A 72,089-nucleotide genomic window follows, 5' to 3' on the forward strand; every position below is an offset into this window, starting at 1 on the left:
TTTTCTGCATCTAGCTCTGAAAAAATAGTTGGGCTTCTAGCGGTGTGTGGGACTTGGTCTATTAGTCCATCTATACTGACCTCCATCAGGTTGCAAATTAAAAATAATTTTTTTCTGCATCTAGCTCTGAAAAAATATTTGGGCTTCTAGCAGTGTGTGGGACTTGGTCTATTAGTCCATCTATACTGACCTCCATCAGGTTGCAAATTAAAAATAATTTTTTTCTGCATCTAGCTCTGAAAAAATATTTGGGCTTCTAGCAGTGTGTGGGACTTGGTCTATTAGTCCATCTATACTGACCTCCATCAGGTTGCAAATTAAAAATAATTTTTTTCTGCATCTAGCTCTGAAAAAATATTTGGGCTTCTAGCAGTGTGTGGGACTTGGTCTATTAGTCCATCTATACTGACCTCCATCAGGTTGCAAATTAAAAATAATTTTTTTCTTCATTTAGCTCTGAAAAAATATTTGGGCTTCTAGCAGTGTGTGGGACTTGTTCTATTAGTCCTTCTATACTGACCTCCAGCAGGTTGCAAATTGAATATCATTTTTTTCTGCATCTAGCTCTGAAAAAATAGTTGGGCTTCTAGCGGTGTGTGGGACTTGGTCTATTAGTCCATCTATACTGACCTCCATCAGGTTGCAAATTAAAAATAATTTTTTTCTGCATCTAGCTCTGAAAAAATATTTGGGCTTCTAGCGGTGTGTGGGACTTGGTCTATTAGTCCATCTATACTGACCTCCATCAGGTTGCAAATTAAAAATAATTTTTTTCTGCATCTAGCTCTGAAAAAATATTTGGGCTTCTAGCAGTGTGTGGGACTTGGTCTATTAGTCCATCTATACTGACCTCCATCAGGTTGCAAATTAAAAATAATTTTTTTCTGCATCTAGCTCTGAAAAAATATTTGGGCTTCTAGCGGTGTGTGGGACTTGGTCTATTAGTCCATCTATACTGACCTCCATCAGGTTGCAAATTAAAAATAATTTTTTTCTGCATCTAGCTCTGAAAAAATATTTGGGCTTCTAGCAGTGTGTGGGACTTGGTCTATTAGTCCATCTATACTGACCTCCATCAGGTTGCAAATTAAAAATAATTTTTATCTGCATCTACAGTACCTCTGAAAAAATATTTGGGCTTCTAGCAGTGTGTGGGACTATTTGTATTAGTCCATCTATACTGACCTCCATCAGGTTGCAAATTCAAAATAATTTTTTTCTGCATCTAACCCAGCCAATAGTTTTGGCCTAATACCACAGTTTGGCCACTCAGCTCTGCTCGGTTACCATCCATTGTTTTTTGTGCAAACAACTCCAGAGTTGTGAATTAGTTAACCACCAAAATGAGTGGAAAAAGGCCTGCTGCTGGTGGAAAGGGGAATAGGCGTGTTGGGAAGGGGAAAAAAGGTTGTGTCCGTGGGGTAGGTGTTAAAGCAATAGTAACATCTGCAGAAGAAAGACCATCTTCCAGCCAAACTAAAATGTCTACTTCTTTTAGCGGACAATGTGATAAGATCCCTTTCTTACGGCCACGCCAATCGCTACAAATTCCAGATGAGGCACAAAAACAGCAGGTTCTTCAACGGATATCAAGTGCTCCTTTAAGTGGGCTCTCCTCCACATCAACTTCAACATCACAAATACTCCAGTCCTCAAAGGTGTCACCCAAATCGCACTTGCTTCCTCACAGCTCCCAAATCTCCAGCTGCCCGTCTGAGTATGAGGTAGAACAGATGGTTGAGTCTGCAGAGCTGTTTACTCATACTATAGCCTGGGAATCAGAGGTCGACTCCAGCGCTTCTGTGAATCCAGACGAGGAAATGATCTGCACTGATGCCCAGAATCTTTATGAGTCGGATCCAGGACCAGACGCAGAAGGTTCTGACCATAATGTAGACCCTCATTCCCAAACTGTAACTCCTGTTGGTGGAGACAATGAAGAAGACGATGATAAGACTCAAATACCTGATTGGAGCGACAACTTTAGTTTTTTGTCAGGGCAGGAACAGGTTGGCTCTGAGGACGACGGGTGTGATAACGCACAGGGTGATGATGATGAGGTCGGAGATCCCACTTACTGTCAACCCACATTCAGCCAAGAGATGAGGTCAGCAGACGAGGTGGAGGAAGATGCTAGTGATGACGAGGTCAGGTTGTGCCTTCCTGGACAAAGACGTAGTACTGGAAGCACGTCAACAACTGCATCCTCAAACACAACTCTGCCTCTCACCACAAGTCGTGGTGGCTCTTCAGGTCGCATGGGTGCTAAGCCTTGCATAGCCTGGGCATTTTTTCAGATCGATAAAGATGACCCAACTCGTGTTATCTGTAACATTTGTCAGCAAAAGCTAAGTAGAGGCCAAAAAATACATAGTTTGAGTACTTCATGCATGAACCGGCACATGGACATGAAGCATAAGTTGCAGTGGGAAGCTCAGTGTGCTACAATGCGGCCTAGCCGGCCGGGCCAATCACCGTCTGCCATATCTTGTGCATCCGCGGCCTCTTCATCCTCTGTGACTGGGGGGACAGCAGTCACACCTGTTTTGGGGCGCAGACCTGCCACCTCTTTACCCGCAACAGCCAGCGTGATTGGCAGGTCATCATTTTCTTTGGAGGTGGTAACACCAGCTGGTGTTGAGCGCTGTCCGAAATCGATAGCACCACCTTTGGATCAAGGCAACCTAACATGTCCGCCTGCATCTTCCTCACAGACCGGCAGTTTGCCGGGGACACCCTTATCAACCCCGTCTAAGCACAATAGCCAGCCCTCGGTCCCTCAGATGTGGACAAGTAAAAGACCATTTCCTCCTAGCCATGAGAAAGCTAAGAGGTTGAATTTCACCATCTGCAAGCTCTTGGCTACAGAAATGCTGCCTTTCCGCCTGGTGGACACAGAGGATTTTCGAGACCTTATGTCCGTCGCAGTGCCCCAGTACCAGATGCCCAGTCGGCACTACTTCTCAAAGAAAGGTGTGCCTGCGCTCCACCAGCATGTCGCACACAACATCACCGCTTCTTTGAGAAACTCTGTGTGTGACAGGGTGCATTTCACCACAGACACTTGGACGAGTAGGCATGGACAGGGGCGTTACATGTCGCTGACTGGGCACTGGGTAACTATGGTGACAGCAGGACAAGGGGCTGCTGTCCAAGTCTTGCCATCCCCACGAGTTGTGCGTCAATCCTCTTTATGTCAAAGTTCCTCCACTGCTTCTGCCTCCTCAACCTCCTCTCGGTCTTCCACCTGCACCCAAAGCCTGTCTGGTCATGCCACAAGCTTTCTAACTGCGCAGAAGGGATCCTGCACACCTCCTTACTATGCTGGCAGTAGGGCTCAACGTCATCAGGCGGTTTTTACATTGAAATGTCTGGGAAATGTGAGTCACACAGCTGAGGAGTTGTGGTCAGCTCTGGAGAACCAATTTCATGAATGGTTGTCTCCACTGGACCTGAAACCAGGGAAGGCCGTGTGCGACAATGCTGCAAACCTGGGTGCGGCCCTTCGCCGGGGCAATGTCACACACGTGCCTTGTATGGCTCACGTGTTGAACCTGGTTGTCCAGCAATTTTTAGCCCACTATCCCAGACTAGATGGCCTTCTGCAGAGGGCACGGTCGCTGTGTGCTCACTTCCGCCGTTCGCATCCCGCAGCTCAGCGACTTACATCTCTACAGAAGTCGTTGGGCCTGCCACTTCACCGGCTAAAATGCGATGTGCCTACCCGGTGGAATTCAACTCTGCACATGTTGCAGCGACTGTGGCAGCACCGACAAGCCCTGGTGTAATACGTTCTGACGTATAGCCTGGGCCAACGAGATTCAGAGGTGGGGCAAATCACGCTGGAGGAGTGGTCTCAGATCAGGGACCTATGCACCCTTCTGCACAGTTTTGAAATGGCGACGAAGATGTTTAGTGCTGACGATGCCATTATCAGCATGACTATTCCGGTGATTTACATGCTGGAGCACATGTTAAACAGAATTCGGAGTCAGGTGGTGGCACAAGAGGAGGTGGAGGAAGTAGAGGAGGAGGAGTTGTATGCGGAAGGGCTAACATCTGCAAGGTCCAGACGGTCGGCAGCACCAAGGCGGCAGGCATGTGAGGGTGGGGGAGATGGTTTTACCAGGGCGCATGGTAGCAGCCAAACTAGTGAGGAAGGTGCAGGAGCCCAGGAAGAAGTGGAGGACGAACTGATGGAAGACTCATCAGATGAGGGAGACCTTGATCACATTTCTGTTGTGCGAGGTTGGGGGGAGAGGACAGAGGAAGGAAGCATGATTGTTACCTCGCCACCAACACAACAGGGACTTGGTGCTCCTGGATGCGCAACACACATGAGTGCCTTCTTGCTGCACTACCTGCAACATGACCCTCGAATTGTGAGAATTAGAAATAATCCTGACTACTGGGTTGCCACACTGTTAGATCCCCGGTACAAAAGTAAATTTGCAGAAATTATTCCTGCCATAGAAAGGGATGCACGCATGCAGGAGTATCAGCAGAGACTGTTGCAGAATCTTACATGTGCTTTTCCACAAAATACCAGTGGTGCACGTAGTGAATCTCACAGTTCCAACTTGCCAACCGTGGGACCGTCAAGTGTTCAGCACTCAAACCGTAACAGAACCACAGTATCTGCTGGTAACATCAATTTTGCGGAATCATTTCACCACTTTTTTAGCCCATCCTTTGCAAGGCCACAGGAGACAAGAAGTCTGACACATAGTCAACGCCTAGAGACGATGGTACAGGAGTATCTCCAAGTAAACATTGAAGCCACGACTGTGTCACTGGACCCTTGCTCTTTTTGGGCTTCCAATCTGGATAAATGGCCAGAGCTAGCCACTTACGCCTTGGAGATCTTGTCATGCCCCGCAGCCAGCGTTCTGTCTGAACGTGTGTTCAGCGCTGCTGGTGGTGTGCTGACAGATAAGCGCACGCGGCTCTCCACTGATAATGTAGACAGACTCACGTTCATAAAGATGAACAAATCATGGATCCGAAACGACTTTTCTACCCCTGTGTCATCCTGGGGAGAGTAAAAGCTTGATGATTGGTTAAAATCACCCTACCAACCGTTTTAAGCTTTCAAATTACTAATCATGTTTATCTGTATCTTGACTGGAAAATAATTTGGGCTTTGTAGCAGTGTGCAGCACTGATCCTATTAGGCCATCTATACTAAAGCTTCACCAGATTTAAAATTAAAAATAATTTTTAGCTGCATCTAGCCCGGAAAATAATTTTGGGGCTCCGAGATGCGCAAGGCACATAAGTGCCTTCTTGCTGCACTACCTGCAGCATGACCCTCATATTGTCAGAATTCGAAGTAATCATGACTACTGGGTTGCCACACTCTTAGATCCCCCAAACTTTTCGATCAACCTTTTCATTTTAATAAAGACCAAAAAAATGGTCATTTTTGAAATTATAAGCATTAGCAGGTTGTTAGAAACTGAAATCAAACAGTTTTCAACTCAAAACTTTATTCTAGGTGATGTTACATTTTCACATAGGACCCCTTGTTCGAAAGGAGCTTCTGAACTCTCTCGTCCATTGAATTTGTCAGGTTTTGGACGGTTTCTGCTTCAATTGTTTTGCATGAGGACAGAATACCCTCCCAGAGCTGTTGCTTAGATGTGAACTGCCTCCCGCCATCATAGACACTCCTTTTAATGATGCTCCAAAGGTTCTGAATGGGGTAGAGGTCAGGGGAGCATGGGGGTCACACCATAAGTTTGTCCCCTTTTATGCCCATATCAGCCAGAGATGCAGATGTTTTATGTGCAGCATGAGATGGTGCATTATCATGCAGAAAAATGATCTTGCTGTGAAATACACGGTTCTTCTTCTTGAACCATGGCAGGAAGTGCTGTTTGAGAAAATCCACATACATTATGGAGTTCATCTTTAGCGCCTTCAGGGATCCTAAAGGGGCCGACAATCTCTCTCCCCATGATTCCAGCCCAAAACATTACTCCACCTCCTCCTTGTTGGCGCTGTAGCCGTGTTTGCGTGGGGTGTCCATCAACCAGCCATCCTCCACTCCATCCATCTGGACCATCGAGTGCTGCACGGCACTCATCCGTGAACAAAACAGTTTTGAAATCAGTCTTCATGTAATGTTTGGCCCACTGGAGCCGTTTCTGCTTGTGTGAAGTGGATAGAGGAGGTCGACAGGATGGCGCATGCACAGCTGCAAACCTCTGAAGGACCCTGCATCTTGTTGTTCGGGGGACGTTGGAGGCACAAGCAGCTTCAAAAACTTGTCTGCTGCTATGACAAGGCTTTTTTGCCGCTGCTCTTTCAACCTGACGTAATTGCCTGTAGGAAAGAGTCCTCAATTTGCCCTTATCAGCACGCACACGTGTGTACTGTGAATCAGCTACATACTTCTTGATTGCCAAGACACTTCATCCTGATCATCGCACAATGTTGATTGTAGTCATGCCTTGACCTAAACACTCCACAATTTGTTGCTTCTCAGCAGCCGACACATCCTTTTTCTTTCCCATTTTGGCAGAAAATGTAGGCTGCTTAATAATGTGAGAGAGCCTTCTTAAGTAGTCTTGCCTTTCATTGGACACACCTGCCAAACTAATTAGCACAGGTGTCTGCAATTGCTTACAGTGATATAAAGAGCCCTGACACACATCACCATCAATGAGTTTAACTGACAAACAAACAAATTCTTCCCTTATCACTCCTAAACACTTTTTGTATAATAATTTGGAACGCAGTGTACATGTGCTTTTCCACAAAACACCAGTGGTTCACGTAGTGAATCTTACAGTTCTAACTTGCCAACCGTGGTCTGTATGGAGTTGTTCAATAAAGGGCCCAAAATTAAGATAACATAGATGGGAGAGGTCTCTATGAATAGGAATTCCTAAGTATTTGATACCCTGTGAGGGCCAGGCAAAGGGAAAGTTGGACTGGATGGAATCCTATATGGATTTGGGGAGGGAGACATCGAGGGCCTCAGACTTCGCTGCATTGATTTTAAAATTTTACCATGTAACAAAGTGATCTATTTCAGCCATAACAGCATGGATGGATATATGTGATTGAGTGATATATACTAGGACATCATCAGCAAATAGAGAGCACTTGTACTCGGTGCCTCCCACCTCAATCCACCTAATATTGGGGTTATGGCGAATTGATGAGAGCAGGTGCTCCGTCACTAGGATGTATAAGAGAGGGGACAGAGGACATCACTGCCTTGTCCCATTGGTGATTGTGAAAGGTGATGAAAATGTTCTGACGCACCCCCTGGTCCTTGGGACACCCGGAGCCGGACCCTTTTTGGTGGATGCTGGTGGTTGTAGTCTTCGTGGCGGCGACCCAGTTCCGTGGCTCAGGGCGGTCAAACCAGTGGCGGAACTATTTATGTGGTTTTCATGTTTAAATGTCCGACTACGCCACCCGTGGATTGCGGTCAGAGTGAACCGCCGCTACAGGGCAGACCACTGAGGCTGGTGTTGTGGGTGCAGCAGAGCGTAGCATAACTCCCCACGGGAGGAGTATAGCCTCAGGGCAGTGTATGCGGAGGATGGGGGTGATGGTGCAGGGCAGCAGCAGTAACGACACGGAGTCAGTGATGCAGTTCAGGGCCTTTACTCACAGTTCTTATTATCCAGACCACGTCTGCAGGTAACGGCTGCGCACGTCGTACTGTGCTCACCAGGTGAGGGGCTCAGACAACTCCCAGATAACTTTGGAGCACTTCACAGGACCCCCTTTGTGTGTCCTTTGTCTGGCCTTTCTTACCAACACTTCTGTCCGGCTGCCTCGGGCCTCCTCTTGGTAAACTTGGCGCCAGTTTCCCTGACCCTATGTGGTGCCTTCCTAGCGGGTGTAGCGAGGGGCTGCGCCACATAAAATGTCAGAGCCTCCGGTTTCTAGCTGAGGGTCGTTTCCTGCCTCCACTAGTTCGGGGACCGGTCTCCCCCTTTGGCCTGACCCCTCCACGCAGGTGGATTCGGGCGTGCGGTGGCGACTCGCCCATCCGCACCCCTGGGATCCCTTCATTCCTCGTTCCTGGAGCCTTCTCCGCTCCTCTTCCTTCCTTCTCCCTCTTCCAGGCCTGGGCCTCTGTTACTAGGCCCGCCTCCGGAGCAGAGCTCATGCAGAGCCCCTGCTCCCTGCCACTTCTGCTCAGACTTCTCTGCACTGAACTAAGATGGTGCCCACCTTTTATACTCCCTTCTCAATGCACCCAGGAACTGCTTCCTCCCTGCTCCTGCACTACAGGGTTCCCCTTCCTCAGTGTTCCCTCCCCCCACTCCAGCCAGGGACAGGGACTGTCGTGCCCATCTCAGGGGCATATTGGTCGCCCTGCCCCACGGCAATGTGGTGTAATGCATGCAGGTGTCGGGTCCTGATCCACACTCCATCCTTACCTGAGAGTGAGATATCACACCTCTGGGTGAGGTGCAATACGTCTGTAGCATCCTAGCCCTCAGGGTGCTACAGTTCCATTTATCTTCAGCCTAGGTGACGTATTGCGATACAGGGCCGTGATTTGGGCTATAAAAGGGTCCCCTAGACCCCTACCCCAAGCTTTTTAAGAGAATCATATATGGCGTGCCAGGAGACTCTATGGAATGCTTTCTCAGCATCCAACGAGAGTATCTAATTACAAATTTTTAACTGCATCTAGCCCAGGAAATACTTTGTGCCTAGTAGCAGTGTCTGCTAGTGAGCGGATTATCCCGGCTGTTAAGCAAGCTGCACCACCTGTAGTTTAGACACTTAATTTTTTCAAAGGAAATGCTTCGGGACCATGGGATACTTAGTGAAGAGCATCAGGAGGCACCCCAAGGCATAGGGGCTGGGACTGGCAGTAGGATGCCTTGCGGTGGACAGCCGAGCTCGATCCTTATAAAAGCTTTTTAACTGCAGCAGCTTTAGTGGACGCTACTGGAGCTGGAATTACCGCGGCTGCTGGCATGAGACTTGCCCTCCAATAGATCCTTGTAAATGGATTTAAAGTGTATTCATTCAAATTAGAGAGACAATTTAAATTAAAAAGCTTAGAGCTGCCTCCACCACAGGGGGGCTCGCTCGACCCACCAGCGGACAGGCACCAGTATTGGGAGAGGGGGGCTGGCCGTCAGGGTTCACCGCGGCTCTGGCACAAACCCGGCGACACGGAGGTGGCACGGGCAGGAGCGGACTGGCCGTGTCGGCTTCTCACTTTTTGGATTTTAGAAGGGCATGACATGCCTATATCTGTGTCTCCCCCTCCTTTGACTCCTCCACCTCTTTTATTTTCGCATGACTATATGTACTTGTCACTTTTCCATGTGTTAGTTATGTCTTCTGAGCAGTTTGTCAGCTTTTGGACACCTTTGAAGGTGTTTTCTTTGTGTTTCTATGTGTTTTTGTTTGCCTGCCATTGGTTTTAACGGTGTTCGAAGGTGTTCGACGAACAGTTCGACGAACAGTTCGGCGAACACACGGGTGTTCGACGAACCAAACCGAACTCGAACACTACGGGGGTGGCTCAACACTACTGGCAACGTCCCTCGTGTTGGTGTTACAGGGAACGGTTGCCTGCCTTCTGTCTGCGGCCACCACACTGCTTCTTCCTGCCTGTTGGGGTACTCTGCCTCCCTCCCCCTGTGTGCTGCTGGCCTCACTCTGCATGTCCTCCTTCCACGTTGGGTCAGTTACTAGATCATCCACCACCTCCTCCTCTTCCACTTGTGCACCACGATCCTTCTCCTCATTTCCTGGCAATTGTGTCTCGTCATCGTCCACCTCCTGTGACAGATTGCCAATGTCGACTTCCTGTGGCGGTGGCTGTTCAAATATTTGGGCATCGCAACATGGGATCTCCTCTTCCACCACTTCAAGCGTATCAGGCGAGGGGCCCAAATATGGAAATGGACCAGTGAACAGCTCTTCAGAGTGTCCAAGTGTCGGATCACTTGCTGTCTGATGACACTCGGCATGGTGGGAGGAAGGAGCATCAGGGTGAGGAGGAGTATGCGGTCGAGACTCACGGCTACTAAGTGTTGACCGTGTGGAAGACAGACAGGAGGTGGTGGTGCCCAGGTAACTGGAAGTATTATCTGCTATCCAATTAATAACCTGTTCACACTGATCAGTTCTCAATACTGGTGTTGTTCTGTGCTTCCCTAGTAATTCGGTCAAGAAGTGGGAGCGAGAAGATGTGGCTGTTGGTTGTGGCACATTTTCACCTTGGCCACGGCCCCGTCCTCTGCACGAACCATCACCAGAACGTCCACTTCCACGTCCCTTGCCACGCGCCTTGCCCATTGTAAATAAAGTAAAATAGCTTACACTTGCACTATCAATGGAAAAAGGGTAATAAAGAGTAGATTAGAACCGTGGAAGAGGAAAACCACAGTTATTGTTTACTGGGGTATACCACACTTTTTTAAATAGAGATATTTGCTGCTGAACAGTGAGCGACACACTCAAACAGCTTTTTTTTTTTAGATACCAAAGGCCCAAAACTGGATAGTACAGCGATTTGACTCGTGGAACTGCAAAACCAAACTGGGATGTCGGGCCTACACAAGACTATTTTCAACAGATATATTTTTGTGTCACAACAGTCAGGAGACACTACTGTTATTCTTTACGGAAAAAACTACCAAAACCTGAATAATAGAGATTTTTTACCGTGTAACAGCAAAACCACAGTTATAATTTACTGGTGTATACCAGGCTTTTTAAAATATATATATTGTAACGGGTCTGTGAGGCCGAACCTCTGAGCAACTTATACAAGGGGGCGGTCCTTGAAAGGAAGCGGGTGGCGACCAGGGAAGACAGGCAGGCAGTCACAGCAGGTGACCGGGACAGTCTCTGGGTAAACGGGAAGGAGGTCACGGCAAGTGACCGGGACAGTCTCTGGGTAAACGGGCAGGAGGTCATGGCAAGTGACCGGGACAGTCTCTGGGTAAAGGGTAGGTACGACCTGTGACGGCTGAGCCTCCAGGTAGGCTAGCAGGCAGATGGCAGATGAGTGCTCCCAGGTGAGCAGGCGAGAGTCTCTGGATAAGCAGGTGGTCACAGCATGTGACGGCGGAGCCTCCAGGTGGGCTAACAGGCAGGTAGCAGATGAGCGCTCCCAGGTGAGCGGGCAAGAGTCTCTGGACTGGCGGGTGGTCACGGCACGTGACGGCGGAGCCTCCAGGTAGGCTAACAGGCAGGTAGCAGATGAGCGCTCCCAGGTGAGCGGGCAAGAGTCTCTGGACTGGCAGGTGGTCACAGCACGTGACGGCGGAGCCTCCAGGTAGTCTAACAGGCAGGTAGCAGATGAGCGCTCCCAGGTGAGCGGGCAAGAGTCTCTGGACTGGCAGGTGGTCACAGCACGTGACGGCGGAGCCTCCAGGTAGGCTAACAGGCAGGTAGCAGATGAGCGCTCCCAGGTGAGCGGGCAAGAGTCTCTGGACTGGCAGGTGGTCACAGCACGTGACGGCGGAGCCTCCAGGTAGGTTAACAGGCGGGTAGCAGATGAGCGCTCCCAGGTGAGCGGGTTAGCTGGTCCATAGACAGACTGACAGGAGTCAGAAGGCAGACCGTCGGACCACAGGCTAGCAAACAGGTAAGCGGATAACAGGCAGGAATCAGACAGCAAACTGGCAGGAAACTGGCAGGTAACTGGCAGGTAACTGGAAACGGGACCTGAGGGCTGAAGCAGAGTAGTGAACAGTGCAACAACATTGCTCGTGCACCTTCACTTTGGAGGAGGTGCCTTATATATGGTGAAGTCCTCCGGCCATTGACCGGGGACTCCTTAGGACGGCGCGTGCGGTCCCTTTTAGAGGGGGGGAGCGCGCGCGCGCGCCCTAAGCACCGTGGCCGGAGGAGAGCGGGCGCTGCAAGCAGAGCGGGAGGAAGCCGCCGGGCATGGAGCAGAGAGGTGAGGGGAACAGCGTCCCTGCCTAGCAGGAGGCAGGGACGCCGACGCTACAGTACCCCCCCTTTAGGCCCCCCCTTTTTTAGGCCAGACAGAAATTTAGCAAGGATGAGAAGGGCATGGATGTTCTCCCGGGGCTCCCATGTTCTCTCCTCAGGACCAAACCCCTTCCAATCCACTAGAAAAAAGGTCTTTCCTCTTACCCTTTTGGTGGCCAGAATGTTCTCTACTTCAAACTCGTCTTCAGCAGAAACCGGAGCAGGAGGCATACCTGTAGACTTGGAAAAGGAGTTAAGTACCACGGGTTTGAGAAGAGATACATGGAAGGAGTTAGGGATCCGTAAGTTGGCCGGGAGTTTCAATTTATAGGCCACCGGGTTGATTTGTTTGATAACCTCCAGTTGGCCGATGAACCGAGGCCCTAACTTATAGGAAGGAATCTTGAGCCGGACATATTTGGATGAGAGCCAGACTTTATCTCCGGGATGAAATTGTAGGGAATCCAGGCGTTTTTTGTCGGCGTGTCTCTTCATCCGCTCGGACGACTGAAGGAGTGCGGATCGGGTACTCTCCCAAATGGAGGAAAATTTGCTAACAAGAGATTCCGCGGCCGGATTGTCTACAGAGGTGGAGACAGGAAAAGGGATCCGAGGATGCTGACCGAAGACTACAAAAAACGCGGATTTAGAAGAAGATTCGCTCTCGTGATTGCTGTAAGAGAACTCGGCCCATGGTAGGAGATCCACCCAGTCAGAATGGTGGGCATTAACGACGTGCCGGAGGTAACTGGTCAAATTCTGATTGATCCGCTCCACTTGACCATTGGACTGTGGGTGGTAAGCGGAGGAGAAGTCCAGGGTGACGCCAAGCAGCTTACATGTGGCTCTCCAGAAACGTGAGGTTAACTGAACCCCACGATCCGACACGATGTGGAGAGGCAGACCATGGAGACGGAAGATGCGGCGGATAAAGTCTTTAGCAAGCTCGGGAGCAGACCGGAGGCCTGGCAAGGGAATAAAATGAGCCATTTTGGAAAAGCGGTCAGCGACCACCCAAATGACCGTACAACCGGCAGAGACGGGGAGATCTGTTATGAAGTCCATAGCTATATGTTGCCATGGGGCAGCAGGCACTGGCAGAGGAAGAAGGCGGCCGGCAGGCAGGTGTCTCGGAACTTTGTTGCGGGCGCAGGACACACAGGCAGAAACAAAGTCAATTACATCCTTGTGCAGGGTAGGCCACCAGTAGTGCCGGGTAATAAGCAAGAGGGTCTTTTTCTGACCGGCGTGCCCAGCTAGCTTAGACGAGTGACCCCAGTGTAGAATCTTCTCCCGATCGGACACTGTTACAACGTCTTACCGGGAGGGAGACGATTTAGGCCCACGGGGGCTACCTGCATTACTCTGGCGGGATCGATGATGTGTTTAGGCTCCTCCTCAAGATCAGACACCAGAAAGGATCGGGACAGGGCGTCAGCTTTGATGTTTTTGTCAGCCGGACGAAAATGAAGAATGAAATCAAAGCGGGCAAAAAACAAAGACCACCGGGCTTGGCGCGGGTTAAGTCTCTGGGCGCTCTGGAGATATGCCAAGTTCTTGTGGTCAGTGTAAATTATTACCGGGTGGAGAGCCCCCTCGAGCAGGTAACGCCACTCCTCCAGTGCCATCTTAATGGCCAACAATTCTCGGTCTCCTATAGAATAGTTGAGCTCAGAAGAGGAGAAAAGTTTGGAGAAAAAGCCGCAGGTTACCTTTCTTCCGGAAGATGACTTTTGGGTAAGTACCGCCCCAGCTCCGGAGGAGGAGGCGTCAACTTCTAGGAAGAATTGTTTGTTGCCGTCCGGACGATGCAGCACCGAGGCGGAGAGGAAGGCCTGTTTTAAGGAAAGAAAGGCCTCTTCTGCTTCGGGCGGCCATTCTCTGGGGTTCGTACCTTTACGGGTGAGCGCAGAGATAGGGGCGGTCCGGGAAGAGAAGTGCGGTATGAACAGGCGGTAATAGTTGGCGAAGCCCAGGAACCGCTGAATAGCCTTCAACCCCTCTGGTCGGGGCCACTTCTGGATAGCAGACAGTTTCTCAGGATCCATTTGTAGACCTGTCTGAGAGATTATGTAGCCCAGAAATGGAAGAGAGGTCTGCTCAAAGATGCACTTCTCATATTTAGCGTAGAGGTGGTTCTGCCTGAGCCTGAGCAGGGCCTGACGAACGATCCTCTGGTGAGTAGGAAGATCCGGAGAGAAGACCAAGATATCGTCCAGGTACACCACCACGCAGGAGTAGAGAAGGTCACGGAAGATGTCATTGACCAACTCTTGAAAGACGGCAGGAGCGTTACAGAGACCGAAGGGCATCACAAGGTACTCATAGAGGCCGTCCCGGGCATTGAATGCCGTCTTTCACTCATCCCCCTGACGGATACGGACCAGGTTATACGCCCCACGGAGATCCAGTTTGGTGAAGATTCTAGCCCCCCTCAGACGGTCAAATAATTCAGGAATAAGCGGAAGGGGGTATTTATTCTTCACAGTAATCTGGTTTAGGCCTCTATAGTCTATACATGGACGGAGTGATCCGTCCTTCTTTTTGACAAAGAAGAAGCCTGCTCCTGCCGGGGAGGTAGATTTCCGGATAAATCCCCGGGCCAGGTTCTCCTCAATATATTCAGACATGGACCGGGTCTCAGCAGCGGACAAAGGGTAGATTCGCCCACGGGGAGGAGTAGAGCCGGGCATCAGGTCGATTGGGCAGTCGTATGGTCTATGAGGAGGTAAAGTCTCTGCCTCTTTTTTATTGAAGACATCCGCATAATACCAATAGGGAACCGGAAGACCGGGCAGATTGGCTGGGGTAGGAGAAGGACGGGCAGGGCGAATGGGAACTAGACAAGTCTTATGGCAGTCCTGTCCCCAGCGAAGGACCTCTCCGGTCTGCCAATCAAGAACGGGTGCATGTTTCTGGAGCCAAGGCAGGCCAAGCAATAGTGCGTGAGAGAGTCCAGGCAGAACATGAAAGGAGATGCTCTCACAATGCAGCATTCCCACCTGTAGAGGCAGAGATTCGGTGATGAGTTGGATGGGATGTGGTAAGAGACCCCCATCCACGGTGGCGACAGATAAAGGCACAGCCAGAGGTTTGGTGGGAATGCGGTATTTTTCTACCAGGGATTGAGAGATAAAATTTCCAGTAGCTCCAGAGTCAAGTTGAGCCAGTTCAAAATAACGGTTCTCTCCGCAGAGGATAGAAACAGACAGCATCAGGGATGGAGAGGGTTTACTTTTGTCTAGGGCGACCTCTCTGAGCGATCCTAGACACAGGCGTTTCCCGACCTCTCTGGGCCGGAACGGATCTGGTGCTCCTTACTGCCACAGTAGAAACAGCTCCCCTCGGCACGACGTAAGTCTTGACGGGTTCCTGACCATCTTGGTCTGGTCGACCTGCATAGGCTCAGGTGAGTGTGCCTAGGGAGTAACAGAGGGAGTGACGGGTTTCTGGAAGGTAGGGACTAGACATGGAATCCTCCTCTCACGGGTGACCTCCCTAGCGCGCTCCTGGAACCGGATGTCAATCCGGGTGGTAAGTGTAATCAAGTCGTCGAGAGTGGTAGGAATGTCCCGACCGGCGAGTTCATCTTTAATACGGCCGGACAGACCCTCCCAGAAGACGGACACCAGGGCGTCGTTGTCCCAGGCCAGCTCCGAAGCAAGGGTACGGAACCGTATGGCATATTGGCCCACGGTGAGACTCCCTTGACGGAGGCGTAGCAGAGATGAGGCGGATAAGGTCTTCCGTCCGGGTTCGTCAAAGACCTTCCGAAAAGCCGTGAGAAAGGCTGGCAGGTCGGACACCAGAGCGTCTCCTCTCTCCCATAGAGGATTTAGCCAAGCCAGTGCCTCCCCCGTGAGATGGGACATGATGAAGGCTACTTTGGCCCAGTCGGAATTAAACTGGTGGGACTGGTGTTCAAAGTGCAGGGTGCACTGGTTAATGAAGCCCCGAGCTTGAGCGGAGTCGCCTCCGAAGCGAGGAGGTGCGGAAAGCCGGATTCCAGAGCAGGATACTATGGTATTGGTGGGCAGCGGAGCAGCCGGGCTGCGAGTCATGACACTAGCGGTGGTTGCTGGTGGGGCAGTCAAAGTGTCCAGGCGAGTATTGACATTCCGCAGGTGACCCAGGATGGACTCCTGTTGGGACCTCTGTCGGGACAGTTCATGACAAAGGTCCGAGAGCGAGGGAGCTTGGGTGCCACCGGGTTCCATGGCCTGAGCAAACTGTAATAAGTCTGGGAGGCGGAACCTCTGAGCAACTTATACAAGGGGGCGGTCCTTGTAAGGAAGCGCGTGGCGACCAGGGAAGACAGGCAGGCAGTCACAGCAGGTGACCGGGACAGTCTCTGGGTAAATGGGCAGGAGGTCACGGCAAGTGACCGGGACAGTCTCTGGATAAATGGGCAGGAGGTCATGGTAAGTGACCGGGACAGTCTCTGGGTAAACGGGCAGGAGGTCATGGCAAGTGACCGGGACAGTCTCTGGGTAAAGGGTAGGTACGACCTGTGACGGCTGAGCCTCCAGGTAGGCTAGCAGGCAGATGGCAGATGAGTGCTCCCAGGTGAGCAGGCGAGAGTCTCTGGATAAGCAGGTGGTCACAGCATGTGACGGCGGAGCCTCCAGGTGGGCTAACAGGCAGGTAGCAGATGAGCGCTCCCAGGTGAGCGGGCAAGAGTCTCTGGACTGGCAGGTGGTCACAGCACGTGACGGCGGAGCCTCCAGGTAGGCTAACAGGCAGGTAGCAGATGAGCGCTCCCAGGTGAGCGGGCAAGAGTCTCTGGACTGGCAGGTGGTCACGGCACGTGACGGCGGAGCCTCCAGGTAGGCTAACAGGCAGGTAGCAGATGAGCGCTCCCAGGTGAGCGGGCAAGAGTCTCTGGACTGGCAGGTGGTCACAGCACGTGACGGCGGAGCCTCCAGGTAGGCTAACAGGCAGGTAGCAGATGAGCGCTCCCAGGTGAGCGGGCAAGAGTCTCTGGACTGGCAGGTGGTCACAGCACGTGACGGCGGAGCCTCCAGGTAGGCTAACAGGCAGGTAGCAGATGAGCGCTCCCAGGTGAGCGGGCAAGAGTCTATGGACTGGCAGGTGGTCACAGCACGTGACGGCGGAGCCTCCAGGTAGGCTAACAGGCAGGCAGCAGATGAGCGCTCCCAGGTGAGTTGGTTAGCTGGTCCATAGACAGACTGACAGGAGTCGGAAGGCAGACTGTCGGACCACAGGCTAGCAAACAGGTAAGCGGATAACAGGCAGGAATCAGACAGCAAACTGGCAGGAAACTGGCAGGTAACTGGCAGGTAACTGGAAACGGGACCTGAGGGCTGAAGCAGAGAAGTGAACAGTGCAACAACATTGCTCGGGCACCTCCATTTTGGAGGAGGTGCCTTATATATGGTGAAGTCCTCCGGCTATTGGCCGGGGACTCCTTAGGACGGCGCGCGCGGCCCCTTTAAGAGGGGGGGAGCGCGTGCGCGCGCGCCCTAAGCACCGTGGCCGGAGGAGAGCGGGCGCTGCAAGCAGAGCGGGAGGAAGCCACCGGGCACAGAGCAGAGAGGTGAGGGGAACAGCGTCCTTGCCTAGCAGGAGGCAGGGACGCCGACGCTACATATATATTTGCGGCTGAACAGTGAGCGACACACTCAAACTGTTTTTTTTAGATACAAATGGCCCAAAAGTGGATAATACAGAGGTTTGTACCGTGGAACTGCAAAACCACACTTGTATTTCTCGGGCCTACACCAGATTATTTTCAACAGATATATTTGTGTCTGAAAAATCAGGGAGACACTATTTTTTTTTTTTTTTACAGCAAAAAATGCAAAAAGCAGGATAATAGAGATTTTTTTACCGTGGAACAGCAAAAGCACACTTCTGTCTCTCTGGCCTACACAAGACTATTTTCAACAGATATATTTGTGACTGAAAAATCAGGGAGACACTATTATTATTTTTATACAGCAAAAAATGCCAAAAACAGGATAATAGAGATTTTTTACCGTGGAACATCAAAACCACAGTAATAATTTACTGGTGTATACCGGGCTTTTTAAAATATATATATATTTGCGGCTGAACAGTGAGCGACACACTCAAACTGTTTATTTTAGATACAAATGGCCCATAGAACTGCAAAACCACACTTCTATTTCTCTGGCCTACACCAGACTATTTTCAACAGATATATTTGTGTCTGAAAAATCAGAGGCACACTTTTTTTTTTTTTGGGGGGGGGGGGGACACCAAAATGTTAATAAGATGGGTATTTGTACATTGTAAAGGAGGAAAAAAAAAGAGGATTTAGATAAAAAAAAAGTATTTTTCCTGGCCCCCGGGACCTGGAGCTAAGTCCAGCAATTTCAGCAACAGGAGCAGCACACAGGACTGTAATGCAGCGTTTGCTGGTATAACCACTGCGGCTCCTATACAGCCTGCCTGCCTGCCTGCCTGATATACCTGGGATGGATATTAGTCCTGAGAAGGACTCTTTGTTTGATCTGGCAGCCTTTACAGACCCTACACTAACTATTTTGCAGGATATATCTCTCCCTAAATCAGCAGCGCTGTCCCTACACTGTCTGATCCGGAGCGACTGTGTCCAAGATGGCGGTGACCGGTTTAAAATACTCGAGGTGACGCTGTGCGGCCAGCCAATCACTGTAATGCCCACAAACAACATGGCTGCGGCATTACAGTGACTGGCTGGCAATCCCTCCATGTTCATTGGCTCTGTAAAGAGCGCCAAACATGCAGGGTGGAGACCCGAGCTCCCGCCCGAGTAACCCGGAAATGCTCGGTGCTCGCCGAACATCCCGAGTAGCGTGATGCTCAGGCGAGTACCGAGCAGTGTCGAGCATGTTCGCTCAACACTAGTAATAAGGGAATTGCCAGAAGTTTCTAATTTCAGATCTAAAAATTATATACAGTTGCGATCAAAAGTATATGTAAATGACAAGCTAAATGTGTTATTATTTAAGTACTTGATAAATTCTTGTATGGCAAACACATCGCCACTCCAGATGAAGATTAAATCATCGATGTGTCTGCCACATCAGAGACATCACGGGACCATGGATTGGCAAAAGTATACAATGTAACATATTCCCAGTGGGACATTACCATATTTGCCAAAGATGGAGAATACTTAGATCCCATAGATACTCCTCTGCATTGAAGATAAAATTCCTGTTTATACATAAAAAAATTGTTGGTCATCAAATATTGTGTACAAGACAAAATATAATTAATCAGATCTGGAGTATAATTACTGTACTTATTAAGGTGAAAATCTAGTGCTTGCAATGCAACACTATAGGGAATGCTTGTGTACAACAATGCTACATCACAACTTAACCACGTGAACTCTTCTTTCCACGAGATATTTGTTAATTGATTCAATATGTCCCGACGCTCGTTTCGGACACAAGTCCTTCGTCAGGACAGGTGTTCGAAGGGACGTGTGTCCGAAACGCGCATCGGGGTTTGCCGCGTGGTGCCACTCACTTATGCTGTTTAGTACACAGGTATGCAATTCATCTACCGATTGATTATTTGTTGTCACTCTTGACATATATCACCAGTGGTCCAGATGTACTTGGCACAGGAATGGTCATTATCATTGTATACATGGCATTTTTTTCTTTACTTATATTAGCTGGCCATTGATCTGCCATGTATACTGGACTTTCAGGTGACCTTCATCATATGTGATATATATCCATTAATACTGTTATGTATATGCATCTGTCGTCCCATTATTCTGTATACATTTCTTAGTGCAGCACAAAATGTAACTACTATGATATCGTATATCATTGTGTTTGGATACTACAGTGCGGCCCTCCTTCTGCATGTAGTGCCACTTTTTACGACAACACTAATAAAGGTTATTTATTCAAATCCTTTGTCTAATTGGACCTATCATTCGGTGGTTCTCTCTTTTTTTGTGTCTTCTGGTATGGCAAATACATCGATGATTTAATCTTCATCTGGAGTATCGATGTGTCTGCCATACCAGAATTCATCAAGTACTTAAAAAATAACACATTCAACTTGTCATTTACATATTCTTTTGATCGCAACTGTATATCATTTTTAGATCTAAAATTAGAAATTTCTGGAAATTCAATTATTACCTCTACGTTTTCAAAGCCCATATCAGGGAACACCATTCTACATACTAAAGGTGGACACACAAAACATACTATAAAAGCAATACCTGTAGATGAATTAACAAGAATTAAACGTAATTGTAGTAGTAGAGATAAATTGGATGAAGAATTCACCAGGTGTAAAAATAAATTAAAATCTAGGCGCTATCCAGATTGGTCTTTAAAGAGAGCAGAAAAAATAGTATAAAAAAAGATAGAGTGGATTTAATTGATATGCCGAATATTGAAACCAATAGAAAATAACAACTTGTTAGATAAAAATCAGAAAAAAACGGACAGTAATCTCTTTAAAATATAGTGCACAATTTCATCAAATTAAAAATATAATATTAAAATATCTTCCTATTTTATATGAAGATGTTGTACTATCAAAAATTCTTGACTCTGGAGTTTTGGTGGTTGAAAAAAAAGCACAAACACTACACTAGGAGGATTATTATCATCAAGTCATTCTAATAATATGCAAAAATGCTATACATGGCTTATTTGCAAAGGGTTTTATGCATGCGGTTTCCATAGATGCGGTATTTGTCGCTATATCAAAATTGCTAAAATTTTTACCAACACCAATCAAGATGAAACACACAATATAAGGGGTTATTTGAACTGTAACAGCAGTTATGTAGTGTATATAATAAAATGCACTACTTGTAATTTGTTACATGTCGGATGCACTATAAGAAAATTAAAACAACGAGTGGCAGAACATCTGAGTGATATCTACAATGTCACTAATCATAATATCTCTTGTGCCTCCAGACAATTTATTGAACAGCACAATAGAGAGACATCTTCATTTCAGGTCTTTGGAATTGAAAAACTTACCTCTAATCCTCTGGGTGGAGACAACAGAGGACGGTTACTTGATCGAGAATCATTTTGGATGTATCACCTAAACACCTGCCATCCAAATGGCTTGAATTTGTGGAGAGAATTATTGTTCCATTATAGCGAGTAAATCATCTGTACATGCGTAATCTTCTTTGTCATACGATTTTTTTATGGAAATTTGTGTGTATATTTTGTAAATCTATTTTAACATTTATACGTGGATCTATGTATCATGTGACTTTCAGTTTTTATGCTGATTGGTGAACAATTGTATATATACTATTTGTATACCCTTTGCAAAACAGTTTTGACAAAGAACGCAAGCCCTGCCTTTAAAATGCGTTCCCCTGGCTATATATCATGACTGTGGAATCTGATTTTATAAATTTTTTTCTACAATAAAAGGATTTTGGACTATTTAAGAAACTGAAAATCTTTTTTCTCATGTTATGGAATCACTGTGAGCAGTTCCTCACATCCGTGCTTCAAGACGATCTTGCTCAGGTGAGCTGGTGAAACTCCCCTTTTCTAGTGCACACATATACCTTACAGTGTATGCTTTCTATATTCACCGGGGCAGCACCCAATCCTTATGTCAAATGTATCTTAAGGGGCCCTATTTACCTGTGCAATATGCACATGTCTGAAGAAAAAGGAACGTCTTTTTAACCCAAGTCAAGTTGATATTCGTAATATGTTGTCATTGTTTATTGCCTCAAAAAAATGCAAAATTGCAAAAGAAATCTTAGGATGTTAGTGATGTATGGCCCACCTGATTTTGTAAAACTAAAAACAATTAACCACAATTCATAATGACCGCAGATGGAGCAGCATCTTCCCCTATCAGAGCTCTTTGCACAAAGGAAACTAACACAGGCTCAGTGGGTTACAATTTAAAATCTGAAGATCAATTTTCAGAATTGTTTTAATCAAGCATACATTTATGCTAGAAATAAAGAGCAATAGTGATTATTTCTTGAACTGGAGACTGCCGTATGAAGATGACCATTCCCAACTGAAGCAAATTAAAGAATTGCATAAATCTATATCTACTGTCTCACAATAGAGTTGCTTCTGGAATCGGGAATTATAATATGACATTTTGCAGTTTTCGAAAGGTTGAATTGTCCATAGGCTATTGATGGAAATCCTGCAGGCCTGATTAACTGGAAATTCAACAGCAAATAAAACTAATGGGCGAGAGGGAGAAGAAAAGAAGGTCCCTTATGTTTTATCTCTGATCTATAAGTCAGTTATTTCTTTTGCCATTTTTCTTTATCACACTTTAAATAGAGGATTTACAGAACTCAGAGAGTAACACAAATATTTTCACTGTTTATTTGAATTACTTTGGAGACTGAAACAATTTTTCTCAAGTGTTTCCAACTTTGTCAATTTACAAATTCACTTTACTTTTAAACCTTTTTTATATTCTTACAGTATATGGGAAGTAAGCTTTGGCCATTGAATTCTGCAGCAGTAATTATTTCTTTATTTTTCTATCTTCCAGTTATTATTTTTTAGACTTTTAATGGCCCATTACAGTTAAAAACGATGGTGATCAGCGGCTGATGTCATTTTACTGAATCTGCATGGAAGCAAATGAAAACAAATGCATTTTGTCAAAAGGGGATTTTTGTAAAATTCAAGTAGAATTAAATTCCACTAAATTTTTCTGCTCATCTCTATTTGTAAATCATTAAATTATCGAAATAGATAGATACAAATAATTATAGAGATAGATAGATAGATAGATATCAAAAATAAAAAAATGGAACAGACCGTTAGAGAAATGTAAGGTGGGTGCAAAAAACGCCTCCCAAGCAAAATATCCAGATTTGCTAACATAAATAGAAAAGAAAAAAGATAGGCAGCACTCTAATATTTACCAAAATATAGGTGGACTTTATTTAGCCCATATGGCGTAGCAACATTTCGGCTCAAATGAGCCTTTCTCAAGACTTATTTGACGGGTTTCTGCACATGGTACTCATACACCGCATTGAATGAATCGAGAAGTTTTAAACATGTTTTTTTTAAATTTTTTCCATCATTTGCAGATCAGTAACATGTGTCCATCTTGTAATTTTCAAACATCACCAACTTTTCTTTCACGGTATTGCATTTTTGCTGTTGCAGAGTGTATATTCAATGTGCAAATTTGTATGTGGACTTGTTCAATATATTCCATAATCTTGTGTTTCTTTTTAATCTACATACATATCCAGCACATCATTTTGTTGAGATGGTCATGCACTTCCCTGGTATACTCTCATTTTACAAGTCTATATGCAGGAGCAGTTGAGGGAATAAAGACTCATTCTCCTTACATACATCTCTTTATCTATCAAAGGTTCCATATAATTGTTTTCCAGTGAATGCTCCTTGTCATCTACATATGAAATGCCGGGTGTGTACAGTTGTCTTGGGTGGATCCCATGTATGTGCTCATGTCTTTTCATGCTGAGTTGTTGACAATGGTGGGAGATTCTCTGACATAGAGATGGTAATAAGTCTGGACTAGTACATAATGAGATTTCAAGGCTCTGGACAGGTGAGACCTTTGTGGAGCCTGTTGTGTCTCATAGAAAATTCCTTAACATCAATACATAATAACAAAGGGCACCTTTGCCCATACCAAAGCATAAATACCTGACTTGTTTCTGGAGAAGACAAAGAGAAAAGGTGTTTATGTAACTTAGGGCCTGAAATTCTAAGAATTAACATATTAACCAAGTAGTTAGCAGTTTGCATTACATCAATATGAAGAGTCCACAGGAGCAAAATGGACAAGATTCCATCTATTCAGTAAATTCTATTTGTTACAAAACAATATAATTTAAATACTGATAAAATAAGAGCTGAGCGAGTAATGAACATCTGATATTCCACAGACAGATATAATCAGATACTGAACACGTATTTATCTAAATGTGATATTAGTAATTAGAGATGAGTAAATCTGGCAAAATTAGAATTAACCTGTTCATATATTTTTTTTAAGGCAAATTCAATTTGCAGAGATGTTCTTCTCAAGTTTAATGTCACTTATTATTGTATGGGGTCTTGCCAATACCCAGACTATAATAAACTTAATATGAAAATAGAAATCCTTTTACGCGTGTCAATGCTCACATCTCCAGACCCTCCACTGCTCACCGTCCACCTCTATGGCTTTCAATTCATGTTTTGATCTCTGCCACCAGGGCTGAAATCCCTGGACTCTCATGCTCTGAAAAAAATCACAAATTTTTGAGTGTCACGATGGGCACCATGACCTTGAGTGCACAAGTGCAGAAAGATCCTGGCATCTTTAGAGCGGGAAGTCCCAGTCCAACTTAAGAGGACTGAAGCTTTCAATCCAATCGTTGGTGTTTGAAAGATGCAATGAGGAGCGGAGGGGACCAAGTAGTGAGCTGTAAGGTGAGCATATGGACTTTTTTAAACTTTTGCTTCCGCTTTAGAGGTAAAAACAATGGCGGACAATTGCTAACATTTTGCTGAATCCGTATGGAAGTGAACAATTAAAGTATGCATTTTGACTAATGAATAGAATCTTATTCCCCTCAAATTTATTCACTCATCTCTATTATTAAATGAACAAAGTGCAAAGATTGAAAGATGTTAGATACAAAAATATAACTAGTATATATACAGTACATTGAAACATAGAAAGTTACAAGTGGTCAATAGATGAGTAATAATAAAAAAATGCATATCATAAAGTATGAAAGTAGATATTAGGTCTCATGCACATGATCATATTTTTGGTCCGAGTGTGATCCGACAAAATATCAGAACACACTCGGACTGATGTTATTCTATGGGGCCTTGCACATGTCTGATTTTTTTTCCTTGGACAGAGATGGTCAGGGGAAAAAAATTGTAGCATGGCCGAGTTTTATCTGATATTCAGATCGAGCTCAGTCATTAAAATCAGAAAGTCCGTGGAAAATATCAGACTGCATTCTGATGACATTTTTTCTCCGTCTTTTACACTTCCAAAAGAATCGGATCACCATATTATCAAACTGTGATTAAACTGTGATCAGAGTTCCATCAGAGTGGGATTTACATAGTCAACCCGATTCTCATGGACGAGAGAAAACACAATAGTCTGCACCCTGCCCCAGAAAGATAAAAAGATGGATAATGGATTGATGATAGCTAGATAATGATCTTTCTAAACTGATAAAAAAATAAATAAATGATATAAATATATTAAAATATAGATAATAAATTGTAAAATATAAAAAATATAGAAAATAGATATGTAGATACATAGACTAATCAATATATTACAAACAATTACATAGACAAATAAAAATACAATAAAATGATTAAACATGAATTAAATACAAATTATACTAAATACTGTAGATAAAAAAAAAATATATATATTTTTTTGGGTGGGGGGCAGGGGAGACATTACTTCTGCTTTCCTTTGTTTTTTTTTAACTTACTCAATGACTTGTGTTATGTAAATTAGATTTACACCACCTGATACCTACAATGTTGGAAACAAAGGCAGAAATCAAGTGACCCCTCCAAGTCTACACTGATATAAAGCAGGGTCTCCACTCTGCCCTCACATATCTCCTAGTGAAGACCCTCCTGCTACTCCACATCCTGCACCACAGAGACTTTCCCTGAGCTCCTTCTCTTCCTTCATCTGTAAGGTAAGTGCACAATGACCATATGGACAAGATTTTTTCATATAGATATAGAAATGTCTCACGGACTGACCACCCTGATATCCGATCTTACTGGTATATTATGTTACAGGAGTAGATCAATTGCTGAGGGCATCAATGTTTTTTTCTTTTGAGACCCTTTTTATACATGGGGCTCATAGACTCCAGATGCCCCCAACCTGTAATAACGCTGGCAAACTCTCTTCCAGTAAGACGCTTCCTTGACACTCACTTTTGCATTTTTTAACAAATTTTTACTTTTTCTAATCATATTAGATAAAAAATTGTTAAGTCTTTGATACAAGTGCAGTTAGCCTCCAGTTCTTCTTATGAAGCACCTTGTAACTCTCTGGCTTCTTTTTTTCATTATAATAATAGCCCCTTCTTGTCAAGGTCAATTTTCATTGTTGCACCTTCAATTTTTGAAAGTGGAGTATGAAGTTTGTTTTATGGGCAGAGTTGTTTTATTTTAGGGCACCATTCAATTTATCAATGTACAGAGAAAAGGGGGAAAAATCAGGTGTGGTAACACAGAAAGGCAAAAATGCAATTTTATCATTTTTTTTACAATAGCCATTGTGCGTTTTCACCTTTTGTATTTTTTTGGTCAATGGAGTTGTTGGATGGCTTGTTTTTGTAGTGGTAAGCTGATACTTTTGTTCCCTCCATTTATACCATTTTGGCCAACCTCCAATGTTTTCATCTGTTTCTTTACCATTTCTCGGGGAAAGTGAGGACACCATAATGACATTTTTTTCCTTCATGCCATTTATGTGTTAAATAATTATACATTAACATCTAAAAAAGAGGTGTGCCAGGAAAAAAATAGCATAAGAAGATAATAAACAAATGAGTATTATTAACAAATAGTATTATTTTTTTTAAATCTAATTTAAAAACAATATACCTGTATAAACACTGGATACATATTAAAATTTGGTGGGTGGGATATTATGGGGAAACCCCTACATATGGTTAAATATAGACATGTAGAGAAAATATGTTTGTAAATAATTAATTCTGATTTACAAATTCATTTTGTCTACTAGTCTATCTTTAACCATAGGTAAGGGTTCCCCATAATAGCTCACCCACCAAAATTTTATATGTATCCAGTGTTTCTATATGTATGTTGCTTTAAAATTAGATTTAACAAAGTTTAATACTTTTTAACAATGCTCATTTGTTAATTATTTTGTTCCTGGCACACATTTCTTTTTTGGATGGATGTTACGTATTTTGGTTCTTTGTGGGGACACAAAATTGGATTGCAATATTTGGGTAATAACTTTATACTTTGTCTAATCAATCTTTTTGTGTACATGGAAATAGCAAACATTTTTAAAGCCTTTATAGTGAATTGGCAAAACAGGGAAGTAATGCAAATTTCTTATGTAGCTCAGTCCGTGGCTGATCTTCAAAGGGGATGGCAGCCATGTTGGCCTCCAGTAGCCCCTCTTTCTGCCATGACAACCCATCTGCTTCCCAATATCATTTATCAGGACACTTGGCTACTGCAATGGTTTAACTCCAGAAAACACCAACTTTAAATGTTACTTTCACAAATATACTATAAAATGAAACTTGTTAACTTCACCTATTACATCTCATCATCAATAAGCTGGTTAGAGGGTGTTTTGTAATCTATTGATATTGTACTTTCCCTATAAATATCTTGTGGCTGAAATTCTTCCTCTGACACCTACACCAATCAACAGTATAAATAAAAATGTACATATTATAAACAACATGTCTATAAAAGTGATATTTCTCTTTTTTCTTCTCAGATAAAATGGCTGCAATGAATTCTATTCCAGTAGCAATGAGGCAGGAACTGTTGACCGGAGTGGACTACATAAAAACTGTGGGCAACAGATTTCAAAAATTGGATTCGGCCAAAATGGACATATTTGGGGAGCATTTGACAGAAATACTATGTAAAAAATACACTGGGCACTGGTATCCAGAGACCCCTATGAAAGGACAAGCCTACAGGTAAGTCATCAGTGGCATCACCAGATATGCCCAGAAAATTTCCATATTGGTCTTTCAGACGTTCTAGAAATTCCCTATGTTGTGCTAACGACATCTTATCTCTAATGGCTCATTTTTGTCTTTTAGGTGTATCCGAATCAATGGCCAGGACAAGGATGAAAGCATTCTAGAGGCTTGTGCTCTAAGTCAAATAAGATATTATGACCTAGCACTGCCCAAGGAATTCACCGTGTGGATTGACCCCTTTGAAGTATCTTGCCGGTGAGTAGTTGCTCTGTGTATAATATTCAGAAGATTTGGTTCCAATGATTCCCAGGACTGATAACCATATCTTATTGATTTATCTTTGGACAGGTTGGGGGAAGAAAATTTCCCATACACTGTTGCAACATTTGATCCGAGATCCCCTAGAGGAAAAGATGTTTCTGTAGGACCAGAAGAGGATCAACAAGAAGCTTCCTGTTCATGTATGGTTGACTGCGCCATTCAGGTTCCTGAAGACGTCGAAGATACCATCTCATCACCATCATCATCACCAAGGCTTAGTGATGATGGAGATAGTGGAATTGATGAAGCTCCCAATCCTCCAGTGGAGCAAATACGGAATAATGCGGGACCAGATCAGGTAAAAAAATCCTTGACATTTACTGACATTTGGGGTATAGGACTATGACACTTGAACTAAGGGTACATGACCATAAGACTGACACGTGGGGACTCTTGGACGCACGAAAAATTAAATTTTATTGAATTATCCCTTGCTGTTCTTGTATTTTCAGGCATCAACTGCCGTTTTTAGGACCTGGGCTCCGCTCTGGTTTCCCCCATGGAGGGCTCGTCTTTTCAGCAACCCCTCAAATGACCCACGGTATCGGCTGTGGTTTTAGATGCTGCAGGCTACAGAATTTAGAGACTGAGAATTATATAGAAAAAAAATTACCCTTACACTTACTTTTATTTATTTTTTGTAATAAATGTGAATCTTTTCCGTGTAATAAAGATCCTGAGATGAATCCACAACTCTGTGATTATTATAATAATTATATGTAATGGACCTGGGAACATCCCCAAAATTACAAGATTCCCACATGATTTATGTTTAAGAGGTGGGAGGGGGGCATTATGTCAAATGTCAGTATGTCCTCTGAAGTGTGTCCTGAGTATGCACTAGCTGCAATGATAAACCAGGCATTGTGTCGTCATTTACAGACATCCAATATGGAGGCATTTTTACTTTAAATGTTTCACGACAGAAGAACGGTTCCACAACTGTGCACTATTTCTGATCTCTCCAGGTGTCTGTCCTTGTTTATGCAGGTTCTTCAGACTTGTCAATCATTCCCAGCCTAGGATCTTAACTCTACAGGCTACTTCCCTGGTTTCTCTATAATGCTTTATTTTATGGCATCATTTCACATGAAGAGTTTCTCTCCACCCATATGCTTCAGGCCCTTGTCATCACAAGATCTACAACATTTCATAACTTCATAAAAGCACAAAAACACATACTGTAAGTGTCCACCTCTTACTCCATTGACTGTGATGCTCTTAGGCTTGTTCTACCACCTATCCTCTGTATTCATGTCATATTTTTAGGAATTCGCTTAAGCCAGCAAATTGGAACAATACTTTAATTGTTACACAATAGACTGAGTTTTCTGCACTATGGTGTACAGTCTCTGAAATAGACTGAGTTTTCTGCACTATGGTGTACAGTCTCTGATGCCAAATTCCCAAATTTTTCATTTTTTGTTGATCTTGAAGTCACCTTTTAGTATACAAATTTTTAGATCTTTCATACTGTGTCCCCGGCCAGAGAAATGTTTTCTCACAGGTGAACTGGACACACCTGTGGGAAAACATTATCCTCCAAACTTATCAGTAGGAGGCATCACAACTTACACCTCATGAACAAATGTCTTGGTGTAACATCTCTCAAATGTTGTGTCTTTTGTCTTATGAATTCTTTTGCAATCTTGCCTGTCGAAGGAACATCTGTGCTCTGAAAGCTTGCATATATATTTATTTCTGGTTAGCCAAAAAAGGTATAACTCCGAGAATACTTTTGTCATTATTGGCATAAAAATATTTACATCGAAGCCAAGAAAAACATAATTTAACCCCTTCAAGACATGCACTGTATATGTATGGCCGAAGTGGGTGTATGGAATGGGCTCACGGGATACCCAGAAAGTCCTGGATAATTAATAAAGGTTGTCACATAGCTCCACCTGCGATTGTTAATCTGTTAAATGCTGCTGCCAATCTCTGATGGTGGCATTTACCACACGCTGGCAAGTGGGCTCATCATTCCATGTGCCCATCGGCGTGCCAGTGACATGTTTGCAGGTCGCTGATGGGTTGGTATGACAGCTGGAGGTCTATTGGAGACCTCTGTGCTTGTCATTGCACCTAGGTAAGAAGGAAAATAACATTAAGACGTAACAATATAAGTATGTGCACCGTAAAGCACTATTCAAGCAGGTAATGCATAACATAAAAAAGAAAATACTACTTGAACAAATAATAAATTAAAATAAATGTTTTGAATTAATAGCATAATTTTATTTGACACAAAAATAAGACAGAAATAGTTAAAAAGCACAGAACAACAAGACACGATAAAATAACCTATAGTTAAAAATAGGAAGCAGAGCAGCAATAATAGCTCTAGTCATTAAGGATAATCTATAGAGATATATTTGTAAAGTGCAAATGCACAGTCAGAATTTTGTTTTTTTCGCTATTTCTCCTCACTTTGAATTTTTTTTTATCTTGATTCCAGTTCACTACATGGTAAAATGAATGATGTCACTCAAAAGTACAACTAGTCCGGCAAAAAATCAAGTCACCATATGTCTATGTGGACAGAAAAATAAAGAAAGAAGTTGACGGAAAAAACAAAAATGCAAAAGTAGAAATAATTGGCTTCATCATGAAGGGGCTAACTCTATGACTGACTCACAAAGATTGCATGGCACAAACCTTTAAACAGTGACTGCCACCCGAGACTTTAATTTTTTTAAGCCACCCTTAAAGGTTGGTTAAGTGTTCATTAAGAAAAGGCCGCCTTGTTGTGGTTGGTAGTCAATGTTATAAGTTTAGTTTATTTGACATTAATGTCATTTAAATGAATCAATGAATTCAATGTTTACACAAAATTTGCAGTACACAATGGGCCCAACTCAACAAAACTTTTTTGGCATAAAAGCTTTGAATAGTTGCAATATATAGGTGATGCCTTGATTTTGCCCAACTTTTGGCATTTCCCCATCAGTTTCCCACAGCTTTTCTAAAATGGGTGTAGCTGGGCTGGAGACGCGCAGTGGGGGCATGACACCACAGCTAGTCTTAATTCACGACAAGTTGCGGCACTTCGTACATCAAAATCTCACCCCAGTCCCTTACTGAAGTGAGATTTCTGGGGTCACGTATGAAGTTGCTCGCCATTGGTCAGACACTCCAGATTCAAGAAGAGTCATACACTTGTTCATAAAACAGGAGCTTCTGACTCCAGCATGCCCTCTCGTCAAAACTGATATGAATATCACTGGTCTATGATGAATTGGGTTCATTGTGTTGCTGTATTTTTTTATTTTTACATAATGCAGTCACAGCAGTTTGCACCTGTTCACATTTGCTTCATTTTCATAGGAGGAACTGGACAACTTTAACACTGAAACACCAGAAAAGAAAAGTTCTGGAATTATAGAAATCACAATTTTCAAAATATCAATATTTATTAAGTCCGGAGAATGAGACTAATGCAGAAATCCCAACACTTACAGCCGCGGCTGCCATCACTGAGGTTGTTAAGCCCTCACAGACATAACCAATTTTTGTTTTTTCATTTTTGTTTTTTCCTCTTCTTCTTCCAAGAGCTATAACTTTTTTATTTTGTCGTCCACATAGACTTATGAATAGTGTTGAGCCACCCCCGTAGTGTTCGAGTTCGGTTCGGTTCGTCGAACACCCGTGTGTTCGCCGAACTGTTCGTCGAACTGTTCGTCGGACACCTTCGAACACCGTTAAAACCAATGACAGGCAAACAAAAACACATAGAAACACATAGAAAACACCTTCAAAGGTGTCCAAAAGCTGACAAACTGCTCAGAAGACACAACTAACACATGGAAAAGTGACAAGTACATATAGTCATGCGAAAAGAAAAGAGGTGGAGGAGTAAAAGGAGGGGGAGACACAGATATAGGCATGTCATGCCCTTCTAAAATCCAAAAAGTGAGAAGCCGAGACGGCCAGTCCGCTCCTGCCCGTGCCACCTCCGTGTCGCCGGGTTTGTGCCAGAGCCGCGGTGAACCCTGACGGCCAGCCCCCCTCTCCCAATACTGGTGCCTGTCCGCTGGTGGGTCGAGAGAGCCCCCCTGTGGTGGAGGCAGCTCTAAGCTTTTTAATTTAAATTGTCCCTCTAATTTGAATGAATACACTTTAAATCCATTTACAAGGATCTATTGGAGGGCAAGTCTCATGCCAGCAGCCGCGTAATTCCAGCTCCAGTAGCGTCCACTAAAGCTGCTGCAGTTAAAAAGCTTTTATAAGGATCGAGCTCGGCTGTCCACCGCAAGGCATCCTAGTGCCAGTCCCAGCCCCTATGCCTTGGGGTGCCTCCTGATGCTCTTCACTAAGTATCCCGTGGTCCCGAAGCATTTCCTTTGAAAAAATTAAGTGTCCAAACTACAGGTGGTGTAGCTTGCTTAACAGCCGGGATAATCCGCTGACTAGCAGACACTGCTACTAGGCACAAAGTATTTCCTGGGCTAGATGCAGTTAAAAATTTGTAAGTAGATACTCTCGTTGGATGCTGAGAAAGCATTCCATAGAGTCTCCTGGCACGCCATATATGATTCTCTTAAAAAGCTTGGGGTAGGGGTCTAGGGGACCCTTTTATAGCCAAAATCACGGCCCTGTATCACAATACGTCACCTAGGCTGAAGATAAATGGAACTGTAGCACCGAGGGCTCGGTTGCTACAGACGTATTGCACCTCACCCAGAGGTGTGATATCTCACTCTCAGATAAGGATGGAGTGTGGATCAGGACCCGACACCTGCATGCATTACACCACATTGCCGTGGGGCAGGGCGACCAATATGCCCCTGAGATGGGCACGACAGTCCCTGTCCCTGGCTGGAGTGGGGGGAGGGAACACTGAGGAAGGGGAACCCTGCAGTGCAGGAGCAGGGAGGAAGCAGTTCCTGGGTGCATTGAGAAGGGAGTATAAAAGGTGGGCACCATCTTAGTTCAGTGCAGAGAAGTCTGAGCAGAAGTGGCAGGGAGCAGGGGCTCTGCATGAGCTCTGCTCCGGAGGCGGGCCTAGTAACAGAGGCCCAGGCCTGCAAGAGGGAGAAGGAAGGAAGAGGAGCGGAGAAGGCTCCAGGAACGAGGAATGAAGGGATCCCAGGGGTGCGGACGGGCGAGTCGCCACCGCACGCCCGAATCCACCTGCGTGGAGGGGTCAGGCCAAAGGGCGAGACCGGTCCCCGAACTAGTGGAGGCAGGAAACGACCCTCAGCTAGAAACCGGAGGCTCTGACATTTTATGTGGCGCAGCCCCTTGCTCCACCCGCTAGGAAGGCACCACATAGGGTCAGGGAAACTGGCGCCAAATTTACCAAGAGGAGGCCCGAGGCAGCCAGACAGAAGTGTTGGTAAGAAAGGCCAGACAAAGGACACACAAAGGGGGTCCTGTGAAGCGCTCCAAAGTTATCTGGGAGTTGTCTGAGCCCCTCACCTGGTGAGCACAGTACGACGTGGGCAGCCGTTACCTGCAGACGTGGTCTGGATAATAAGAACTGTGAGTAAAGGCCCTGAACTGCATCACTGACTCCGTGTCGTTACTGCTGCTGCCCTGCACCATCACCCCCATCCTCCGCATACACTGCCCTGAGGCTATACTCCTCCCGTGGGGAGTTATGCTACGCTCTGCTGCACCCACAACACCAGCCTTAGCGGTCTGCCCTGTAGCGGCGGTTCACTCTGACCGCAATCCACGGGTGGCGTAGTCGGACATTTAAACATCAAAACCACATAAATAGTTCCGCCACTGGTTTGACCGCCCTGAGCCACGGAACCGGATCGCCGCCACGAAGACTACAACCACCAGCATCCACCAAAAAGGGTCCGGCTCCGGGTGTCCCAAGGCCCAGGGGGTGCGTCAGAACATTTTCATCACCTTTCACAATCACCAATGGGACAAGGCAGGGATGTCCTCTGTCCCCTCTCTTATACATCCTAGTGACGGAGCACCTGCTCTCATCAATTCGCCATAACCCCAATATTAGGTGGATTGAGGTGGGAGGCACCGAGTACAAGTGCTCTCTATTTGCTGATGATGTCCTAGTATATATCACTCAATCACATATATCCATCCCTGCTGTTATGGCTGAAATAGATCACTTTGTTTCATGGTAAAATTTTAAAATCAATGCAGCGAAGTCTGAGGCCCTCGATGTCTCCCTCCCTAAATCCATATAGGATTCCATCCAGTCCAACTTTCCCTTTGCCTGGCCCTCACAGGGTATCAAATACTTAGGAATTCCTATTCATAGAGACCTCTCCCATCTATGTTATCTTAATTTTGGGCCCTTTATTGAACAATTCCATGCAGACCACGGTTGGCAAGTTGGAACTGTGAGATTCACTACGTGCACCACTGGTATTTTGTGGAAAAGCACATGTAAGATTCTGCAACAGTCTCTGCTGATACTCCTGCATGCGTGCATCCCTTTCTATGGCAGGAATAATTTCTGCAAATTTACTTTTGTACCGGGGATCTAACAGTGTGGCAACCCAGTAGTCAGGATTATTTCTAATTCTCACAATTCGAGGGTCATGTTGGAGGTAGTGCAGCAAGAAGGCACTCATGTGTGTTGCGCATCCAGGAGCACCAAGTCCCTGTTGTGTTGGTGGCGAGGTAACAATCATGCTTCCTTCCTCTGTCCTCTCCCCACAACCTCGCACAACAGAAATGTGATCAAGGTCTCCCTCATCTGATGAGTCTTCCATCAGTTCGTCCTCCACTTCTTCCTGGGCTCCTGCACCTTCCTCACTAGTTTGGCTGCTACCATGCGCCCTGGTAAAATCATCTCCCCCACCCTCACATGCCTGCCGCTCTGGTGCTGCCGACCGTCTGGACCTTGCAGATGTTAGCCCTTCCGCATACAACTCCTCCTCCTCTACTTCCTCCACCTCCTCTTGTGCCACCACCTGACTCCGAATTCTGTTTAACATGTGCTCCAGCATGTAAATCACCGGAATAGTCATGCTGATAATGGCATCGTCAGCACTAAACATCTTTGTCGCCATTTCAAAACTGTGCAGAAGGGTGCATAGGTCCCTGATCTGAGACCACTCCTCCAGCGTGATTTGCCCCACCTCTGAATCTCGTTGGCCCAGGCTATACGTCAGAACGTATTGCACCAGGGCTTGTCGGTGCTGCCACAGTCGCTGCAACATGTGCAGAGTTGAATTCCACCGGGTAGGCACATCGCATTTTAGCCGGTGAAGTGGCAGGCCCAACGACTTCTGTAGAGATGTAAGTCGCTGAGCTGCGGGATGCGAACGGCGGAAGTGAGCACACAGCGACCGTGCCCTCTGCAGAAGGCCATCTAGTCTGGGATAGTGGGCTAAAAATTGCTGGACAACCAGGTTCAACACGTGAGCCATACAAGGCACGTGTGTGACATTGCCCCGGCGAAGGGCCGCACCCAGGTTTGCAGCATTGTCGCACACGGCCTTCCCTGGTTTCAGGTCCAGTGGAGACAACCATTCATGAAATTGGTTCTCCAGAGCTGACCACAACTCCTCAGCTGTGTGACTCACATTTCCCAGACATTTCAATGTAAAAACCGCCTGATGACGTTGAGCCCTACTGCCAGCATAGTAAGGAGGTGTGCAGGATCCCTTCTGCGCAGTTAGAAAGCTTGTGGCATGACCAGACAGGCTTTGGGTGCAGGTGGAAGACCGAGAGGAGGTTGAGGAGGCAGAAGCAGTGGAGGAAAAATGACATAAAGAGGATTGACGCACAACTCGTGGGGACGGCAAGACTTGGACAGCAGCCCCTTGTCCTGCTGTCACCATAGTTACCCAGTGCCCAGTCAGCGACATGTAACGCCCCTGTCCATGCCTACTCGTCCAAGTGTCTGTGGTGAAATGCACACTGTCACACACAGAGTTTCTCAAAGAAGCGGTGATGTTGTGTGCGACATGCTGGTGGAGCGCAGGCACACCTTTCTTTGAGAAGTAGTGCCGACTGGGCATCTGGTACTGGGGCACTGCGACGGACATAAGGTCTCGAAAATCCTCTGTGTCCACCAGGCGGAAAGGCAGCATTTCTGTAGCCAAGAGCTTGCAGATGGTGAAATTCAACCTCTTAGCTTTCTCATGGCTAGGAGGAAATCGTCTTTTACTTGTCCACATCTGAGGGACCGAGGGCTGGCTATTGTGCTTAGACGGGGTTGATAAGGGTGTCCCCGGCAAACTGCCGGTCTGTGAGGAAGATGCAGGCGGACATGTTAGGTTGCCTTGATCCAAAGGTGGTGCTATCGATGTCGGACAGCGCTCAAGACCAGCTGGTGTTACCACCTCCAAAGAAAATGATGACCTGCCAATCACGCTGGCTGTTGCGGGTAAAGAGGTGGCAGGTCTGCGCCCCAAAACAGGTGTGACTGCTGTCCCCCCAGTCACAGAGGATGAAGAGGCCGCGGATGCACAAGATATGGCAGACGGTGGTTGGCCCGGCCGGCTAGACCGCATTGTAGCACACTGAGCTTCCCACTGCAACTTATGCTTCATGTCCATGTGCCGGTTCATGCATGAAGTACTCAAACTATGTATTTTTTCGCCTCTACTTAGCTTTTGCTGACAAATGTTACAGATAACACGAGTTGGGTCATCTTTATCGATCTGAAAAAATGCCCAGGCTATGCAAGGCTTAGCACCCATGCGACCTGAAGAGCCACCACGACTTGTGGTGAGAGGCAGAGTTGTGTTTGAGGATGCAGTTGTTGACGTGCTTCCAGTACTACGTCTCTGTCCAGGAAGGCGCAACCTGACCTCGTCGTCCCTAGCATCTTCCTCCACCTCCTCTGCTGACCTCATCTCTTGGCTGACTGTGGGTTGACAGTAAGTGGGATCTCCGACCTCATCATCATCACCCTGTGCGTTATCACACCCGTCGTCCTCAGAGCCAACCTGTTCCTGCCCTGACAAAAAACTAAAGTTGTCGCTCCAATCAGGTATTTGAGTCTTATCATCGTCTTCCTCATTGTCTCCACCAACAGGAGTTACAGTTTGGGAATGAGGGTCTACATTATGGTCAGAACCTTCTGCGTCTGGTCCTGGATCCGACTCATAAAGATTCTGGGCATCAGTGCAGATCATTTCCTCGTCTGGATTCACAGAAGCGCTGGAGTCGACCTCTGATTCCCAGGCTATAGTATGAGTAAACAGCTCTGCAGACTCAACCATCTGTTCTACCTCATACTCAGACGGGCAGCTGGAGATTTGGGAGCTGTGAGGAAGCAAGTGCGATTTGGGTGACACCTTTGAGGACTGGAGTATTTGTGATGTTGAAGTTGATGTGGAGGAGAGCCCACTTAAAGGAGCACTTGATATCCGTTGAAGCACCTGCTGTTTTTGTGCCTCATCTGGAATTTGTAGCGATTGGCGTGGCCGTAAGAAAGGGATCTTATCACATTGTCCGCTAAAAGAAGTAGACATTTTAGTTTGGCTGGAAGATGGTCTTTCTTCTGCACCTACCCCACGGACACAACCTTTTTTCCCCTTCCCAACACGCCTATTCCCCTTTCCACCAGCAGCAGGCCTTTTTCCACTCATTTTGGTGGTTAACTAATTCACAACTCTGGAGTTGTTTGCACAAAAAAACAATGGATGGTAACCGAGCAGAGCTGAGTGGCCAAACTGTGGTATTAGGCCAAAACTATTGGCTGGGTTAGATGCAGAAAAAAATTATTTTTAATTTGCAACCTGATGGAGGTCAGTATAGATGGACTAATAGACAAAGTCCCACACACCGCTAGAAGCCCAAATATTTTTTCAGAGCTAGATGCAGAAATTTTTTTTATTCAATTTGCAACCTGATGGAGGTCAGTATAGATGGACTAATAGACCAAGTCCCACACACTGCTAGAAGCCCAAATATTTTTTCAGAGCTAGATGCAGAAAAAAATTATTTTTAATTTGCAACCTGATGGAGGACAGTATAGATGGACTAATAGACCAAGTCCCACACACCGCTAGAAGCCCAAATATTTTTTCAGAGCTAGATGCAGAAAAAAATTATTTTTAATTTGCAACCTGATGGAGGTCAGTATAGATGGACTAATAGACCAAGTCCCACACACCGCTAGAAGCCCAAATATTTTTTCAGAGCTAGATGCAGAAAAAAATTATATTCAATTTGCAACCTGCTGGAGGTCAGTATAGAAGGACTAATAGAACAAGTCCCACAGACTGCTAGAAGCCCAAATATTTTTTCAGAGCTAAATGAAGAAAAAAATTATTTTTAATTTGCAACCTGATGGAGGTCAGTATAGATGGACTAATAGACCAAGTCCCACACACTGCTAGAAGCCCAAATATTTTTTCAGAGCTAGATGCAGAAAAAAATTATTTTTAATTTGCAACCTGATGGAGGTCAGTATAGATGGACTAATAGACCAAGTCCCACACACTGCTAGAAGCCCAAATATTTTTTCAGAGCTAGATGCAGAAAAAAATTATTTTTAATTTGCAACCTGATGGAGGTCAGTATAGATGGACTAATAGACCAAGTCCCACACACCGCTAGAAGCCCAAATATTTTTTCAGAGCTAGATGCAGAAAAAAATTATATTCAATTTGCAACCTGCTGGACGTCAGTATAGAAGGACTAATAGAACAAGTCCCACACACTGCTAGAAGCCCAAATATTTTTTCAGAGCTAAATGAAGAAAAAAATTATTTTTAATTTGCAACCTGATGGAGGTCAGTATAGATGGACTAATAGACCAAGTCCCACACACTGCTAGAAGCCCAAATATTTTTTCAGAGCTAGATGCAGAAAAAAATTATTTTTAATTTGCAACCTGATGGAGGTCAGTATAGATGGACTAATAGACCAAGTCCCACACACCGCTAGAAGCCCAAATATTTTTTCAGAGCCAGATGCAGAAAATTTTTTTATTCAATTTGCAACCTGATGGAGGTCAGTATAGATGGACTAATAGACCAAGTCCCACACACTGCTAGAAGCCCAAATATTTTTTCAGAGCTAGATGCAGAAAAAAATTATTTTTAATTTGCAACCTGATGGAGGTCAGTATAGATGGACTAATAGACGAAGTCCCACACACTGCTAGAAGCCCAAATATTTTTTCAGAGCTAGATGCAGAAAAAAAATATTTTTAATTTGCAACCTGATGGAGGTCAGTATAGATGGACTAATAGAACAAGTCCCACACGCTGCTAGAAGCCCAAATATTTTTTCAGAGATAAATGAAGAAAAAAAATATTTTTAATTTGCAACCTGATGGAGGTCAGTATAGATGGACTAATAGACCAAGTCCCACACACTGCTAGAAGCCCAAATATTTTTTCAGAGCTAGATGCAGAAAAAAATTATTTTTAATTTGCAACCTGATGGAGGTCAGTATAGATGCACTAATAGACCAAGTCCCACACACCGCTAGAAGCCCAAATATTTTTTCAGAGCTAAATGAAGAAAAAAAATATTTTTAATTTGCAACCTGATGGAGGTCAGTATAGATGGACTAATAGACCAAGTCCCACACACTGCTAGAAGCCCAAATATTTTTTCAGAGCTAGATTCAGAAAAAAATTATATTCAGTTTGCAACCTGATGGAGGTCAGTATAGATGGACTAATAGAATGATGCTATGCCCAAAAGATTTTACTTCACTAGGTGCAGTAAAAAAATTGGTATTCTATACACAGGTGGTATATCTTGCAACACAGATAGGCTACTCCACTGACTAACACACTCTGCAATAGGCCAAAAAGGATTAGCTTTGCTAGATTCAGCCAAATGCTGTGAAAAAAACTTGCACAGCACTGGCACAGACCTGCCTGGCAAAAACTGATAGGAACTGATGTAACCTAGTCCTGAAAAGGACTCCAATTACAATTAGTCTTTACTCCCACAATCTATCTATTTAAGAGCACAGACCTGCCTGATAAAAGTCGTAGGAAATGCTGTAACCTAGTCCTTAAAAGGACTGCAATCACAACTATTCCCTACTCCCAAGCTATCTGTATATTTGTGCGAAAATTGGCTTGAAATTAACAAGGTATAGCGCACACAGCAACAGCGGTGCCGTCTAACACGCAGCTGCAGCAGAGAGAAAATGGTGGCGACGGGGAAAATGGCTTGGTCTTATAGGGCAAGGACATGTGACATACACTGCCAATCACACATGCCCTTGCTTGTGTGAAAAAAAGCACTTCGCTCCGTGTGTGCGCTGCTGATAGGCTGACAGATTGCACCTCCCCACTGCAAATGCGGGAAAGAGAAAAAAAAATGGAGATCTTCATTGTTCCTGCAGAGATCCATCCCCTGCCCCTCCCCCCGCCCCGCTGTACACTCAAACTGCGTATTAACATTAATTTTCATCATTACTGAGAAAAAATCCAGTTATGATTTTGGTGCACGAACAGTTATCGAACATAACCTCGAACAGCCGAATTTTTCTCAAATTGTTCGTGTTCGCCGACCGGCTCGAACACCGCCCAAAACAGCTCGAATTTGAGATTGGCGAACAGTTCGAGTAGAACAACGCTCATCTCTACTTATGAAGACTTCTTTTTGGTGGGACAAGTTGTACTTTTGAATGTCACCATTCATTTTACCACATAGTGTACTGGAAAACAGAAAAAAATTCCAAGTGAGGTGAAATTGTAAAAAAAAACGCAACTCTGATATTGTTTTTTTTTAATGGCTTTTGCAGCCTACATTGTGTGGTGGAAGTGACATAGCAGTTTGATTCTCCTCATCAGAACAATTGCATCTGTAGCACCCTGAGGATTCGGCTGCTACAGGGGTATTGCACCTCAACCCAGAGGTGTGATATTCCACTCCCGGGTAAGGATGGAGTGTGGAACTGAGCTCGGTAGGCTACATGCACTACATACATCCCATTTCCGAGGAACAGGCCGACGGTACTCCCACTTAGAAATGTGCAGGTACGACCGAGTCTGTTCCTGGCTGGAGTGGGAGGGGGGTGGTACATCCCAAGTAGTGTAGGGGCAGATAGGGGGAGCAGCCTGGATAAAGATAGGAGCTCATTGGGTGCTGGTCACCTGAGCTCACACATAGAGGGTGTATATAAGGTGGGCACCAACTAAGAACAGGGTCAGTTGCAGAGAGAAAGTCAGCGAGCGGAGGAGAAGAGAGACCCAGAGTGAGAGAGGAGAAAGAGAGACCCAGAGGGGGAAACAGAAGAAAAGGACTCCAAGACCCCAAACTAAATCCCCGGGTGAAGAGTCGGCACAGGGTACCGGAACCCAAGCTGGTGGGGGCAAAAACACTCCCCAGCCAGAGACCGGAGACCGTGGGCAGCGTTTGCCACGGTCACCCACCACATCCACCACGAAGGCATACCACGAGGAGGGTCAGGGAACCCAAGGCCAAGGGTCTCCCAACAGAAGGCCCGAGGGAGCTGGACCTGGGTGGATCAATATTGGGGACGGCCAGAGAAAGGACAGAAGGAGAGCTCAGGGTCACGCTCCGGACTTATTTGGGAGTTGGCTGGATCCAGAACCTGGTGGACGCAGCACGGCTCGGGAGGTCACTCGAAGCTGGAGTGACCAGAACATCAGCAGTGAGTAAACATCCTAAACTGCATAACCCGACTCTGTCTCTGATTGCCGTCTACACTGCATCACCACAACTCCCATCCTCTGCACCTGATCCCCCTGAGGCTATACCCCACCCGTTGGGGGTTATACCATCAAAAGCTGCACCTACACCATCAGCCTCAGCGGACCCTGCTGCAGCGGCGGCCACAGTGACCACAACACAACGGGTGGCGTAGTCGACATTAAGAACTTAGCAACATCTGTAGGACTGCCACATACAACTGAGTTTGACACCCTGGGCACGGACCGGGTCATAGCCACTCGGAGACTACAACCCCCATCTGATCCGGCACCGGATATTCCCATAAAGAATATGGCCCAGGGGGCGCGTCAACTTTGGCGTAGTCGGCAGGATTACGTGCCCGCAACACCCGGGTACTGCGTGCCTGAAGGAAAGTGCAAGTTTACCTCAAGAAGAAGTCTCCTGCCGGTTCCGGAGGGTCCCCGCCATCGGACCCCATCACCAGTCGATTCCCGCCGGTTGTCCGCCATTAACAGCTTTTTCCCGCCATCTGCAGAGTTTCCCGCCACTGGGAAGCGATTCCCGCCATTTCCAAAGGTTTCCCGCCTTGGAAGAGCGGACGCCATTATGGGCGTGCCAGAGGGTGGCGAGAGGCCACCTCCCATCGTGGGCCAGGACCGAAAATGGCGCCAAAAGTGGAAACCGCCCCCACCAACAGAGACTGTGATGCTAGAGGTGTCTGTCAGCGTGAAAGAACCGCCCCTGGAGCTGACAGTCACCCAGTGGCCCCGGGACCGCCCTCGAAGTGGGAGGAGACGAAAGAAAAGAACGAAGATGGGTGCCGCCTGGAGCAGTCTGGAGCGAGCGCACCCGGAGGCAGGAAGCCTGGAGAAGAGTAGCAGAGAAGCTCACCCGGAGATGGCGAGAGAGCAGAGCAGCACCGGCCCGCTGGCCAGGAGCCTGCTGGAAGAAGAGCAGAGCAGCACCGACCCGTTGGTCAGGAGCCTGCTGGAAACCACGACCCCACTAGGCCTAGTGGAGGTCCTTGCACAGCTCCCCCGAGACCGGGAGTGTGCACAGACTGCCCTGGAGGGCCTCGCACGGAGGATGGCCCGGGTACAGCGAGAGACATTGGCGGAGTGGAGCCGAGAGATGGCCCAGCAAACCAAGACCCGGAGCACGCCAGCCAAGATGAGGAGACAGACCGCCTCTGAGGATGGCGCGGGAGGACCCAAGGCCGGAGACGGCGCCGAGAAGGGAGCCGAACGCATGGAGGCAGGTAAAGGGGACGTCTATACCCCAAACCAGGACACCGCTTACCTGCCCCAGCTCCCCGTCGCAGAGCCCGAAAGTCCCCCTGCTGTGCCCGAAAATGCCATGTCACCGACGCAGACTAGGCCCCAACCGGAAGCCGCCGTCGCGACCCCTGTGACGCCATACGCACCGACCCCGAGCGTGGCAAAACAGGAAGTAACACCAGCCTGGTCGCAGGGCCTAGAATTTCCGGGCGTCGCATCACCAACAGCGCCCCCTACCTCCGCGGAGCCTCCGGCCTGGCCGCAAGGCCAGGTAGCCCAGGGCGCCGCCGTCCTAACGGTGCCCTTCACCTTCCAGGTGCCTCAGGCCTGGCCGCAAGGCCTGGGCAACCCGGGCGCCACCACCACCGCGCCCGCACCCGTAAAACCAAGGGTGCCGCGTCTGGGAGAGGACTTGTTTGCCCAGCACACGTGGCCGGACGGGCAGCCTTTCATCTGGCCCCAGAAATATTATGAACTGGAGCACCAGAGGAGAGTTGGGGCCATGTGTGCACCCCTGATTCCGGCTCCGAAGCCCGTGATAAGGATCTCGCCCCCGCTTGAAGAGACCCAATTTGAGTGGGACCCCACCGGAGAAGACCTAATGGGGTTCACTCAAGAAACCAGGGCAGCTGCAGCGGAGCGTGCTGAGTGCTGCCAACAGCAGCTCGAGGAGTTTGCGAGGGAGCGGAGAGAGAGGCGGGTCCGGGAACAACAGGCCCAAATAAGGAGCGCCGAGCAGAAGAGCCGAACCAGGAGGGACCCCCGTGCAGCGCACAGTCCCCGCACCACCGGGACTGTAATTAAGTTCAATATGCAGCATGGGTGGGGCTTCATCAGAGACCACAACACCCCCGGCGACGTCTTTGTCACGCGCAGAGATGTGGAGTCCCATCTGCCGGAGGGGCACAGAGGTCGTGACCTTTATATCGGGGACGAGGTCACCTTTACCCGGCACAAGTGTGCCAAAGGACCTTACGCCCTCCATGTGCATCGCCTGACAGAGGAGGAGCTGCGATGTGAGGAGGAAGAGCAAGAGGATCCGGACGGGTCTGAAGCTGAGATCCCCAAAGAAGGAGCGGGAGGAAGACGCTGTTGAGTACAGCGGAGCAGGTGCTGTAAATAGTTACCCGATCGGGGTATAAAGAAACTGTTACTGCAAATATAGTCCCCGTTGGGACCAGCTGATGTGAACTGTTCACCCGTTTACCCTTAATCCCACAGGCTGAGGACTGTGAGCAGCCATTCCCTTTCCCTCCTTACCTGGCCGAGGACTGAGAGCGGCCATATCCCTGTACATAGTTGCGCTTCCTAAAGCGCCCCCTACCGGTTTTATAGGAAAACCATTTTTCTAGAAAGACTGTCGCACTTTACCCGGTCACACGTTGCACAGTGACCGGAGGAGGAGCCAGAGGCGACGAGAATGTTTTATATATATAATGTTTTTTATATGTTTTATATGTTTATGCAAAAAAAAAAAAAAAAAAAAAAAATTTTGTATGTTTGGATGTTTTTGTCTTACAGCCCGAGGACGTGCTGTGATTTAACAGGGGGGAATGTAGCACCCTGAGGATTCGGCTGCTACAGGGATATTGCACCTCAACCCAGAGGTGTGATATTCCACTCCCGGGTAAGGATGGAGTGTGGAACTGAGCTCGGTAGGCTGCATGCACTACATACATCCCATTTCCGAGGAACAGGCCGACGGTACTCCCACTTAGAAATGTGCAGGTACGACCGAGTCTGTTCCTGGCTGGAGTGGGAGGGGGGTGGTACATCCCAAGTAGTGTAGGGGCAGATAGGGGGAGCAGCCTGGGTAAAGATAGGAGCTCATTGGGTGCTGGTCACCTGAGCTCACACATAGAGGGTGTATATAAGGTGGGCACCAACTAAGAACAGGGTCAGTTGCAGAGAGAAAGTCAGCGAGCGGAGGAGAAGAGAGACCCAGAGTGAGAGAGGAGAAAGAGAGACCCAGAGGGGGAAACAGAAGAAAAGGACTCCAAGACCCCAAACTAAATCCCCGGGTGAAGAGTCGGCACAGGGTACCGGAACCCAAGCTGGTGGGGGCAAAAACACTCCCCAGCCAGAGACCGGAGACCGTGGGCAGCGTTTGCCACGGTCACCCACCACATCCACCACGAAGGCATACCACAAGGAGGGTCAGGGAACCCAAGGCCAAGGGTCTCCCAACTGAAGGCCCGAGGGAGCTGGACCTGGGTGGATCAATAGTGGGGACGGCCAGAGAAAGGACAGAAGGAGAGCTCAGGGTCACGCTCCGGACTTATTTGGGAGTTGGCTGGATCCAGAACCTGGTGGACGCAGCACGGCTCGGGAGGTCACTCGAAGCTGGAGTGACCAGAACATCAGCAGTGAGTAAACATCCTAAACTGCATAACCCGACTCTGTCTCTGATTGCCGTCTACACTGCATCACCACAACTCCCATCCTCTGCACCTGATCCCCCTGAGGCTATACCCCACCCGTTGGGGGTTATACCATCAAAAGCTGCACCTACACCATCAGCCTCAGCGGACCCTGCTGCAGCGGCGGCCACAGTGACCGCAACACAACGGGTGGCGTAGTCGACATTAAGAACTTAGTAACATCTGTAGGACTGCCACATACAACTGAGTTTGACACCCTGGGCACGGACCGGGTCATAGCCACTCGGAGACTACAACCCCCATCTGATCCGGCTCCGGATATTCCCATAAAGAATATGGCCCAGGGGGCGCGTCACATCAATACCAAACTTGTCCAATATTTTTTTAAATTTAGTGGTGAAAAAAAAATCGGAACTTTGCAAAAAATCTATATTTGTTTGTGTCGTCATTTCTAGAGTATCAAAACGTTTTCATTTTTAGTGAATGGAGAGGTGCAGCTGCTTATTTTTTGTGGGGTGAGATATCCTTTTTATTGATGCCATTTTGGAATGAACTTGGAATTTTTATCTCTTCCTAGTGAATTTTTCTGTGATATTGCAGCGACCAAAAAAAAACCCTCGATATTGGAGTTTTTAATTTTGTTCTGTTTACAGTGTTTACCGATCTGGTTAATGACTTTTATATTTCGATGGATCACACTTTTTTGGATGCGTCCCTCTACAGATGTGTATTTTGTTAATTATTTTTCTATTAGCTTCATTTTTAATGGTGGAAAAGGAGAGTGATTTGAAATTTTATTGACTTTTTTTTGTTTCATATTTATTAAAACTTTTTTTTTCTTTACTTTTCACTATGTTTTTGTCCCTTAAGTGGATTTGAATCTGTGATCTTCTGATTTCTTGTAATATATGCAGCAATACCACAGGCTAGGCTTCAAAGGAGCTCCATAATGACAGACACGTTGGTCTTCAACAGATCCCATCTGTCATAGCAAGCCATCCATGCCTCGCGATCACATCACAGGCACATACAATGTAGCATCCCCATACTGGTGCGCTATTATTGCCACTTTCAGAAATTGACAGCAGCATTTAACTGGTTGACAGCCACAGGCAGAGCCAGGTTTCATTCCGACTGTAAGGCTAAGTTCACACAGCAGTATTTGGTCAGATTTTCACATTAGTCTTTAAAATCAGGAGTGGAACAATCAGAGGAAAAGTATAATAGAAACAAATCACCAACTCTGCATTTTTCACCCACTCCTGGATTGGGCTTGCAAATACTGATGTGAAATACTGACCAAATACTAAACATGTGAACGTGGCCTTAGAGGCAGATGATGGTGAATATCACAGTCATAATCTGCTGGGAAAGATGTTTGGCAAGTCCATATCAAAGTCAGGAAGATAGCATATGACATAACAGTACATCTTATGTTGCTAAGGGTATGTTCACACTATCAGTATTTGCTCAGTATTTTACATCAGTATTTGTAAGCCAAAACCAGGAGTGGGTGAAAAATGCAGAAGTATTGAGGTGTTTCTATTATACTTCCTCTGATTGTTCCTCACCTTGTTTTGGCTTACAAATACTGATGTAAAATACTGAGCAAAGACTGAATGTGTGAACTTGGCCTAAGTCGTTAATGCTTGTCTGAGGAATTGTAATGGCTTGAACATATCAAACTTGCCTTCCAAGCCTCATCTTCACCTCTCTGAAGCTCCAATGGGGTGTCGGCTCCTGTGCATACGTGCTGAACAGAACTTGCTAATGTGACCGGACAGCTGTCTACACCCCGGCTGTTATATGAGGTATTTATGGGGAACATCTTCTTGTATAGTCACTACCTGTCCCTGATGGAGCAATACTGCACTTAACTTATGGCTGTTTATTGGTCTATTAACCTCTGACCATTTATTTTGTTTGTGGACACCAGACCACACACATCATTTTGTGCTCTAATCATCACTACCATGATTTATTTAACATCTGACCGTCCCCCTGGACTGTGGACACCTTGGTTCAGATTTGACTATATGGTTATTTTCTACTTGACATAGCAGTATGGTGTCACATTTTTTTAAGTCATGATAAGATACAGCTTTTAATCATGTCCTAACTCTTTAATAATAAAAAAAATAGATATATTTTTTTTTATGGGGGGGGGTGGGAGGGGGTGTGGGCCTTGCTATATCTTGCATTTTTCTTCACCCTTTACTATTTCGGTTGTCTGAGGAATGTTCTGCTGCGATGAATGCAATACGGTAAATGATCAAGATTTGCTGCTGGCATCGCCTGTGAAATCATTGATGTCCCAGATCTGTTCGATGGAAGACAAGTCCAGAGCTGCAGGATATGGTAACACATCTGTGTCTCCCAAGATCTTGGTGTATGTTGAGGAAAACAACTTGAAGGAGCGTAGTATACTAGAACTTTTGATGAGGTGGCCCTGGTTAGCTGTGGTATATAACTGGGTTGCCTTATTTCCTTAGTTTCTCAGACTGAGAAAAGAGACAAAACAAATCTCCTCAATGCTTTATAGAATTGCTTTTTTGTTGGACTTGGGTGGGATTAGCTCAGTCTTGTCTAAGCAGATCGGGACTGATTCTGTTTAGTTGGGGACAGGACAAAGAGGCGGCTTTTCTGTTTATGATTATGACTTCTGTGATTATTCATCCTGTGTAAACAAAACTGAACAAAAAGTCTGTTGCAATGGAATATTGTCTCCCAAAGGCACAGCTAGGGGTTCAGCTCAAGGGAAGGTGAATCATCTGAGTGGGGCCCTTTCAGGTAACCCTGATTTCAGCTATGGTGGTACAACCTAAATTTGGGTATAGGGAAACCTCAGCATGTGACGGGGCTGCTACTGAAAATAAATCTACAGTATGTACAATGATGAATTATTTCCACCATAGAGTGGTAGATGCAAGCCCTGCAGAACATATGTGATAATTAAGGGCTCATACTCCTATGCGATAAAAACGGACGAGTGAAATCCAATAAAAAATCGGATTGCACTCTGACCAATGTTATTCAATGGGTTACATCTCATCTTGCAATTATTTTTTTCTCAGCTGAAATTGGAATGAGAAAAAAATTGCAGCATGCTGCGTATTGCCGCCTATCTCGGACGAGCCTCGCCAATGCATATCAATGCGTGCAAGAAAAAAAAACGGATGGCATATGGACCATCCATGTGCCATCCGATTTTTACGGATACATTACCCTTCTGTAGCATAGAACTCTGTAAATGATTGTAGAATAATAGTTGCAGAGAATAAAACTGCATTGCATACCGATGTCATACGGACACTAGGGATGAAAAATCGCTTTGTCCTCTCATGAAAATTGCATGATAGTTGCTAGTCCGATTTTTCGATCCAGATATCAGAACATTTTTTTTTCACACATATGGATATGAGCCCTTAGAGTGACTTACAGATGATGTCCTTTCTGATGGAGTCATTCACTCTTTCATCTGGCCCAGACCGATATGACAACTTCTTACAGCCAAGACTCATCTGCAGTTAATACAACAGACACATTTGACATCTCACATTTCTAGCCCTCATCTATTCCCAACCTTCACAAACCCCTCTTCCTGCTGATGCCCCAACACTGAACTGCAGTTGGCGCATGTGTCCCTACTACTGCATTTTCTGTGTAGTGCAAAAACTGTGCTCCTCTTACCGCCTCACATGGTAATTCTCACCACTGGGACCTTTACAAAGTAAAATGCCTCCTCTGTGCCCTTTTAGATGGTTAAATTGCCCCCTAGAAAACTGTAATGTCCTATGCAAGTGCCCTAGAAATCAATGTTCACATTTTGTCCCTAGAAAGTAAAAATGCCCCTATGTGCACGTTTGATAATCACAATACTCTAAATGCCCCTATTACAATAATGCTTAAGTGCCAATTTAACATCTCTTAATATCCCCCCACATATAGCTCCCCTATGCACAGTATGGAGGGCCCAAATCTCCACCAAACAAATTATAATGGCCCCCACAGTAGACTCAATGCTCTGAGCGTCTCTCACGCTGAATGGTGGCCCCCACAGTAGCCGCCAAATTGTTTTATAGCTCCGACACTTTATGATTCACCCCTGAGCTGTCCCCACACTGTATGATGGCGCTCATAGTAGTCTGTAAATGAACGAGTCCACCAGCGTTGATGTCACCGTGCTGGCACATGACATCAGAGTCCCAACGCAGCACAATGACATCCCCGCTCCGTGCTGTATACTGATGCTGTTGTGTGCAGGTAATTGGTTCCTTGTCTCTGTGGTGATCCGGGAAAGAAGATCAATTCATCTTTTATCATCTATAATTTGCTACTATGTTACATTATTTGTTGTTTGCCTGTTATATATCAGACTTATAAAAGTTATGTTTTAGTATTTTCAACTAAAGTCACCATCCTGCAGACGTGTTTGGAATGTTTTGTAAGCTGATGTGTAACCGGGAATCTAGATGTATTTTGAGCCTAAAGTTCTTTGAAACGTATTAATTGTTTGAACTGTTACTGTGCAGGATTCTTTAATTTAAGCTGATGCAGAAACTCCATGGCCGGGAGCTAGAACAATGAATTAAATTCTTTACGACCTTGGACATATAGGTACGTCCAAGGTCGTCTCCCTCTCTTTGATGCAGGCTTTGACGGTGAACCTGCATCTTTCCTGGAACATGACAGCTGATCCACCCACAGCTGTAAACATGTTAAATGCCGCTGTCAAACTTCAACAGCGGCATTAAACATGGCCACACCGGAAAAACGTCACTAGACTCGCTCATTATGAGACCGCGGGACACTAATGGGTTGGCATGACAACCCTGGTTCTGCAGGAGATCCTGTGGTTGTCATTGCCAGACTGCTATGAGTGCCCCTCAGTGGCCAGTGGTAGATGAGCACTTTTGTTGCACATAGCAGAGCTGGAGCTGCTCTGTGTTGCATAGGCGATTAGATGATCGCAGCTTGTAGTCTCCCATGGAGACAATTGAAGCAAGTGAAAAGTTAAAGAAATTAAATAAACGTTTTGGCCAATTCAAAACAAAACAAAAAATAAATACACATATTTAGAATCATCGAGATCACAATCCACCAATATATAAAAATAATTAATCTGATCGGTAAACAGTTAATAAGAAAAAAATCAAAACATTCGAATTACATTTTTCATGGTCGCCACAACCTTGCAATAATTGGAGATAAAAAGATTGTATCTACCCCAAAATGGTATCAATGAAAACGTCAGCTCGGCATGCAAAAGATAAGCCTTCACCTCGCCCCAGATGCATGAAAATTGAGACGTTACGGGTCTCGGAAAATGGCGACTTTTTTTTGTTTAAATTTTTTTTTTTCACTACTTACCAAACATGTGTAGGTTGGTTTTTATCTTCAAACTTGTAATGACCTTGAAAGCACAATGTGCCTCACAAAAAACAAGCCCTCATATGGACATATTGATGGAAAAGTAAAAAAGTTATGGCTCTGGGAAGAGGGGGAGCAAAAAAAATGAAAATTGATAAACCCAAGGTGGTGAAGGGGTCAAATCTGTGTTTTTTTTTTTTTTTGCTTTTTAGGTCCCTCGTTATACTTTGGGATTTCCCCACATGAGAAACATGTATTCATACTGAACTGAATTTTACAAAGATCTGCATTCGCCAAAATGTAGTTTTTTATTTGTAATTCGCTTTCTCGCAGACTCATCAAAATCATGGCCACTGACAATCAAAAGGTTTAAAAAGGGTAAAAAAAATTGAATGCAGTCACCTCTCTGGATCCCCGCCATCACCGTCCAGTCCTTGCCTCATCTGCCACTCACACAGAAACCCATCTCTTATTTTTGCAAAACGTCACTTGTCTTTTCCAAACATATTAGCGTAAAAACTTTGACACTTTCATACAAGTGCAGTTTCAGCCTCTTATTCTTTTTCTAGGCTACAACCAATTTTATAAAATCATTACTTAAAATTTTTTAGATTCCCTTTTTACATATTTTGTTCTATTCAAATTTTAATCATAACCCCTTCCCACCACGGCCAATTTTCATTTTTACTATCATTTTGTCCTTCCCTTTTTTTCAAGAATCATAGCTTTTTCATTTTTACATTCTCATGTATGAGGTCTTGAGTTTTTGAAGAGCATCATTCAATTTATCAAATAATTTACAGAAAAATGGGGGGGAAATTCTATGTGTGGTAACATGGCAATGCAAAGTAGCATTTTTATCTTGTATCGGCTTTTTTTTGCATTACATGTGGGCGATGAGTACACCTTTTATTATTATTTAGTGTTGCATTCACCATATGGGTTAACCAACTTCACACTTTGGCAAATTAGTACTTTTTTTGTGCATGGAGTTAGCATTTTTTTTTTCATTATTGTAAATGGGTGTAGTTGAAACAATTTTTGAATTTTTGATTGTCTGATCGTTCTTTCTATATACTACAATACAGCTGTATTTTTTGATATTTCCTTTTTTTTTAACCTATATTTTTTTCCCAATAGGGTATGTAGATGATCTTTCCCAACTAAAGCAACTTAATACATTTAATAAATCTTTATCAAAGGTCTCACAATAGAGCTGCTTCTGATACCAGGAATTTATAACATGACGACCAGTAGATGTTGAAACGATGTATTGTCCTTGGTCTATGGCTGGCAATCCTGCCTGGTCTGATTAACAGGAAATTCAATAGCAAATAAAATTAATGGGCGAGAGGGGAAAGAAAAGCAGCCCCATTTTGTCTTATATCTGACTTATAAGTCTGGGGCTTGGTTTTACTTCTTTCAGCATTTTTCTTTACCATACTATAAATAAAGGAGATCCAATATTTTCACTATTTTTTAAATCACTTTGGAGACTGAACCAACATTTTAGAAAATTTTCCAAATTTATCAATTTAAAATGGTGCTTAACTTTTAAACTGTTTTTATATTCTTGCGTTGTATATATGTGAAACAATAAAAGAGGAGAACTTTTCTCCTGGAATATTGGAGCAGTAATGATATTAGACAATTTCTCAGAGAATATACATTTTATGATAATCAGAGAATTTATTAAAAAATCGTAAAAAATCAACGCTATCAATAACCCCTTAATTTATTTATTTTGCTCACTTATATAGCGGCATTAATTCCACAGCGCTTTAGTATGATTTTACTGATGTATGACATTTACTTCTTATTTTGTGGAGAATTTGGGTCATCTGAAATATTCTTGGTGTCAGATGACTTATAAAATGCTTTATTAATGTAAGAACTAAGATAGGATTATATAGGTATAAGGGAAGTTATTCTACATAAGTTTTAATGTCCCTTATGTTCTGGGATCTCTCCTGACTTCAGCACAATAAACATAAAAAAACCTTTATACTCACATTACCACTCACGTTTCTGCCCTCTGTGGTCCTCACCATAACCTGATTGTTCCTCCACACATCTTCTGACTACCGTTGCTCGTGCTGTAGTGACGGTATTATGAAGACATGAACCATGACCTTATTTACGCATGTGCAGAAACGTTCCTGCAGATTTCAGTGTGAGCGCGAGTGATCAGAAGATGCAACAAGGTCCAGATGATTGATGAAACGTACTGAGGGGCCAGAAAGATGAGCAGTACAATTAGTATAATGATCCGTCTTTTATTATTTAAACCTTCATAATGACCCTTTACGGTTCAGAAAATGAGCATCCAGATGCCACCATTTTGCTGAATCTGCATGGAAGTGAATTACAAAAAAATCTGCATTTTGGCAAAGGCAGACATTAATATAATTCCAGTAGATAACAAAATATGTTGAGGTGAATTTGACATCTGTAGCATTGTGAAATGCTGACAGATCTGCTTTAGTTCGGTCTCTGTCTCTCTACAATTTCTAAATTATTAGAAGTAGGACTGAACAGGGGACATTTTCCTAAAGACCAGATACCATTGCAAGGAATTTATCTTGTTTCATTGTCCCTACTGTCAGTTTATGGTGCAGTGTGGGATAATGGATGGTTTTTATTTAAAATACACTATCAGGTCAGTGTTAAATTGATCTAGTGATGGAACCAGTGTTATGGATATTTCTCAAGTGTCCCAGTAGACATTCTCTAACATAACGCATGGCCACATGTTACTCTCATTACAGTGAGCAGCATGCATGGCCAAAACATGCTCTCATGGCAGCAGCTTCTCCAGACTTGTCTCCCATTGAGCACATCTGGGACTTCATTTATCAGCAATTTCGCAAGATCTTTCTGTAACAGATCTTGAAGATTTGGCAATAAGGAGAGCGACTGAGTAGAATGGCATAGAAAACTTTATTACATTAATATAACATTAAAAATTAGTACATCACTTTAGTAACGTTAACATGTAGTTGAGACAAACAGACATAAGGTCCCTTAAATTGCATGTAAATTGGTCTAAGTAAGGGTTCGACCCAAAAATCCAAGCTATGTGCTCATATTAGAACAGGGAGACGGACATACCATTAAAATGATCAGAATTCACTCACAAAATGGTGAAGCAAACCCAATAGTCCTAAAGATCATTTTGTACCAAACTCACCCGAATATAGAGGGACCCCTAGACCAGCAAAAAATAGTGCAGGGACAGGACACAGGGTGGGAAAAGAGCCTCGATATGCATTTTGCCAGTAAAGGACCTGGCTTTCTCAAGAGGCATGCATCCTAGTGCTTCCAGGACTTTTAAATACGTCCCTTTCTGTCACAAGATTCATCATATGACAATCTAATGTGGTCGCCGGGCGATAGATGCTGTGCGGCCACATGCGCAACGGTCGTCACCCACCCCGCGCATGCGCCCCCGCCATCATGACGTGAGTGCTATTCTTGGCGGCGCGCCGTTGGCATATAGGCAGCTTAGCACGGCACGGAGCAGGGGCGACCGAGCGCATGCTCTCTGCATCAGTGGAGAGAACATGCCAAGAAACATGTATCAGGGTAATAGAGAAGTCTCAAATAAGTTTTGGGGAAAGAATCTCTCTGCCAGGAATACCCGGATATCCATAAATAATCCCATAAGGAGTACCAACTATGTAGAACCCAGTATATCAAATAAACTGAGTTACAATATTGGCCATACAAATGCAGCCAGATGATATGGGTACAAAAAAGGGGGGGGGACACATGACATTAGATCTTTCAAGATAAGTCCACAAGTAAAAAACATACATATCACTCAACGGAGAAAATAAAAATAAAAATAAAATGGGGAGAGCACATAACAACATAGATAGAAAAACTACATATATGTCAAAATCTTGATTGCTCTTAGATGTGGAAGGAATCCAAGAGAAAAGTTGTCCATGGCAGACATCCTTCAAGATTGCAAATCCCGGAGCACAGTCACTATAAGAAAGAGGGTGAGTATTAGGAAATAAGAAAATTAGAAAAATGTGAAATAAAAACATATAGCCCCATGATCCATAATGGACAGGGCATGGTCTGAAAGAGGGCAAAGAATCATTATGTATTACATATAGTCAGCTATTATACCTCAGAGAAAGGACGAGAACCCCAGATTCTCATTGAGGCCCCGCGGAGCAATGGTGTTCAAGGTGACAATCCATCTGGCCTCTCTTTGGGCCAGAAGTGGTTTGCCGTTCCCACCCCGGGAGCCCAGATGTACAACATCTTTGCCACGGATCTTCAGTGTCCGTGGATCACAATTGTGGACTGCTTTGAAGTGACGTGGCAGTGTTTTGAGCTCCCTGGGCTTAGCCACGGTCCGAGCCGTGCCAATGGCCCGCACGTGTTCATGAACTCTGATTCTTATCTCTCTTGTAGTGAGTCCCACATATATTAATTGGCAACCACATGTGGCATAATATACCACATGGGATGTACCACATGAGATATAATTGTGGATTTTGAATTCACGAGAGCCATCAGAGGACGTGAATGAACTACTGCGCAGGACATTGGCGCAGGCCGCAAAATGGCCACAAGGGAAGCAACCAACCGTGGGTTCGTGGGACCCAAATGGATTAGTCAAGGGAGGTACTTAGTGGCTAGATACAAGCAAGTCACCCAGATTATTGGCCTGCCGAGGAGTCATTTGTGGGTAGCTGCCTATTGCTTCTCGTAGGGAGGGCTCCACACTGAGAACACTTCAATGACGCCAAAGAATCCGCTGCATATTCCCCCACTCGTAGCTGTATGTGGAGTTGTAGCGGATTCTTTCTGATATCCCCTGTTTTAATACACTTGATGGATAAATTAAACGATTACGGAGTGTATTTCGTGCTCTTGCATAGCCACGGCCAATGGAGGTGCTTGCTGTAACCCCGCTGTCTAAATCTTTCAGCCAGATCCAAAGCCTGTCTTTCAAATTTATAATCAGTAGAGCATATCCGCCTCATCATTAGAAATTGTCCGACCGGGACGGCACGAATCGAAGAAGGATCATGAGCAGAAGCAGCGTGTACTAAAGAATTGACCGAAGTAGGTTTTCTGAAGACATCAGTCTGAATAATGTGGTCCTCACTAGAGATGAGCGGTGTTAGACTCGTACTGTTCGCCAATCTCAAATTCGAGCTGTTTTGGGCGGTGTTTCAGCCGTTCGGCGAACACGAACAATTTGAAAAAAATTCGGCTGTTCGAGGTTATGTTTGATAAATGTTCGTGCACCAAAATCATAACTGGATTTTTTCTCAGTAATGCTGAAAATTAATGTTAATACGCAGTTTTAGTGTACAGCGGGATGGGGGGAGGGGCAGGGGATGGATTTCTGCAGGAATAATGATGATCTCAATTTTTTTCTCTTTCCCGCATTTACAGTGGGGAGGTGCAATCTGTCAGCCTATCAGCAGCGCACACACGGAGCGAAGTGCTTTTTTTCACACAAGCAAGGGCATGTGTCATTGGCAGTGTATGTCACATGTCCTTGCCCTATAAGACCCAGCCATTTTCACCATCGCCACCATTTTCTCACTGCTGCATTTGCGTATTAGATGGCACCACTGTTGCTATGTGCGCTATACTTTGTTAATTTCAAGCCAGTTTTCGCACAAATCTACAGATAGCTTGGGAGAAGTGAATAGTTGTGATTGCAGTCCTAAGTTACAACATTTTCTATGACTTTAATCAGGCAGGTCTTTGCTCATAAATAGATAGGTTGGGAGTAAAGACTAATTGTAATTGCAGTCCTTTTGAGGGCTAGGTTACATCAGTTCCTATCACTTTTTGCCAGGCAGGTCTGTTTTAGTGCTGTGCAAGTTTTTTTCACAGCATTTGGCTAAATCTAGCAAAGCAAATCATTTTTGGCCTATTGCAGTGTGTGTTAGTCAGTGGAGTAGCCTATCTGTGTTGCAAGCTACACCACCTGTGTATAGAATACCAATTTTTTTACTGCACCTAGTGAAGTAAAACCTTTTGGGCATAGCATCATTCTATTAGTCCATCTATACTAACCTCCACCAGGTTGCAAATTCAAAATAATATTTATCTGCATCTAGCTCTGAAAAAATATTTCGGCTTGTAGCAGTGTGTGGGACTTGTTCTATTAGTCCATCTATACTAAGCTCCACCAGGTTGCAAATTCAAAATAATTTTTATCTGCATCTAACCCAGCCAAAACTTTTGACCTATTAGCACAGTTTGGCCACTCAGCTCTGCTCGGTTCCCATCCATTGTTTTTTTATGCAAATAACTCCAGAGATGTGAATTAGTTAACCACCAAAATAAGTGGAAAAAGGATTGCCGCTGGTGGAAAGGGGAATAGGTGTGTTGGGAAGGGGTAAAAAGGTTGTGTCCGTGGGGTAGGTGTTAAAGCCACAGTAACATCTGCAGAAGAAAGACCATCTTCCAGTAAAACTAAAATGTCTACTTCTTTTAGCGGACAATGTAATAAGATCCCTTTCTTACGGCCACGCCAATTGCTACAAATTCCAGATGAGGCACAAAAACAGCAGGTGCTTCAACGTATATCAAGTGCTCCTTTATGTGGGCTCTCCTCCACCTCAACTTCAACATCACAAATACTCCAATCCTCAGAGGTGTCACCCCAATCGCACTTGGTTCCTCACAGCTCCCAAGTCTCCAGCTGCCCGTCTGAGTATGGGGTAGAACAGATGGTTGAGTCTGCAGAGCTGTTCACTCATACTATAGCCTGACAATCAGAGGTCGGCTCCAGAGCTTCTGTGAATCCAGACAAGGAAATGATCTGCACTGTTGCCCAGAATCTTTGAGTCGGATCCAGGACCAGACGCAGAAGGTTCTGACCATAATGTAGACCCTCATTCCCAAACTGTAACTCCTGTTGGTGGAGACAATGAGGAAAATGATGAGACTCAAATACCTGAATGGAGCAACAAGTTTAGTTTTTTTTCAGGGCAGGAAAAGGTTGGCTCTGAGGACGACGGGTGTGATAACACACATGGTGATGATGACAAGGTTGTAGATCCCACTTACTGTCAACCCACAGTCAGCCAGTCGATGAGGTCAGCAGAGGAGGTGGAGGAGGATGCTAGTGATGACGAGGTCAGGTTACGCCTTCCTGGACAGAGATGTACTGGAAGCATGTCAACAACTGCATCCTCAAACACAACGCTGCCTCTGACCACAAGTCGTGTTGGCTCTTCAGGTCGCATGGGTGCTAAGTACAGAAACCTATAAAAATTGTCCGACAAACCGGTCATATTAAAAATAAACCTTTATTGAAACACAGTATGTGGTGGCACTAAAGAAAAGAGCATCCACTACACAGCACAGGTAGACCAAAAAAGTATATATAAATCTATAAGTAGTCAAAGCGATTAACACAAGCCAGATCAAGCACTAGCACATCAATGTATATATGCATATATGTATAGAGGTGTCAGAAAAAATCAAACTGACAATAGATCAGACTGTCTAAATGATTACATCCATTAAGCCAAATAATATGCATAAATGTATAGAGTAGAACAATGTCAATGTGGGGTTGGATGTGTCATAAGACGGCTAATGAAACAGTATATAGTATGTAGATTAAATTACCTCGCACAACTATAGAGGCTTGAGTCGCTGGCCCAGCTTGTGCTCCTGCTATGTATGTGGACAGCTCACCCCGACGCGCGTTTCGTTTGCGTCCACCCCCTGAGGAAGGACGCAAATGAAACGCGCGTCGGGGTGAGCTGTCCACATACATAGCAGGAGCACAAGCTGGGCCAGCGACTCAAGCCTCTATAGTTGTGCGAGGTAATTTAATCTACATACTATATACTGTTTCATTAGCCGTCTTATGACACATCCAACCCCACATTGACATTGTTCTACTCTATACATTTATGCATATTATTTGGCTTAATGGATGTAATCATTTAGACAGTCTGATCTATTGTCAGTTTGATTTTTTCTGATACCTCTATACATATATGCATATATACATTGATGTGCTAGTGCTTGATCTGGCTTGTGTTAATCGCTTTGACTACTTATAGATTTATATATACTTTTTTGGTCTACCTGTGCTGTGTAGTGGATGCTCTTTTCTTTAGTGCCACCACATACTGTGTTTCAATAAAGGTTTATTTTTAATATGACCGGTTTGTCGGACAATTTTTATAGGTTTCTGTCGTAGGTTTATCCGATGGTCTAATACTTTAGTCCACGGTGATATAGTCTGTATAATGTGGATATTCAAGGTTAATGTCCTACAGAAATATAAGTATATATCATTTGTTTTTCCATTGCAATTTTCGCATGGGTGCTAAGCCTTGCATAGCCTGGCCATTTTTTCAGATCGATAAAGATGACCCAACTCGTTTTATCTGTTACATTTGTCAGAAAAAGCTTAGTAGAGGCCAAAAAATACATAGTTTGAGTACTTCATGCATGAACCGGTACATGGATATGAAGCATAAGTTGCAGTGGGAAGCTCACTGTGCTACAATTCGGCCTAGCCGGCCGGGCCAACCACCGTCTGCCACATCTTGTGCATCCGCGGCCTCTTCATCCTCTGTGACTGGGGGGAGAGCGGTCACACCTGGTTTGGGACGCAGACCTGCCACCTCTTTTCCCGCAACAGCCAGCGTGATTGGCAGGTCATCATTTTCTTTGGAGGTGGAAACACCAGTTGGTGTTCAGCGCTGTCCGACATCGATAGCACCACCTTTGGATCAAGGCAACCTAACATGTCCGCCTGCATCTTCCTCATAGACCGGTAGTTTGCCGGGGACACCCTTCTCAACCCCATCTAAGCACAACAGCCAGCCATCGGTCCTTCAGATGTGGACAAGTAAAAGACCATTTCCTCCTAGCCATGAGAAAGCTAAGTGGTTGAATTTCACCATCTGCAAGCTCTTGGCTACAGAAATACTGCCTTTCCACCTGGTGGACACAGAGGATTTTCGAGACCTTATGTCCGCGCAGTGCCCCAGTACCAGATGCCCAGTCGTCACTACTTCTCAAAGAAAGGTGTGCATGCGCTCCACCAGCATGTCGCACACAACATCAACCCTTCTTTGAGAAACTCTGTGTGTGACAGTGTGCATTTCACCACAGACACTTGGACGAGTAGGCATGGACAGGGGCGGTACATGTCACTGACTGGGCACTGGGTAACTATGGTGACAGTAGGACAAGGGGCTGCTGTCCAAGTCTTGCCGTCCCCACGAGTTGTGCGTCAATCCTCTTTATCTCAAAGTTCCTCCACTGCTTCTGCCTCCTCAACCTCCTCTCGGTCCTCCACCTGCACCCAAAACAAGTCTGGTCATGCCATAAGCTTTCTAACTGTGCAGAATGGAACCTGCACACCTCCTTACTATGCTGGCAGTAGTGCTCAACGTCATCAGGCGGTTTTTACTATGAAATGTCTGGGAAATGTGAGTCACACAGCTGAGGAGTTGTGGTCAGCTCTGAAGAACCAATTTCATGAATAGTTGTCTCTACTGGACCTGAAACCAGGTGCGGCCCTTCGCCGGGGCAATGTCACACACGTGCCTTGTATGGCTCACGTGTTGAACCTGGTTGTCCAGCAATTTTTAACCCACTATACCGGACTAGATGGCCTTCTGCAGAGGGCACGGTAGCTGTGTGCTTACTTCCGCCATTCGCATCCTGCTGCTCAGCGACTTACATCTCTACAGAAGTCGTTGGGCCTGCCTCTCCACCGGCTAAAATGCGATGTGCCTACCTGGTGGAATTCAACTCTGCGCATGTTGCAGCGACTGTGGCAGCACCGACAAGCCCTGGTGCAATACGTTGTGATGTATAGCCTGGGCCAATGAGATCCAGAGGTGGGGCAATCACGCTGGAGGAGTGGTCTCAGATCAGGGACCTATGCTCCCTTCTGCACAGTTTTGAAATGGCGACGAAGATGTTTAGTGCTGACGATGCCATTATCAGCATAACTATTCCGGTGATTTACATGATGGAGCACGTGTTAAACAGAATTCGGAGACATGTGGTGGCACAAGAGGAGGTGGAGGAAGTAGAGGAGGAGGAGTTATATGCGGAAGGGCTAACATCTGCAAGGTCCAGACGGTCGGCAGCACCAAGGCGGCAGGCATGTGAGGGTGGGGGAGATGGTTTTACCAGGACGCACGGTATCAGCCAAACTAGTGAGGAAGGTGCAGGAACCCAGGAAGAAGTGGAGGATGAATTGATGGAAGACTCATCAGATGAGGGAGACCTTGATCACATATCTATTGTGCGAGGTTGGGGGGAGAGGACAGAGGAAGGAAGCATGATTGTTATCTCGCCACCAACACAACAGGGACTTGGTGCTCCTGGATGCACAACACACATGAGTGCCTTCTTGCTGCACTACCTGCAACATGACCCTCGAATTGTGAGAATTAGAAATAATCCTGACTACTGGGTTGCCACACTGTTAGATCCCCAGTACAAAAGTAAATTTGCAGAAATTATTCCTGCGATAGAAAGGGATGCACGCATGCAGGAGTATCAGCAGAGACTGTTGCAGAATCTTACATGTGCTTTTCCACAAAACACCAGTGGTGCACGTAGTGAATCTCACAGTTAGAACTTGCCAACCGTGGGACCGTCGAGTGTTCAGCACTCAAACCGTAACAGAAACACAGTATCTGCTGGTAACATCAATTTTGCTGAATCATTTCACCACTTTTTTAGCCCTTCCTTTGCAAGGCCACAGGAGACAAGAAGTCTGACACATAGTCAACGCCAAGAGACGATGGTACAGGAGTATCTCCAAGTAAACATTGAAGCCATGACTGTGTCGCTGGATCCTTGCTCTTTTTGGGCTTCCAATCTGGATAAATGGCCGGAGCTCGCCACTTACGCCTTGGAGATCTTGTCATGCCCCGCAGCCAGCATTCTGTCTGAACGTGTGTTCAGCGCTGCTGGTGGTGTGCTGACAGATAATCTCACTCGGCTCTCCACTGATAATGTAGACAGACTCACATTCATAAAGATGAACAAATCATGGATCTGAAATGACTTTTCTACCCCTGTGTCATCCTGGGGGGAGTAAAAGTTTGATAATTGGTTAAAATCACCTCACCAACCGTTTTAAGCTTTCAAATTACTAATCATGTTTATCTGTATCTTGGTTGGAAAATAATTTGGGCTTTGTAGCAGTGTGCAGTAGTGATTCTATTAGGCCATCTATACTAAGCTCCACCAGATTTAAAATTACGAATAAATTTTAGCTGCATCTAGCCCGTAAAATAATTTTGGCTCTCCTAGATGTGCAAGACACATGAGTGCCTTCTTGCTGCACTACCTGCAACATGACCCTCAGATTGTCAGAATTCGAAGTAATCCTGACTACTGGGTTGTCACACTCTTAGATCCCCCACACTCTTCGATCAACCTTTTCATTTTAAAAAAGAACAAAAAAATGGTCATTTTTGAAATTATAAGCATTAGCAGGTTATTAGAAACTGAAATCAACAATTTTCAACTCAAAACTTTATTCTAGGTGATGTTACATTTGCACATAGGACCCCTTGTTCGAAAGGAGCTTCTGAACTCTCTCGTCCATTGAATTGGTTAGGTTTTGGATGGTTTCTGCTTCAATTGTTTTGCATGAGGACAGAATACCCTCCCAGAGCTGTTGCTTAGATTTGAACTGCCTCCCACCATCATAGACACTCCTTTTGATGATGCTCCAGAGGTTCTCAATGGGGTTGAGGTCAGGGGAGCATGGGGGTCACACCATAAGTTTGTTCCCTTTTATGCCCATATCAGCCAGAGATGCAGATGTGTTATGTGCAGCATGAGACGGTGCATTATCATACATAAAAATGATCTTGCTGCGGAATACACGGTTCTTCTTCTTGAACCATGGCAGGAAGTGCTGTTTGAGAAACTCCAGATACATTATGGAGTTCATATTTACCCCTTCAGGGATCCTAAAGGGGCCGACAATCTCTCTCCCCATGATTCCAGCCCAAAACATTACTCCACCTCCTACTTGTTGGCGCTGTAGCCGTGTTTGCGTGGGGTGTCAATCAACCAGCCATCCTCCACTCTATCCATCTGGACCATCGAGCATTGCACGGCACTCATCGGTGAACAAAACAGTTTTGAAGTCAGTCTCATGTATTGTTTGGCCCACTGGAGCCGTTTTTGCTTGTGTGCAGTGGATAAAGGAGGTCGACAGGATGGTGTATGCACAGCTGCAAACCTCTGAAGGACCCTGCATCTTGGTGTTCGGGGGACGTTGGAGGCACCAGCAGCTTCAAAAACTTGTCTGCTGCTAAGACAAGGCTTTTTTGCCGCTGCTCTTTTAACTTGACGTAATTGCCTGTAGGAAAGAGTCCTCAATTTGCCCTTATCAGCACGCACATGTGTGTACTGTGAATCAGCTACATACTTCTTGATTGCCAAGACAATTCATCCTGATCATCGCACAATGTTGATTGTAGTCATGCCTTGACCTAAACACTCCACAATTTGTTGCTTCTCAGCAGCCGACACATTCTTTTTCTTTCCCATTTGGCAGAAAATGTAGACTGCTTAGTAATGTGGGACAGCCTTCTTATGTAGTTTTGCCTTTCATTGGACACACCTGCCAAACTAATTAGCACATGTGTCTGCAATTGCTTACAGTGATATAAAGAGCCCTGACACACATCACCATCAATGAGTTTAACTGACAAACAAACAAATTCTTCCCTTATCACTCCTAAACACTTTTTGCATAATAATTTTGAACACAGTGTACATGTGCTTTTCCACAAAACAGCAGTGGTTCACGTAGTGAATATAACAGTTCTAACTTGGCTCAGGGCGTTCAAACCAGTGGCAGAAATATGCATGTGGTTTTGATGTTTAATTGTCTGACTACGCCACCCATGGATTGCGGTCAGAGTGAGCCGCCGCTGCAGGGCAGACCACTGAGGCTGGTGTTGTGGGTGCAGGAGAGCGTAGTATAACTCCCCACGGGAGGAGTATAGCCTTAGGGCAGTGTATGCGGAGGATGGGGTTGATGGTGCAGGGCAGCAGCAGTAACGACACAGAGTCAGTGATGCAGTTAAGGGCCTTTACTCAGTTCTTATTATCCAGACCACTTCTGCAGGTAACGGCTGCCCACGTCGTAATGTGCTCACCAGGTGAGGGGCTCAGACAACTCCCAGATAACTTTGGAGCGCTTCACAGGACAACCTTTGTGTGTCCTTTGTCTGGCCTTTCTTACCAATGCTTCTATCCGGCTGCCTCGGGCCTCCTCTTGGTAAACTTGGCGCCAGTTTCCCTGACCCTATGTGGTGCCTTCCTAGCGGGTGTATCGAGGGGCTGCGCCACATAAAATGTCACATCCTCCGGTTTCTAGCTGAGGGTTGTTTCCCGCCTCTACTAGTTTCGGGGACCGGTCTCCCCCTTTGGACTGACCCCTCCACGCAGGTGGACTCGGGCGTGCTGTGGCGACTCGCCCCTCCGCACCCCTGGGATCCCTTCGTTCCTCGTTCCTGGAGCCTTCTCCGCTACTCTTCCTTCCTTCTCCCTCTTCCAGGCCTGGGCCTCTGTTACTAGGCCCGCCTCCGGAGCAGAGCTCATGCAGAGCCCCTTCTCCCTGTCACTTCTGCTCAGACTACTCTGCACTGAACTAAGATGGTGCCCACCTTTTATACTACCTACTCAATGCACCCAGGAACTGCTTCCTCCCTGCTCCTGCACTACATGGTTCCCCTTCCTCACTGTTCCCTCACCCCTCTCCAGCCAGGGACAGGGACTGTCATGCCCATCTCAGGGATATATTGGTCGCCCTGCCCCATGGCAATGTGGTGTAATGCATGCAGGTGTCGGGGTCCTGATCCACACTCCATCCTTACGTGACAGTGAGATATCACACCTCTGGGTGAGGTGCAATACCTCTGTAGCAACCGAGCCCTCGGGGTGCCACAGTTCCATTTATCTTCAGCCTAGGTGACGTATTGCGATACAGGGCCATGATTTTGGCTATAAAAGGGTCCCCTAGACCCCTACCCCAAGCTTTTTAAGAGAATAATATATGGCATGCCAGGAGACTCTATGGAATGCTTTCTCAGCATCCAATGAGAGTATCTAATTACAAATTTTTAACTGCATCTAGCCCAGGAAATACTTTGTGCCTAGTAGCAGTGTCTGCTAGTCAGCGAATTATCCCAGCTGTTAAGCAAGCTACACAACCTGTAGTTTGGACACTTAATTTTTTCAAAGGAAATGCTTTGGGACCCCGGGATACTCAGTGAAGAGCATCAGGAGGCACCCCAAGGCATAGGGTCTGGGACTGGTGGTAGGACGCCTTGTGGTGGACTGCCGAGCTCATTTCTTATAAAAGATTTTTAACTGCAGCAGCTTTAGTGGACGCTACTGGAGCTGGAATTACGAGGCTGCTGGCATGAGACTTACCCTCCAATAGATCCTTGTAAAAGGATTTAAAGTCTATTCATTCAAATTAGAGAGACAATTTAAATTAAAAAGCTTAGACCTGCCTCCACCACAGGGTGGTTCACTCGACCCACCAGCGGACAGGCACCAGTATTGGGAGAGGGGGGCTGGCCATCAGGGTCCACCGCGGCTCTGGCACAAACCCGGCGACACGGAGGTGGCATGTGCAGTAACTGACTGACCGTGTCGGCTTCTCACTTTTTGGATTTTAGAAGGGCATGACATGCCTATATCTGTGTCTCCCCCTTCTTTTACTCCTCCACCTCTTTTCTTTTCGCATGACTATATGTACTTTTCACTTTTCCATGTGTTAGTTATGTCTTCTGAGCAGTTTGTCAGCTTTTGGACACCTTTGAAGGTGTTTTCAATGTGTTTTTGTTTGCCTGCCATTGGTTTTAACGGTGTTTGAAGGTGTTCGACGAACAGTTCAACGAACAGTACGACGAACACAAGGGTGTTCGATGAACCGAACCGAACTCAAACACTACAGGGGTGGCTCAACACTACTCAGGAGGGCGTGGAAGGTTTCAAAGAGTCGTTTAGGAATGCTGGCTAGAGATGTAATGAGGGTGGTAAAAGTAGACTTGTTTAGCCAGATAGAGAGCAGAGTTAAAAGTTTTGAGCATGAACTTATAGTGGATGAAGTCTTCTCCTGAAAGTGATTTTCTCCACAGACGCTCAGCGCACCTTGAGCAGAGCTGGAGAAAATGTGTTTGCATCGTGTGTCAGGACTGCCATATATGCCAGATCATTCAGTGTGTAGCAGGTGCTGCTTTATCCAGGGCACTCTTCAATGTGTTGTTATAGTGTGACAAGTGACAATGCTGAGTCTGGACAGGAGAGGGAGAGGATGGGAGCTAAAGATGATTGTAGATTGTACATAAGATGCAGGGTATTGATGTCATGTAGATTTCTGTGTATGGTTCTAAACCCATGCAACAACGAGAACTTCTAGACCGACGCTACAAGAACTTTCTATCTCTCCTTCCCATGGCGGAGACGCCTAATAAAATGTTGCACTATCAGAAGGCCATTGTTGAAGAATTTCCTTCTGACAACACTGGCATCAGAGGTCACAGTTCGTTGGACAACCAAGGAGTACAGGTGAGGGAGACACAAACCAGATGAGGCAGAGGAAAACTGTCAAAGGTCTGGGACAGTTTTCTCCGACCATCCCAGCGCCCAGGCCCTGATACGCGGTGTACTTGGTCAAGGAGGGAAAAGTTTTGGAAAATGCTGAAGGACTACTTTGGCAATTGTACCAGCGTCCTTGTGATTCCTCTGTAACTTACAACTATTGGGTATCTAAGCTGGACACGTGGCATAAAATGTCTCTCTAAACCATGGAGGTCGTGGCCGCTAGAGTTTATTCAGAGATGGGTTTTAGTGCTGTCGGGGGCATTACAACAGGTAGGTGCATTCGCCTGTCAACTGAAAATGCTAACAGGCTGACTCTTATCAAAATGAACAAGGGCTGGATTGGGCCAGACTTCTCAATACCACTAGATGATAGCAGCGGAACATAAACTCAAATCCAGTGTTTATTTTTTTGAGGATCTATTCCCATGCATCCCTTCAAACCCAGAGATAGGCATACACTTCAGGATTTCTTCTATTTTATGTCACCCTCCTCCTTCTACCTATCCTCCACCAGCATATCACCAAGGTGACCATCATGCAACACCCATGATGGTCGTAGAAATTTTTTTTTAGAAGCCTACCTCTAACTTTATATATAATATATATGTCTACCCCCCCTCAGGGGCAATATTTTGTCAGCCCATGCACCTAGTACATGGGCATTACCAGTATAGGACACCCACTCTTTAATAATAGAAATTTCAACTGACGCTTCCACTACATCTCTTCAAATTGGTATTGGAGTGCGTCCTACTTTTTGGCAGTCCTTGAACTTGCTGCATATGCAATAATAGTATAGGAGACCCACTCCTTAATACTAGAAAAAAAAAATTTAACTGAGGCCCTCCACTAGATCTTTTCAAATTGGTACTTGAGTGCGTCCTAATTTTTGGCAGCCCTTGAACTTGTTGCATACACAATAACATTATAGGAGACCCACTCCTTAATAATGGAAATACCAATTCAAACAGATTATATATTCTACAATATTACCTCTCTTATCTGAAATTAGTTTACGTGTGACCTATCACTGTATGGACAGTGTATTACATTGATCCAGCCAGGTATTATTGCCTTATACTGCGTGCTGCTGGTGCTGCAGAAAAAAAATAAAACTCTATTCTATTCCCTATTGATACCACTGTTAGCTGCATTTACAGTAGAGACAGGAACTAGGTGGTATCATCAGCTGGAGATGAGTGTTCATTTTGGTCACAAACATCTCTTCCACAGTCCATAACTTGATTGTTTTTTTCCATGCACTCAATGACCGATTCATAATTTTTTACGGTGATCTGTACTCAGAAATGAATCAAGGTTGACAGAAATTTATCATAGTTGACAGAAACTAATTAAAGTTGGCAGACATTTTCATATTTAACAAAAATTAATCAAAGTTTAAAAAATTTACTGATTTAATGTGTCCATTCGCAGTTTCTCTCATAGCTTCTGAACTTAAGATTTAGTGGTGGGAGACTTGAAGCTAATGGAGATGGAATTACCACGACAGATCTCTCCAGTGCTTTATTTCATCCATTTAAGAGTGCTTCTTGAAATATGTTTTAGGTCATTGTCCTGCTGGAAGATCCATGACCTAGGATGCAAACCCAGCTTTATGACACTGGGCACTATATTGTGACCAAAAATCCTTTAGGAATCTTCACCTTTCATGAAGCCTTGCACATAGTCAAGACACCCTGTGCCAGAGGCAGCAAAACAACCCCTAAATTTATTTGAACCTCCACCATATTTGACTGTAAGTACTTTGTTCTTTTATTTGTAGGCCTCATTCAAATTACAGTAAACAGTTGAATGTTGTGCTGCTTTACCAAAAAGCCTTATCTTGGTCTCATCTGTCCCCAAGATGCTTGCTGGCCCTTTAAAAATAGTGGCAGCTGCCTGTTGTCACTCTATAAATTGTGAGGGCCGCTTGCTGGACATCCATAAATTGTGAGGGCCGCCTGATTGATATCAAAGTTTCAAACTTGACAGAATATATATGAAAAAGAAAATGTGAACACCTCAGATGGACACATTATTTTACAGTAGCAATGTGCAGCTATGAAAAGCATAGCTGGCTGATGTCCCTCTAGCAATAGTGAGGGCTGACTTCTGGCGCTTTAACAAGAGTAAGGGACACCTAATGGCCCTGTAAAAAAGACATAGCTGGTTGATGACCTTCTAGCAATAGTGAGGGTCGACTTCTGGCCCTTTAACAAGAGTAAGGGCCACCTAATGGCCCTGTAAAAAAGGCATAGCTGGTTGATGGCCCTCTAGCAATAGCGAGGGCCGACTTCTGGCCCTTTAACAAGAGTAAGGGCCACCTAATGGCCCTGTAAAAAAAGGCTTTGTGACTCTCAGAGTCCCTGCTTCACAAATAAATCAGGATGTGTCTGATCATGTCTCACACACCACATGGCTAGATAAGGTAATAAAATGCTAAGATTACATTTACTGGTGAATGCATTTTTCACTGTCGAAAGCAATGTGAAAGTGCCAAAATGCATTAAAAACACTATGTGTGAACATAGCCTAAAGTGTGGAGGAGCATTATTTTTATTTTTGTTATTTATTTGGCCTTATATAGAAGTCATGACCCTGGAAGAATGTTTCTTAACATTTCTTCTAGGAAAATCCATTTTAGCTTCATTTTTGTATATTCTTTTGTCAGTCCTTAGAAGTGGCATAATGCTCTGACAACATTGTTCACAAATATAATATTGGTCAGCGACAAAGTGTGAATAAGTTTGAACACACAACTGGCAGACTTTAAATGAAGTATAGGATTTGTCACATTGCCAAAAATGTCTGCATTATTACCGCAGTAATATAGAATCACGTCTGATGACCATGGGTTTAGCCAGTGGCCTAATAGATATGGTACTGGGCAGTGACCAAGTGTGAATAGGTTTGAACACACAACTGGCAGACTTTAAATGGAGTATAATATTTGTCACGTTGTTAAAACTGTATGTATTATTACCGCAGTAATATAGGATCATGTCTGATGGACAAGATTCTCTGCTTGCACAATACAGCAATGCTATTAAAATCAGCCAAATCTGGTTGTATGCTGATAACAAGCAAATGGAGTAGTAAAAATGGTGTACTATATTGATTTTCACCAAAATAATCAGGATTAAGAGCAAAAAGACTATTAGCCCTGATTTCTAGGGCAATGGATATGAGTAACAGCAGCAAAAAGAACATGTAATGGACCCTATTCTGTTGAATACGCTCTCTACAAACTCTGCCTGCCTAACTACTGCTATCACCACGATTAATATTCAGTAGAATTAGTCCTTAGAAATACTGTTAGTGTTGATTTGTAATGCTGTGGAATACGTCACTAAAACAACCACCAATTCTCTCTCACTCAGCAGAACCTCTCCCTACTCTGCCTGTTTCTGGGATAGCCTGTGACTGTGAAGGTCAACAGGTCTTATATAGACGCTGTTAGAACCCTCCTGTTTGTTTTTTTTCCATCTTGTGTTTTGCGGTCATGTGACCATCTGCATTCATATTCCAGCTCTGCCCTTTTGGCTGTGCTGGACTTCAGTGTTTGACTGTTCCTCTAGCCAGGTGCTTCGGTGCCTTTCTCTGTCAGTTCGCTTGGTCCTTCTGGACCTCTAGTACCTTTTTGTCAGTTTGTCTTTTTGTGTTCTGCAGCAACTTCTCTGTTTAGGAGGTGTCCATTTTTTGTCCCAGTACTTAGTTCTTTTAGGGACCCCTCCCCTTATGCTATAGGTCTTCGTTCAGACTAGGTCTATTTGCTAGGAACAGGCAGCCCGCTACATCTTAGGGATTCAGCATAGTCTTACTGTAGGGACAGCTTTCCCCTATCATTCCTTAGTACTTGTTGCAGATCGTAACAGACCCGATGATGCTATGCAGCCAGCCAATCACTGTAATGCCTCAACCAACATCGCTGCGGCATTACAGTGACTGGTAGGCAATCCCTGAATGTTAATTGGCTCTCTAAAAAACACCAAAAATGATGGGCGTGGACCTGAGCTCCCGCCCGAGCATTCTAAACATACTCGTCAATCACCGAGGCTCTTTAGTGCTCTGATGCTCTGGCGAGTACTTAATAGTGGCGAGCATGGTCGTACATCACTAGTTGTAATATATTGGGTGAAGACTTTTGTTAATACTAGGAAGGTATTTGTCAAATATTTCATGTCGATATAAATGCTGCATTGCAGAGAACCCTACAAGTCTGAATAACACTCAAGAAGATAGGTTGCATTGGGATTAAACAACATCAAAAACCAACACCATATGAAGGATTACAAACTTCATCGGTTCCGACATTATGGTGAGCTTTAGGCATTTTGTTTGGGAATGCTTAGACATAAGATTTCTATAAAATTTGGCCTCCGTCAATTGAAAACAATCTAATATAGGAAAATAAACCAACAGTATCTCACCTTGTGGCATTTCAATATGGACCAGGGAAATTCAAATGATTATAGAGTATTAGACAAAGCATATTGTAAACCTTAATCTTGGCATACAAAGCCATCCACAAATGTCTCCCCCATACACCTGTGACCTAGTCTCCTGGTACTTAGCTACCCGCAACCTCTGATCTTCACAAGATCTCCTTCTCTACACCCCTCTTATCTCCTCTTCCTACAATCGCATACAAGATTTCTCCTGTGCATCCCCCCTACTCTGGAACTCTCCACCCCAACATATCAGACTCCCACCTGCCGTGGAAACCTTCAAAAGGAACCTGAAGACCCACCTCTTCCAACAAGCCTACAGCCTACAGTAACCTCCACTCGACCATACCGCTGCATTACCAGCTCTACCCTCACCTACTGTATCCTCGCCCTTCCCTTGTAGATTGTGAGTTGTGAGCCCTCGCTGGCAGGGTCCTCTCTCCCTCTGAACCAGTCGTTGACTCATTTTGTTGAAGATTATTGTGTTTCTGCTATGTATTCCCCTTTTTCACATGTAAAGTGCCATGGAATAAATGACACTATAATAATAAATAATAATAATAAACGACATGTTGTACCTTGGAGCAATATTGTGTGGTGAATTAATGATTTCCCTATTGGATTGTGTCATGAAACAATAAAAGTAAAGCTGATAATATGAGGATAGGCAAAAGAGGGGACTAATGCCATTGGTTGTTAAGAAAAACTTCATAATGTAAGTATCGTAGATACATTTTGAAATTAAGTCCCTTGGGAAACCTTGTGTCAAGTTTAACATTTTAAGAGCGCCTTTTTCCAATCACTCTTTCGCATGGGATGGTTGATTTTTTCTATGCCTGAAAACATAAAGGAGGAGATATCCCCTTGGTGAGTTTCCGAGAAATGTCTAGACAGACCCTCTTGTTTTTGTTTCTTTCTCTCTCTGCTATTGCCCAGCTGCCGGTCTGGAGTCCATCCACCACATTCTTCATATGAAGGCTTCAAACCATCTGCACTTGGTGAACTGAATTTTTCCTTTTCTCCCCTCCCTATGTTTTTTCATTGCATACATGAGACAAGATGTACACTGGATTGCATAGAGCACATTTTCCTAATGGGGACTTCTCAACACAGAAATAAAGAAACAAGTAAAAAAGTAAATATGAACAGTGAACTAAAAAAAGCTCCTCCATTCTAATTTTCTTGACTCCAAAGTCACTAAATCACAAGTCAAACACTTAAGCCAAATCACACTTAGGACAAATCACACTCCCAAGCTCTTTCACAATTGCTATAACAGATGTTTTTAATACAGTTACTTTTTCCCTAAGCTGTAGTATGTCATTGTATAGGTGCAGTGTGTATATAGAATGTGCTTGTATGGGTGCACTGTTTGTACAGTATGTGACTATTGGAGCAGTGTGTGTACAGCATGTGATTGTATAGGTGCAGTGTGTACAGCATGTGATTGTATGGGTGCAGTCTGTGTACAGTGTGTGATTGT

The 72,089-nt window shown here is 45.0% G+C and overlaps 1 protein-coding gene across 1 annotated transcript; it reads left to right on the top strand.

The window, feature by feature from the left end:
- The first annotated feature begins 27,461 nt into the window (after window positions 1-27,461).
- Window positions 27,462-31,393, top strand: LOC141171675 (protein BTG4-like). Its single transcript, XM_073655337.1, has 4 exons — window positions 27,462-27,634; window positions 27,761-27,895; window positions 27,989-28,259; window positions 31,289-31,393. Exons 1-4 carry the CDS (start codon window positions 27,462-27,464, stop codon window positions 31,391-31,393), a joined length of 684 nt encoding a protein of 227 aa, XP_073511438.1.
- Window positions 31,394-72,089: the final 40,696 nt, after the last annotated feature.

Source organism: Phyllobates terribilis, unplaced genomic scaffold (genome assembly GCF_046119375.1).
Source record: "Phyllobates terribilis strain yellow unplaced genomic scaffold, ASM4611937v1 Scaffold_12__6_contigs__length_324123572, whole genome shotgun sequence".
NCBI lineage: Eukaryota > Metazoa > Chordata > Amphibia > Anura > Dendrobatidae > Phyllobates > Phyllobates terribilis.

Coding starts and splice junctions, on each gene's coding strand:
- LOC141171675 (XM_073655337.1), top strand. CDS start 27,462: ATGAGGCAGGAACTGTTGACCGGAGTGGACTACATAAAAACTGTGGGC. Junction 27,635..27,760: donor ATGAAAGGACAAGCCTACAG/GTAAGTCATCAG, acceptor TTTGTCTTTTAG/GTGTATCCGAATCAATGGCC. Junction 28,260..31,288: donor ATAATGCGGGACCAGATCAG/GTAAAAAAATCC, acceptor TCATTTTCATAG/GAGGAACTGGACAACTTTAA.